Here is a 72089-nt window from a genome sequence, read left to right on the forward strand (position 1 = left end):
ATTTGTGTAACGCTATAAGGTCAGGGAATCGCATTGTAACACGGCCAGCGATTGGCTGAAAAAAAGTGCAGGGAAAACCGTATGAATCACTTAATACGTGAGGTGATTGGATGAGAATGGGGTATTTTTAAGTATAAAAACTAATTTAAAAAGTAACACTACATTTTTTTCTGAAGAAAATGAAATATTTCATGAGTCTCTATGATAATTTTGACTTGGATATTTGCATTTATAAAAAGTGTATGTCAGTCCTGTGATCAGCAGAAAATTTCAATGAAATGGGGGGTAATCCTCTTTGAAGTCATTTTGCAAAAAATTTGGTTGGCTACAACTATATAACAGGAACATTTTTATGTGTCAGGCATTTCATTCTGCTGGAAAAATCACCTCTTTAGCATGAAAACTCAATTTTAAGGTAGGATTAGGGACCATTTCTTATGTTGTAAGTCTATGGAAATATCAATGTGAGTGTCTGACCATAATAGCCTAATTAATATTTAGTGGCGTCAAACCAGAAGACAAGTGATGTTCCGAATTGAGTTATCGCGGGAAAAAATGAACTAATATTTTATTAACGTTTTAGAAAAGAATCAATTTTAAAACAGTCTGTTAATGTATCTGAAATTGGCTCTATTATCAACTTTTACCATAGTCATTGTTCACTGAATCTTTTTAGTTTCATAAAAAGTAAGTTTACGCGAATTGTCATTAGATTACGCGATGCATTTGGTAGTCAGACTATTCTCTCCCTTACTAGTTTCTGCCCTGACGTTTCCTCCCTGACGGTTCTCTCCCTATTTTGGGGGAGAACCGTCTGCATATTTGCAAAAGGGCAGACAGTGTCTATTTATTTTTATAAGTTTTTTAGTAAGTTTTTTTTTAATAATTGCTATAAATTAGAAATAAATAAATGTGTAAATTTATTATTAATTTTGATATACTGTACTGGCATGCGAGCAGTTCCCGTACAAAAATCATAGTTACTTAATCATTATTTTTTACTACGCTAACTCACCAACAATTTTGAATGTTAACACATCGAATATTCGGCTCGTCACACAAATCATGGAATTCCATCAGTTATAACATAGGAATAACCCCTTACTTATGAGGCCTCGATATGGGTACCCGAAATTATCCATTATTTTTATGAGAGATAGTTCCCGTACATAAATCTCCCATTATATTATACAATTTTTTATATTGGACCTATTTTTCATTTCAATTGTTGAACAGACCAATTATCTAAAGAATATAATAGATGTAATTCCCGGAAAAAAAAAAATAGTGCGTAGACACTAAAGCGGGTACTATTACCCGGTACGGGGTTACCGTTCCAACGCATTTGATGCAAAAGCATTGCTTGTATGCTGATTATTTTACGCACTCAAAGGCATAAAATTATTTTATATAGTATATTTGTCAAAATCTGAAAAATTAAAAAAGTTTTCCATCACATTGCCCTCTTATTTGTAAACAGGTGGTATTAGTGGAAAACCCCTTTAAAACAAGCCTCACCGTGTAAGTATTTTTTGCGCATGCGGCCCAATAACGGAATCCCCCAGATAAAACAAGGTCACGTTTTGACGACGCACAGGTGAAAGTGATTTAAAATGAGTCTTTTTATACGTACTGCCAAACTGACACTTAGATTTTGTCTCATTTATGTATCTGCTTGATTTAAAATGAATTTTTGAAGAATACAGGTAAAAATCAAGCGTTTAAATGAAAAATACGGGTACTGCTTCTGTACGGGAACTGCTCGCATGCCAGTATACAATTGTAAATTTGAGGAAAAAAAATTAGTGAAGAATTTAGATGTTTAATAAATGTGTAAGTTTAATTATTATTCATTGACATAAATTAGAAAAAAAATAGTTAATTAAAACAGCATGTTTAAGAAATGAATAAGTTTATCATAAATTGATATAAATTAGAGAATTCTTTTATTTTATTGAAGTATTTTCAGTAGTCCTGGCTTCCAAAACTTAAGAAACCGCTATTTAACATTTTTGTTTTGCGTCATTAAAGTTCATGTCATGTCATATTATATGAACGGGTACGCTGAAGACCTTAAGCTATATTTTCAGTAGATTTTTTAAATTTGTATATTGAAGAAAGGTCTTCAATACACAAGTGTGTTTAGTTTGCTGTCAGAGATAATTGAGGTGTTTATTCATTCATTACTCAAGAATCAAGACGTGTTTGAAATTGATTTGATTAAAATACAAAAATGATAGCTGTGAAAAGGTGGTTTATGAATATAAGTATTTTTTATTAGTTATTATGACTATTACATGTGTATAATGTTTCATGTTAATTAATACATGTTCATCAATCAATTTTGTATAAAAGTATTATATTATTAACCAAATTGTGATTGCATACCATTTGTTGTGTAATTATTTTCTAAAACATACTTTAATTCTTTGTTAACCTATTTAACAAATAAAAGAATATCACTGAGACTTAACATAATTTCAGGTTGTATGTCAATTACTGTCCAAAAATCTTAAACCTCTCACACAATGAAAGGTGTATAGGATTAAAATATCAGAAAAAGGTATTGAATTTACAAACTCTTTTCAGAATAAACATTAATTATAAAATGCACTTAATAGCAACACTTAATAGCAAACACATAACCGCCTCCGTGGTCAAGGGGTTAGAGTCGATGACTTCTAATCCAGTAATTTCTCTGGGGTTTGGTTTGATCCCAGGAGATGCTTTGGTAGTTTAGCGCAGAGGAAGGTAGTCTAGTACTCATGGTGTAACTCTCCAGGATCAATGGTTAGGAAACTACCCGCCTATATGGACTGAAATACTGTTGGTAAAAGGCGTAAAATGAAACGAACAACAAAACAGAGCAAACACATTCTTTCAATTATCTTCATTAAGAAATGTTATTAGATAAAGCCAAAACTATTATGATAACTGTACTTATAAAAATAATTTTGGGGAGAACTGTCTGCATATTTCAATTTGGGAGAGAACCGTCAGGGGAGGAAACAGTTAGGGGCTCAGAACGTCTGGAGAGGAACCAATAAGGGAGAGAATAGTCTGTCATTCCATGCATTTATAGGCTGTATTACAAAATGTTACATGTTACAGTAATATTTGGAAATACATATTAAGATAAGCTTTACAGAGTCAGAAGATTTTTGAAAAAAAAAATTCCTTTTTCTTATAGAAACAGTAACACAAGAGCATTGTTGGTAATGCCTCATTCATTTGTTATTTGTAGTCTGTAAATTTTACGATTTTTGAAGCAGTATAATTGACTAGATGTAGATAGAATGTAGATTAGCCCAACAAATATTGTGCGCCAGGGCTTTTTATTAGGTAAGGAAGTGGATAGCTGTAGGGCATGTACTGCTACCCAAAAGAACTAGATTAGTTCTGGATTCCATAACTTTAAAGTTTATATGTCGCTTTTGATGTGCAACAGTAACTAAAGTTGTGTGCATATTACTATTAGTCCAATTAATTGTATTGCACAACAAAATATTGTGCTAATTTCGTGTCTGAGGCCATCCTTAAAAAATGTTTGTTTGCAGTAACGCGACCGACTCACAAAATTTGGCCCTACTCAAAATTTTTTTTTAATAGTCTGGATAAAAAAAAATTTTTTTTTGAATCAGAAAATTATGCCTGTGCTTTGTTTTCGTTCTTTTAAAGGTTAATGGAAGAAATAAAATGTAGGTCTTATTAAATTAGAATTCAGTTATCAAATTATTAATTGTTACCAGATTATCAAAGCATATATTGTCCAGAATTTTGAAGTTCCATGTTTATTTGGAAGTACAGTTCAATAAAAAAAAAATCGACCTACCTACCCACCTTGAAAATTCTGGGTCGGGTTACTGCAAACAAACATTTTTTTAAGGATGGCCTGGGCAATATCTCGCGTAGAAGGGAGATTCTGACCTAGAACGTAAATATCTCGGAATCACATTTGGCACATCAATATATTTTGACTAACCTGGGCATATGATAGGCATAAAGGAAACGCTTCTCACCTTAATGGCTTTTAATTATATTTAAGATAATGAAGGTAATGAGGGCTCAAAAGTCTCATTACTTGTTGTTGCATTCTATACTCTTCTTGCTTAATTATTGATGAATGATGATCACCAAATTTTAGCATTTTTAGAGGGTTTTTATTAAGTTTGCTCATATTAATTTGATTGGCCCCTTTAAGGGGCTGCTAAAGCTAAAAATAGAAAACCTTTAAAAGTTAGGGATCAAACTGAGACCTCTGATATATTAAGTATCTTTTGACTGACTGATATTGTGGATGTGATTAAGGCTAGTGTGACTTTTTTCAGTGTTTATTCTAGAAATTTTAAAAAACGGGGATTTTTATCAAAAAGTGAGGATTTATTAAATTTGTTGAATTTTTTTCCTTCTTTCCCTATGTAAAATTTTTCCCCCTGCCTCTGAAAAAAAGGGGGGAATTCTCAAAACCGGAGTGAATCCCCCTCCTAGAATAGACACTGCTTTTTTCTAAACATTAGTTATATACTAAATATCAATTCTAGATAGAACTGAAGTGGGATCAAGACAGAACTGAAGTGGGATCGAATATTTAAATGAGTGCTGTAATGTATGAATTCATAATTGAAAAGTCAATAAAATCAGACTATAACTGGTGAATTGTTGGCAAAAAATTATGGCAGCTGATAAAATGCAAAACATAGTAATTTTATATTAACCTTTTCCCTTATATAAGTGTGTTTTGACAGCTTTTTTTCCCCCCCCCCCCCCCCCCCCCCCCCCCCTCAAACAGTGAAAAAATGCCCTATTTAAACCCCAAACACTGTTTTTCGTTTGAGAAATGTTGTTAAAAAAAGTGACCACTTTTTCAGCGCCCGACGTCCCCCGTCCAAATATTACATCAGGGGGTTGCCAGAAGGAGGATGTGCCCCCTTCTATTTGGGGGGTTTGAAGGGGGACGGAGTCCCCCCCATCGCCAAGAAAATTTTGGACATGTGACAGGCTAAAAATGGCCTCAGGTCGATCTTAGGGTAACTAGTAACGGACGCTGAAAAGCCTTGTACTCTATCTCAATTCATTGAGAAGTTGCAGCACTTTGAAATCAGTTTTGATGGAAAAAAACAATGCAAAATAGTGATTTTTGGCAATTTTGAGACACCCCCCGTTGCCATGGTAACAGGAAATTTAGAATTAGCATGCTGTTACAGAGGCTTTGGTCTAGTCAACATTTGTGCCAAGTTTCATCAGCATTGAAGCATTTTTCATACTTTCATAGCAGTTTGAACTTGTTACAGGAGGCTTTTCAATGAAAATGGCCATTTTTCGCAATATGCTCATGGGGTAAAAGGTTAATAAATACAAAGTTATTTTTCATCATTTTTAAACAATTTAATATTTTATATCATTATAAAGGTAAACTCATATTTTACACATTAAAAAATGAATTTTTCAAAACTTTTTTCTTGGTAAAGGCTTAAATAGAAAGCTATATTGAAAAGACAGTTGAAAAATAAGCCATGTTTACTTTTTTTAAAAGCAAAAAAAACAAAAGTCCTACATCTCCAAAATATATATTCAAAGAACTTTCATGGAATATAGGAATCTATCTAAAAAAAATAGATCTACAAAAAAAAGTAAATAGAATTTAATAATTCTGTTGAAATGAAGATAAAAAGGCCTTGACTATTTACAACTGCATAACATAAAAACATGAAATATTTGTTTTGTAAACAAAGGGTTTTTACTTGCATCTGAGGCAACAGATGTGCCAGCAAAAACAAATGATTTGGCCTTGGTCAAAGGGATATTTAAAAATCTACAGGCTGAAAATAGAACCAATTTTAACTGATGATATAGATAGCCTGTCTGTTAATATTGAAAACATGCAAAAAAGTAACCACACTAATGTTGTTATCACAGTAATACCCATTAATTTCTTTTCTCATTTCTTTAGATTGAACATGGACTATTTAGATGAACAAGAAGACAAAGGTCACGCAATAGAATTTATCGACAGACTTAAACAGGAGAAAACCAAGATCTTATTAACAGACTAGAAAAATTACGTAACCAAAAGGTAAGAAGTGGTGAACTTGTGGTTAAGGTTGTCTGACTCATAAAAAGGGGGCGTCTGTGGCCAAGTGATTAAGGTCATTGGCTTCAAAACCACTTGCCCCTCGTAGCTGTCAGTTTTCAGTCCCAATAAGGACATTGGATTCTTTCATTTGAGGAAGTTATAATTATCCAGCTAGCTTACCAAAATACGGTAGTTCTACTTAGGTGCCAATTTGTGGCTGAAATAATGCACAGAGGGGTATTAAAGGCCTCATCCACCACTAAAGCTGAAAGGTTGCTATATCACCATTTTTGTGTTGGTGTGACGTAAAACCAAGCCAAATAAAAAAAGGGCATTTGAAATGTTTGAGATGTTTGCTTTTTATAGTACTGTACTATGTTGTCTTATGGGCACAAATCAGTTCTAAGTCATCATACATGGAATTAATAAAATTTGTAAATGACCGTGTTTCCCAACAGAGCTTGAATATTGTTACTAAATTATGCAATAAATGATACAATGTGAGCAAAAATGGGGAGATAAATGATAAAGAAAATGAAAGGGCGTTAGTGTGTCATAACTATAGACAGAACACAGTTCAAATAAAGAATCCAGTATGTGACATCTCACATTTTAATGGTTCTTAAATGTAACTTGTATTCAAGAACAATGCACAAATCATGGAAGCTTTCTTTATTATCTGTCACAAATGCATTTATCGAGGGTTGACTGCAAAACAGCAGTAACTTTGATATTGAAATAAAGAACTTACAACAGTGTTGCACTCAATCCTCAATATGTATTTTCTTTATTTCAGTTTGAAGTGGGGCAACGTAATGAGGTGATATCAGAAGAGCAGAGAAATGTTTCTGATTGTAAAGTTATTCTAGACATGTACCGTTTACATGGTAAGATAAAACCTAGGTTTGCTATTTAAAACATGGTTTATTAAACTTTACACTGCTTAAGGTGAAAGTGCCACCAGTATAGAGCCAGACTGGTTAGTCTTTGCCACCAGTATAGAGCCAGGCTGGTCAGTCTTTACCACCAGTATAGAGCCAGACTGGTCAGTCTTTGCACCAGTATAGAGCCGGGCTGGTCAGTCATTGCCACCAGTATAGAGCCAGACTGGTCAGTCTTTGCCACCATTACAGAGCCGGGCTGGTTAGTTAGTCTTTGCCACCAGTATAGAGCCAGACTGGTCAGTCTTTGCCACCATTACAGAGCCGGGCTGGTTAGTCTTTCAGTATGCCAGACTGGTCAGTCTTTTGCCACCATTACAGAGCCAGGCTGGTCAGTCATTGCCACCATATAGAGCCAGGCTGGTCAGTCATTGCCAGACTGGTCAGTCCTTTGCCACCATTACAGGCCGGGGCTGGTCAGTCATTGCCACCAGTATTGAGCTGGCTGGTTAGTCTTTGCACCAGTATAGAGCCAGACTGGTCAGTCTTTGCCACCAGTATAGAGCCAGAACTGGTAAGTCTTTGCCACCAGTATAGAATCAGGCTGGTCAGTTCTTTACCACCAGTATAGAGCCAGGCTGGTTAGTCTTTGCCACCAGTAATAGAGCCAGGCTGGTTAGTCTTTGCCACCAGTATAGAACCAGACTGGTCAGTCTTTGCCACCAGTATAGAGCCAGACTGGTCAGTCTTTGCCACCAGTATAGAGCCAGGCATGGTCGAGTCTTTGCCACCAGTATAGAGCCAGGCTGGTTAGTTTTTGCCACCAGTATTGAGCTGGGCTGGTTAGTCTTTGCCACCAGTATAGAGCCAGGCTGGTTAGTCTTTGCCACCAGTATAGAGCCAGGCTGGTTAGTCTTTGCCACCAGTATAGAGCCAGGCTGGTCGAGTCTTTGCCACCAGTATAGAGCCAGGCTGGTTAGTTTTTGCCACCAGTATTGAGCTGGGCTGGTTAGTCTTTGCCACCAGTATAGAGCCAGGCTGGTTAGTCTTTGCCACCAGTATAGAGCCAGACTGGTCAGTCTTTGCCACCAGTATAGAGCCAGCTGGTCGAGTCTTTGCCACCAGTATAGAGCCAGGCTGGTTTTAGTTTTTGCCACCAGTATTGAGCTGGGCTGGTTAGTCTTGCCACCAGTATAGAGCCAGGGCTGGTTAGTCTTTGCCACCAGTATAGAGCCAGGCTGGTTAGTCTTTGCCACCAGTATAGAGCCAGGCTGGTCAGTCTTTGCCACCAGTATAGAGCCGGGCTTGGTTAGTTTTTGCCACCAGTATAGAGCCAGGGTGGTCAGTCTTTGCCACCAGTATAGAGCCGGGCTGGTTAGTTTTTACCACCAGTAAAGAGCCAGACTGGTTAGTCTTTGCCACCAGTATAGAGCCAGGCTGATTAGTCTTTGCCACCAGTATAGAGCCAGGCTGGGCAGTTTTTTGCCACCAGTATAGAGCCAGGCTGTAGTCTTTGCCACCAGTATAGAGCCAGGCTGGTTAAGTTTTTTGCCACCAGTATAGAAGCCAGGCTGGTTAGTCTTTGCCACCAGTATAGAGCCAGACTGGTCAGTCTTTGCCACCAGTATAGAGCCAGGCTGGTTAGTCTTTGCCACCAGTATAGAGCCGGGCTGGTTAGTCTTTGCCAACAGTATAGAAGCCGGGCTGGTTAGTTTTGCCACCAGTATAGAGCCGGCTGGTTAGTTTTTGCCACCCGTATAGAGCCGGGCTGGTTAGTCTTTGCCACCATATAGAGCCAGGCTGGTTAGTCTTTGCCACCAGTATAGAGCCAGGCTGGTTAGTCTTTGCCACCAGTATAGAGCCAGGCTGGTTAGTCTTTGCCACCAGTATAGAGCCGGGCTGGTTAGTCTTTGCCACCAGTATAGAGCCAGGCTGGTCAGTTTTTGCCACCAGTATAGAGCCAGGCTGGTTAGTCTTTGCCACCAGTAAAGAGCCAGACTGGTCAGTCTTTGCCACCAGTATAAAGCCAGGGTGGTCAGTCTTTGCCACCAGTATAGAGCCAGGCTGGTCAGTCTTTGCCAACAGTATAGAGCCAAGCCAGCCTTCACATCCATCCAGTCTGACCACTGACCAGCCTTTATACTGTTGGCTGACCAACTTCAAATTCTCACCTTCATATCCCCTAAAATTTGATTAATGAAAATTCGAAAAGTCCACTTAAGAAATTCTGCAGGTTAAGGATTAAACTAAAATGTGGTAAAAGCTTAAAGCTTATTTGTACCGTGATTCTAGAGTCTACTTTCTGAAATAAACCAGTACTACATGTAGTGTTATATGATGAAATGTTGTTATTACCTCAGTAGAGCCAGTGAATTTTCACTCTATCATCAGGTGCCTAATAATGCCCCATTCCCAATCCAAAATAGTCTCTTTGTTCCCAGTTTAAAAAAAAAATCCCATCAGCAGTTAGAAACACAGCACAAAACTGTTTCAATTTTTATGGAAAATTGAACATTGAACCTGTTTCTTATCAGAAATTGTAAGTGTGCATTATCATTTTGCAAAAAGGAATATATTTGTAAGTATATCAGATTGTTTTAACTTGCTGGAACCTGAAAGTGATTATGGTAAGCCTTTGTCACCAAACTTATGGTTTTCATCTTGATATCCCCAAAATTGAAAATAAAAACATTTCCAAATGACCAATTTCATGTTAGAAAATTCTAGCAAAAGCCCACAATCACATAAGAATACACATTTTTAGTGTCAAATAAAAATACTAGTTTTCTTTGTTTCTGTTTTAAGATATGTAATATAAAAAAAAGAATCAAACTGTGACTGTAGTTTTTATATATGCTTGAGGTAAAGTCAACAAACTTTACAGAAATGTTGATCAGCATGTGTAGTTGTGCACCTGCATGGGGTTTTTGCATGGATTAATTCTGATACTTTTGTAAGAGTAATTTTCCTAGACATAGTAAAACTTGTGTTGCATGTAGCTCAAAAAAGTATTTGACTCAGTCATTGAACTTAACAGAAATGTTAGTTGGCATTTTTAGTTGTGCACCTGGGGGTTTGCTTGTGCACTTATTTATTATTTGTAGTTATTTCGCTTGACTTATAAAAAGTTTGCAATTTTCAATCCCTGTGTGTTTAATTAAAAAGTATGATATAGAATTGAGAGCTGAAATTGTTGCAGCTCAATATTGAGAACAAATCAAGATGTCAACATTGGAAAAATTGGGAATCAATTTTATGCCTGGACCACTTAAGGGTAGGGGGAGTCATGTAGGATTTCCTTTGTCTGTCCAGCTGTATGTCAGTAGACTGACATAACAGTGGAATGTAGGGGTTTCCTTGTCCTCTGCACATTTTTAGTTTTTTTCTGATTCATTATTTTTAAAAGAAAAGAATATTCTTAGTTATGCTGTTGTGAAATAAAAAATGTAGAAAGTATTCAGGGGGGATAACTGTGTTTGCCTTGTTATTTATGATTGTATATATGTATGTATTTTAAAAGGGAAATTTATTGCAGGTGTATGTATCAAGTCGATGGGTCCAGATTTGGTTCTCAGGTTTGACCCTCTTTACAAGAACCAGTATCCAACCACAGAACATTATAGTGTGCAACTGTTGAGAAAGGGGGAGAACTATAAACTTGGAAAACACAATTTACCTCCCTTTATTCCAGCCAGTCAACTGTTGGAAAAATATATAGGTAATTTATTCATAGATTCTTTTATGTTTAATTGTTTACTGAATTCATACCAATTGGTACATTTATATATTTATTTATACAAAACGTCATAAATTTTCCATATTTTTAGCCAAAGCAGCTAAAATTAAACATTCAAGATGTATGCCTCCCATGTTAAATAAAAGGTGAAATCCATTGGCCAAAAAACAAGCTTTTTTCTTGACATACTATACACATATACTTCACATAAATGTTGAAATAACATAGGTCTGGTGCAGCTTGTTATGCCTTAGTTGTGATAGCTGAAATTGATAAGCCTTTGTTACATGTATAGAGCACGGCCAGACTATGCTTCCATGCTGTTAGACCAGGCTCTATACTGTACATAGCTCAATTTTAATACTGTAATCACTTGAACTATGAATGGACTGTTCCGGGACAGTCTGGAACGTTATGGCATGTATGTCAATACTGTTGGTAGCTCAATTTTGATACTATCATGCCTTACTATAGATGGACTGTTCCAAATTCACAGTAGGATGAATCTGCTTGATAAGGTCAACACGTTTAATAAGGGATAATAGCAAAGTTTTGTATTTTATAACATTCTTAGAACTTTTTCCTTAAATATTTAATTTTGTTATTGGTCTGGCCGTCAATTGTTCTATGTTGCAAATTCTGTTGAATAATGTGGCAAAATTGGATAGTTTCTTTTGGAACACATGAAGATATTTCTTTGTAGAAGAATTAAAGAACATAATTGCTTATTGCTTTTATATTTGAACAAGTATTTATAATATAATTTTGCTACTCTAAAAGCAGAACAGATTGAATTGTTCTAATTCGACTTGATTTAGGACCTTGACTCATAGCGGCTTTGACCTTTGTATTATAAATGGTTATGACTACTTACTTTAATTAACTGCCTTTTACCGCTGTGGGTAAGGGACTTTGTGTTTTTTTCATGTGAGGAAGCTATCAACCTTCTTTATAATGAAGGTCTGTGGTTTTTACTCCGGCGTCAGTTTGGACCTGAAATAATGAAAGCAGGGATACATGATGCCTTCTTTCAGCAGAAATGTTGGAAATTTACCAGTACCTTTACTGTGTTGATGTGGTGACCGCCTCCGTGGTCGAGGGGTTAGAGTCGATGACTTCTAATCAAGTTACCTCTCTGGCGTGGGTTCGATCCCCGGGAGATGCTTTGGTAGTTTAGCGCGGAGGAAGGTAGTCTAGTACTGGTGTAACTCTCCAGGAACGATGGTTAGGAAACTACCCGCCTATATGACTGAAATACTGTTGAAAAAGGCGTAAAATGAAACAAACAAACAAACAAAACTGTGTTGATGTGACGGGAAAATAGAAACAAATAAAAAAGAAATAACAAATAGAAGGTTTAAAATATTTTTAGGAAATGGAATTAAAGAGTTTGTTGAGGAGGTTAGAAAGCTACTGTATGCGTACATTCAGAGGAGAGAAGGTCTTAAAGAGGCAAAGGTAGGTAATCAGGATTCTTGGCCCTTTATCTATCTTAAATTGATAACATTGTCTTGCCCGTTTTAAATTTGGAATAGTCCATTGTTATTTATAGGAATTAAAAGCTTTCAAGAGTAACTTCATCTCACTTCTTCTCAAAGAATAACTTCATCTCACTTCTTCTCAAAGCGTGAGCCCCTAGCACAGTATGACTGCTTGAAACACAGGCCCTTTTCTTAGCCGTTTTCAGGGCTACCTCCTTTCCTTATATTGCTTGGTTTTCTGTTTATTTAGGTTCTCATTAGAAAGGTTGATTTATTTCGGCAAAAGGTAAACATGTTACATGATACACAAACACAATATAGATACAAACAATTACAAATAAATAAATAAATGAATGAATAAATACTATATTATGTAAATTATGACTTGTTCCCAAAACCAAGGATAACACAAAAAGAGCAAGCTCTTATTTCCATTGGCAGCTGTATAGTGACCTTCTTTTGGCTTAAAATTCATTTCTTTGTCTTATGCATTGAGGTAAATTATCATCAGTACTAGACAGCAAAAGTTGTTTTTTGTTCCCTAATTTAACATAGACTACATACACACTCAAGCTTACTTTGTGTTGTATAGGGTTTGGTCTACATCAGCATACGTTTTCAGATGGGAAACGGACAAAAGCCCTCCCGTCAAAAAATGACAAGGCAGACAAAAGCCCTCCCGTGAAAATGACAGGGTGGACAAAAGCCCTCCCGTGAAAATAACAGGGTGGACAAAAGCCCTCCCATGAAAATGACTGGGCGGACAAAAGCCCTCCCGTGAAATTAACAAGGCGGACAAAAGCCCTCCCGTAACAAAAATAAATATGTATGTTGAATACCTGTGTTTTTTTCAATGCACTCAACATATTAAAATTGTTACATATATTTCTTGTTGTTTTCAATGCCTAAGTATGTGTATGAGCTAGAACCACCTTTTATTCTGAATATACCTTCCTGAAAAGTTTAACGTGGTAATTTTTTACATGAATGTCGTTAAAAACAAAGTCACTTATAAAAGTAATCGACTCATTACAAGGCTTATTATAAATGTTTTTAACTTTTAAGTTAGATAATTTTAAAATTCTTTTCATCATTTATTACTCTATTAATCTTATCTTCACATAGGAGTAATTCTTCATATCTACGTGAATAAATATGCACTTACAGATTTTAGCACTAATTATTCAGATGCCTCTCAGGAATGTGCTCAAGCTCATACAAACACGGTTATGCCAATGGAAAACAAAAATATTCATGATAACAATTTTAATATGTTGAGTGCATTGAAAATTGTATTTGCTGCGGGAGAGCTTTTGTCCGCCCTATTATTTTCACGGGAGGGCTTTTGTCCGCCCTGTCATTTTCATGGGAGGGCTTTTATCCGTCTTGTCACTTTTTGACGGGAGGGCTTTTGTCCGTCCTACACTCGTTTTCAGACTGACTGATATTGATATTAGATATTTAATTCATTATTGCTTTACAGTTTAAATTATCAGTACAGTTAAAAAAAAAAAGTTTAAGTGAAAAACTTCTCTTTGTTGAGTGAAAAATGTGACCATGTCAATATCTTCTTTTCTTTTATTTACAGAAAACATATGAGAACAATTTCCATGATGAAGTTGAAGCTGATATTGCTGTGTCATATTTAAAATTTAAACTATGGACTTCAGAGAATTTTCCACCAATGGAAGTCACAATGCAGTATAGTTTAGAAAAATGTTTACCTGACACTTTAGAAATGAGTCCTGGTAAGTTTTTATTTTGATCTAAAATGTCAACTATACTGACAACTCCACTCAGATTTAAGAAAGCTATCTAGAAACTCACTCTGGTAACAGGCCTGTGCTTTTAGACAGGTGCTTGCTCTTACCTGAAAGTCCTTTTCCATCAGTAAAACTGAACAGATCACATCTGACCTTTAGTTTACAATGTGTCAGTTTTACTTATAGTTAGAGATGGCGATAAAGAACCATTTAATTAATCATTAATCTATTAATCAAATAGCACTTGATCGCACATCTGAGTATAGGTTAACTAAATTGACATTTTAGTATACTGTTGATGAAGTATCACTTTACTTTTGTCATCATAGATATAATTATAATAATGAAATAAAAAATTTAAAATTTTGAGATATGTGTATAAACAATTTTAGCAAAACATGCAGAGGTGTGAAAATTTTATTAGCAATGCGCAATGGTAACTGTTTTAACAAGGCAATTAACAGTTTGGCAGGTGTATGTGTCAGCAATACAACATTCTGATGCTTCATTTTTCGGCCGCTTGCAACATTTAATAACCAATGTTGCTGAAATTTGTAGGGCTTATAACTTTGAAGAATGTCAAAATTTAATTAATTAATTAGACTATTGAATCAACAATTTTGTTTTAATTTTCAAGATTAGCCCTACTATCGAAGTAAAAAATAAAAGTAAATCGCTGAAAGTGCATTCTTATCATTAAATGATGTTTCTTTTCATGTCTGGTTTAACAGAAATGAAAAGATAGGATGAAAATGGTTATACATCTTAAAACTTCTAAGAAATCTTCTAAGATGCAGAGAACTCAATTGAAAGATTAAGACCTTGTACATGTACTGGATTTCTGACATTGGTACACTGTGCAAACAATACTTAAAACTCTACCAAACAAAAAAGGGGGAAAAACAGCCTTCAAGTTATAATATATGATACTTAGATTGTGCAAGAATATTGTAAGAAAATACAAGTATGCTTTTAAACATTATTACATGTATTTTGTGTAGAATAGTATTGGATGAGTTAAACAGAAATCTTTGGGAATTTTTAAGATTAGATATTTACATGTGGGCTGGTTTGATTTGTTCCAAGTATGAAAACATAGCACAACTGTTTCATTTTGAAAGTATTATGTCTAAGTGTTTTAGAAAAAAAACTTGATAAAAACAGGAATACAACTCGATACCAGCTAGGAAATCAGCAAAAACAACACAACCTCAACCTAAAGAGTTCCTACACTGAGAGAGAAAAGACACCTACCCATTAAAATATTAAGGTGAAATAGGCGATGAACAAATACCCTCCACGACAAGAACACCTATATTGAAAAATTGATACAGACAGGCAAAGATTATGTCTTATTTCCACCTAATTTTTAGCTCGACTATTCGATAAGAAGTAGAGCTATTGTAGTCACCCGAGCGTCGGCGTATCCACTTATGTTAAAGTTTTTGTAATACCTCAGATATTTTCAAAGTCCATTGACATATGGCTTTGAAACTTTGCACACTTGTTCACCATCTCCACCCCAACCTGTAGACAGGAGGAGATAACTGTATCAAGCATTTTGACAGAATTATGCCTCTTTTTCGACTTAGAATTTATGTTAAATTTTTTGTAATACCTCAAATATTTTCAAAGTCCATTGACATATGGCTTTGAAACTTTGCACACTTGTTAACCATCATCACCGCAACCCGTAGACAGGAGGAGGTAACTGTATCAAGCATTTTGACAGAATTATGCCCCTTTCTCGACTTAGAATTAACGTTTAAGTTTTTGTAATACCTCAAGTATTTTCAAAGTCCATTGACATATGGCTTTGAAACTTTGCACACTTGTTTACCATCATTACACCAACCTGTAAACAGGAGGAGGTAACTGTATCAAACATTTTGACAGAATTATGCCCCTTTTTCGACTTAGAATTCACATTAAAGTTTTTGTAATACCTCAAATATTTTCAAAGTCCATTGACATATGGCTTTGAAACTTTGCACACTTGTTCACCATCATTACCCCAACCTGTAAACAGGAGGAGGTAACTGTATCAAGCATTTTTTTTTACTATCAAGCACTAAGAATAGTTGAGTGTTGCTTTTTTTTTGTCCTACCGACAGCTCTTGTTATCTTTTGTTACTAATTTTAGAAGCAACTAATGAATTTTATTTTTAATTGTTTTATTTACAGCAGGAACTGATGAAGAAACTTACAGCATGTCAAGAAAAACATTGGAACAGAGACTTAAAGTAATGAGACAGATTTTATTGAACAATGATATTTTTACTGCCCTTTCACAGATTGTACAGAAATACTCTTGATCTTGTAGTTCTGAACTACCATGAAATTGATAAGTGCATTCTGGGAAGTAAGGTGATGTCTTGATCATTTATGTTGTCAAGGCAACCAGAACTTACAGTTGTGACAAGTACATTTATTGTGAATGTTGATTTTTAGAAGTAATTATATGAAGACAACATCAAATTATTTAAAGAGAAGTTGTTAAAGTATCTTGACTTTTAATGTTAATTTTAACAAAGTTAGAAGGTCAGAAAATCAAGGGTAGAATAATAGATTTCTACACGTATTTGCTAAAACAGCCTTCACTTTTTTTGACTGATGTTGTTTCATATTTGAAAGGATGATAACTTGCATCCTTTAGATTGAGTTAGTGGTCTGTTTGGTCAAGGTTCAAGGTAAAGTCTTCCATTTATATATATTTGATAAAGTTGAATATTTTTCAACTTCATCACAAGTCATAGCAGTCACTTGCCAACTTATATTCTTCCAATAACAAAATGTCATTGCTCTGTTAAGTTATGCAGCTGTGTTTACAGTTATTTTGGCATGTTTCCTGTCCATAACTGAGTGAATGGATGAATCTTTTTGGAAAAATTGTTACTGATAAGAATCTGTGACGGGGGCATTTGGGTTTAATAAACGGGTTCTTGTTTTATTTTTAGCTTGTCTGTTTCAAAAATGCAGTGATTTAGTATTTTGAATGGAAGTCAAAATACTGTGTTCACAGTTTGCTATAATTATGACATATAAAAGATAAGCATAAAAAATGCTCTAAAACCATTATTTAAACATATTATATATAGTGTTCTTTCTCCATCCCCCCCCCCCCCCCCCCCCCCCCCCCCGATTTTTCTAATTGTGAAAAATGACCCAAATTTGTAAACATTTTAACACTTTTCACTGAAATCTTACTAAGAATAGCACATACACAAAAAAATCTGTTCATTTCTAAGTACTGGTATATTTCTTAAATATATTTTCAATATCCCTCTGTTTTATGTGTCACAGCTGATCTATGTAAGATATACAAATTTAATGTTCTTAGGCTATTGGATCTTGGTGGATTCCTTTATTTTATATTATAGTAAATCATAAACAGCTAAACATTAATATTAAAGTATAAATTTTGAACTTTGGGTTTTACAACTATAAAAATAAATCTGTATATTGTTTGCTTCAATATCTATGAATTCATTTAACTTGATATATATGAATAAACTTAGTCAAACACTCACAGCATTGTTTACATGTTAAGTTTCTTAGCATAGCTTAGACAGAAATATATAATCAGTTCTTTGTATCCTTATTTTTGTGTTTATCAGAAGTTTTAAGGAAATTTAAGTTAATTGGCTTTTAATTTATTTTTGTTTCTGATTTATTGTATTAATTAAGGGACCATAAAAATTTCACAAGCCGATTTGCATTTGTTTCATCAGAATTAATGAAATTTCCATTGTTATGATATACAAGTACAAGTTACAGTTTTAAATTGTTGTTGCTGCTGTTGTTGTTAATTTAGAAAAAATATGCATACATGTATACTGTTATAGAGATGTAAATAAGATGACAAACTTGGGATTTGTTCGGCTGTAATAAACTAGTATGTAAATAAAAATTCAGAATCTCTACGTTGAATGTTATGTTTTTAAACCACATAGAAGTTGTGTGCATAAAAATGTCTAAATTTTGAGTTTTACATTTTTGGCTGGACTGTATGAAGAAAATGAGGAGCTGTCCTACTTATCCCAGTGTCTGTGTCCACTCTATTTTCCTCGAGGATTTACTTCAAACTTCAAATATAATGTTCATTCAAGTGTTTTGATATCAATTACAAAAATTGAGGAGGAATGCAGTGCACTAAAGTGATAACTACCCGTCATGATCATAAAGTTATTTCCCTTTTGTTATTTCTCATGCTAATTTTTATGCTCCCCAAAGGGTGAGCATATAGTCGCCGCTTTTCTTGTTTGGGACATAACTTTGAAACAACAAGAGGTATCAACATGAAACTTTGTAGGTAGATTGATCTCATTGAGTAGGTTTGCAACTCACAAGACCTGTAACTCTGCTGTGCCTAATTTTTGAATTACTGCCCTTTGTTTATTTTTACACTTTGAACTTTGTCAGGGACATAACTCTAAAAAGTATAAGAGATATCAACATGAAACATTGTAGGTAGATAGATCTAATTGAGTAGAAGTGCATTGTTAAAGAACCATAACTCTGTCTTGCCTAATTTTGGAGTTATTGCCAATTGTTCATTTTGTCCGGGACATTACTCTAAAATTACAAGAGATATCAACATGAAACTTTGTAGGTAGATAGGTCTCATTGGGTAGAAGTGCAGTGCTAAAGAACCATAACCCTGCCTTGCCTTATTTTGAAGTTATTGCCCTATGTTTATTTTTACTTCTTGACTTTTGTCCGGGACATAACTCTTAAACTATTAGAGTTCATTTTTTTTATACTTTCCTATGTCCAAAACCTTCTCGGGGAGCATCAACCGGTTCTTGTTGTCTTAAGCAAATAACTTGAACTTTCATAGGTGGATTAATACTATGAAGGAGTGCAATGCAGAAACAAGACTGATAAATCTCATTTTGAGTATTTCTAATTTTCATTCTTAATATATATCCAGAACATAAGTGTAAAGGTGTTATGAATATAAAACCTCATACTTCCTAAGTGAAGAAGAGTGTAGTCAATAAGTATGATAACTCTTCACTTCATTCTTCTTAATTTATTGCCCATTGTTTATTTTCTTGCATAATTTTTCTCTAGACCATAACTCCTCAAGCTTAAACAGCCAAAACTTCTTTTCAGGATAGATCACAGTAAGGAGGAATGCAGTTTGACAGGAGTGACATCACCACATCATAATTATGGAGTTATTGCCTTTTATTAATATTTCATAGTTAATTAACATTTATTTTGTCTTGGCTTTGAGGAGATATCAGCTCTCATTATGCCATCTTATAACTTTATGGGTTATTGCCCTTTTATGTGTTTTTAAATAGGGTCGTCATGTTTATCCGTTTAAATAGGTACAGTCGGTTTTTAGCTAAAAAATTACCTTAGTTTTTTTTTTTACAACAAGATATGACAATTGTTTGTATTTTAGTTCTACTCAACAATGTATATTTTCAGATCTGATCAATTCTCAGAGAAATTACCCCTCTTTCATTATTATGCCAACGCAGCATCTGCGATGCGGTGGCATATAGTGATTCACCTGTGTGTGTGTGTGTGTTTGTTTGTTTGTGTGTTATATAGATTATATAGTGAACTTAAAAAATCTTCTTGTGAAAAACCACTAGTCCAATTTAAACCAAACTTGGCCAGATTGATCCTTGGGTGAAGGGCTTCCAAAGTTGTTCAAAGAATTTCATTCCATGCAGAAATCTGGTTGCCATGGCAACCAAAAGTAATTATAAGAATAAATTTAAAAAATCTTCTTGTAAAGACCCAAAAGGCCTATAGCTTAGATATTTTGCATAAGGCATTGTCTGGTAGACCTCTACCAAGATTGTTCAAATTATAGCCCTGGGGTCAAAATTGGCCCCACCCCGGGGTCATTGATTTTCACTATATGTACATATAGTAAAAACTTAAAATACCTTCTTGTCTGAAGGTACCAGGCTTAGAGGTTTGATATTTGGTATGTGTTATTATCTATAGGTACTCTACCAAAGCTGTTCAAAGTTTGCCTCTAGTGTCAAAGTCAGCCCCACCCTGGGGGGTCATAGGTTTTTCTTATATGTATATTGTCAAAACTTTAAAAATCATCTTCTCTAAATTCACAAAGGCTAGAGGTTAGATATTTTGCATGAAACATTGTGTAGTGAACCTTTAGCAAGATTGTACAAATTATAGCCCTGGGGTCAAAATTGGCTCCACCCCCGGGGGTCATTGATTTTCACTAGGTACTTATAGTTAAAAATTAAAAAAGCTTATTGTCTGAAGGTACAAGGCTTAGAGCTTTGATATTTGGTATATGATATCATCTATAGGTACTCCACCAAGTTGTTGAAATTTTGCCTCTACTGTCAAAACTAGCCCGCCCCGGGGTCATAGGTTGTCCTTACATGTATATACTAGTAGTAAAAACTTTAAAAAATCATCTTCTTGAATTGACAAAGGCTAGAGGTGAAACATTTTGCTTTAAACATTGTGTAGTGAACCTCTATCAAGGTTATTCAAATTAAAGCCCTGGGGTCAAAATTGCCCCCCCCCCCCCTTGGATCATTGATTTTCAGTCACTATGTCATAAAGTAAGAAATTTAAAATCTTATTGTCTGAAGGTACTTATCTGATAATAACAGATAGGTAAACAATCTATGCATTATGGCAATCTGTATAGAAACAAAAAAAAATTGTGTTCATCCATTACCATTTAGTGTTGTATTTATGCCGTGGCATGGCATTTTTTACAAATGCAATCTTGTTTTTATTTTGTTTTTGACTACTTCTGTTTGTATTTTTGTTTTGTTTTTTTTAGCTTACCAGAGTCGAAGGCTCAGGGTGAGCTATTAGTATCAAAAGGGGATGCTCCGTCGTCATGCGTCAACAATCGTCTTCTTCTCTGAAACTACTGGGCAGATTTACTTCAAATTTAGTCTGTAGCATCCTTGTGACAGTCACACTTGAATTTGCTCATGTCATTCCAATTGGCCCCTTTTAGGGGTCAGCAGAGCTAAAAATAGAAAAACTTTTAAACATCTTCTTCTACAGAACTAATGGATAGATGATCACCAAACTTTGTCTGTAGCATTCTTGGGTAGTGTTTTATCAAGTTTGCTCATAGTAATTTGATTGGCCCCTTTTAGGGGCCGCAAAAGCTAAAAATAGAAATACCTTTAAATGTCTATTTCTAGAGAACTAATTGATGGATGATTACCAAACTTTGTCTGTAGCATTCTTAGGTAGTCTTTTATCAAATTTGCTAATATTATTTTGATTGGCCCCTTTTAGGGGTCTCTAGGACTAACTAGAACTCCGCGAGTCGGATGTGTCGCCTTGTGAACAATATAGTTTAAGAGAAATGGCCAGGACAAAAATGAAATTTGAAAATCAACAAAGGGCAATAACTCAAAAAATAAGAAATGCAGATCAGCAGTTTCTGTGCACTGCACTTCTTATCAATACCATCTATCATCCTATTAAGTTTCAAGTCTAAAGCTTTTATAATTTATGAGAAATGGCGTGGACAAAAATAAAGTATGAAAATTAACAAAGGGCAATAACTCAAAAAATAAGAAATGCAAAGTACAAGTTCTTAGGCACTGCAATTCTTCTTAATGAGATCTATCATCCTATGAAGTTTTATTTCCATAGCTTTTATACTTTAGGAGAAATGGCCTGGACAAAAATAAAGTATGAAAGTTAACAAAGAGCAATAACTAAAAAAATAAGAAATGCAGAGTACCAGTTCTTGTGCACTGCACTTCTTCTTAATGAGATCTATCATCCTACGAAGTTTCAAGTCCATAGCTTTTATACTTTAGGAGAAATGGCCTGGACAAAAATAAAGTATGAAAATTAACAAAGGGCAATAACTCAATAAGAAATGCAGAGTACCAGTTCTTGGGCACTGCACTTCTTCTTAATGAGATATATCATCCTATGAAGTTTTATGTCCATAGCTTTTATACTTTATGAGAAATGGCCTGGACAAAAATAAAGTATGAAAATTAACAAAGGGCAATAACTCAAAAAATAAGAAATGCAGAGTTCCAGTTCTTGTGCACTGCACTTCTTCTTAATGAGATCTACCATCCTATAAAGTTTCAAGTCCATAGCTTTTATACTTTAGGAGAAATGGCCTGGACAAAAATAAAGTATGAAAAAAACAAAGGGCAATAACTCAAAAAATAAGTGCAGATTACTGGTTCTTGTGCACTGCACTTCGGGTCATTATAAGAAGCATGCATACCAAGTTTGAAGTCAATCCGACTTATAATGACTGAATTATGCTCCTGACAAGCTTTAGGGAACGACAACGACGCCGATACCGCCCTATATGTCGCCTTTTTCTAGGCGACACAAAAATAGAAAAACCTTTAAACATCTTCTCCTACAGAACTAATTGATGGATGATCACCAAATTTTGTTTGTAGCATTCTTGGGTAGTCTTTTAAGTTTAAGTTTGCTCATATTATTTTGATTGGCCCCTTTTAGGGGCCGCTAAAATTAAAAATAGATATACATTTAAACATTTATTGCTACAGAACTAATTGATGGATGATCACCAAACTTTGTCTGTAGCATTATTGGGTTGTCTTTTATTAAGTTTGCTCATATTAATTTGATAAGCCCCTTTTAGGGGCCGCTAAAATTAAAAATAGAAATACGTTTAAACATCTTCTCCTACAGAACTAATTAAACTTTGTCTGTAGCATTTTTGGGTAATCTTTTATCAAGTTTGCTCATATTCATTTGATTGGCCCCTTTTAGGGGCCGCTTAAGCTAAAAATAGAAAAACCTTTAAACATCTTCTTCTTCAGAACCAATTGATGGATGATCACCAAACTTTGTCTGTAGCATTCTTGGGTACTCTTTTATCAAGTTTGCTTATATTTAATTGATTAGCCCCTTTTAGGGGCCACTAAAGCTAAAAATAGAAAAAACCTTCGAACATCATTTCCTACTGAAATAATTGAAAGATGATCTCCAAACTTTGTAGCATTCTTAGGTAGTCTTTTATCAAGTTTGCTTATATTAATTTGATTAGCTTGGTTTAAGCTAAAGCTTAAATACCCCAGGTCATTGCATTTTTTCAAATTATTGTTTAAACATATTCTATGCTCAAATTTAATATTAGAATATATTGACATTCTAACACTGAAAAGCAGTTGTTTCTGGTGAGCGACTCAGGGCCATCATGGCCCTCTTGTTTGTTTTTATACCCCCGAAACGAAGTTTGGGGGGGTATATAGGAGTCGCCCGGTGGTCGGTCAGTCGGTCCAGCGGTCCGTTGCATTTTCCTTGTCCGGAGCATAACTTGAAGACTAATAGTTGGAATTCAATATAACTTCATACAATGGTCAAGCACATTGAGAGGAAGTGCAGTGCACAAGAACCAACTCCATCTTGACTAACTACAGAGTAATTGCCCTTTGTTACTTTTCCTTGTCCGGAGCATAACTTGAAAATTACTTGTTGGAATTCAAAACAACTTCATACAATTGTCAAGCACAATAAGGGGAGTGCAGTGCACAAGAACCATAACCCTATCTAAAGTAATGACAGAGTTATTGCCCTTTGTTACTTTTTCAATGCTTTCTTTTGTCCGGACCATAACTTGAAGACTAATAGTAGGAATTCAATATAATTTCATACATTGGTCAAGCACATTAAGAGGAAGTGCAGTGCGCAAGAACCATAACTCCATCTATCTGGAGCATTTCTTTAAGAGTTATGGTTGGAATTCAATATAACTTCATACAATGGTTAAGCACATTGAGAGGAAGTGCAGTGCACATGAACCATAACTCCATCTTGACTAATTACAGAGTGATTGCCCTTTGTTACTTTTCCTTGTCCGGAGCATAACTTGAAAACTACTTGTTGGAATTCAATATAACTTCATACAATGGTCAAGCACATTGAGAGGAAGTGCAGTGCACAAGAACCATGACTCCATCTTGACTAATTACAGAGTTATTGCCCTTTGTTACTTTTCCTTGTCCGGAGCATAACTTGAAAATTACTTGTTGGAATTCAATATAACTTCATACAATTGTCAAGCACAATAAGGGGAGTGCATTGCACAAGAACCATAACCCTATCTAAAGTAATTACAGAGTTATTGCCCTTTGTTACTTTTTCAATGCTTTCTTTTGTCCGGACCATAACTTGAAGACTAATAGTTGGAATTCAATATAACTTCATACAATGGTCAAGCACATTAAGAGGAAGTGCAGTGCACAAGAACCATAACTCCATCTATCTGGAGCATTTCTTGAAGACTTATGGTTGGAATTCAATATAACTTCATACAATGGTTAAGCACATTGAGAGGAAGTGCAGTGCACATGAACCATAACTCCATCTTGACTAATTACAGAGTGATTGCCCTTTGGTACTTTTCCTTGTCCGGAGCATAACTTAAAATATACTGATTGGAATTCAAAACAACTTCTTACAATGGTCAAGCACAATAGGAGGAAGTGCAGTGCACAAGAACTATAACTCTGTCCAGAGTAATTATAGAGTTATTGCCCTTTGTTATTTTTCCATTGCTTTTTTCTTGTCCAGAACATAACTTGAAAACTACTAGTTGGAATTCAATACTATTTCATACAATGGTCAAGTATATTGAGAGGAAGTGCAGTGCAGAGAAACTATAACTCTTTTCTTGACTTATTTAAAAGTTTTTGCCCTTGGTTACTTTTTTTTGTCCAGTGCATAACTTGAACATTAATGGTTGTAATTCAACGAAACTTTATACAATGATCAAGGGCAGTGAGATGAAGTGCAGTGCACAAGAACCATAACTCTATTTGGTCTAATTATAGTTATTGCCTTTTGTTACTTTTTTGTCCAGTGCATAACTTGAAAACTGGTAGTTGGAATTCAATACAACTTCATACAATTGTCAAGCACAATGAGAGGAAGTGCAGTGTACAATAACCATATCTCCATCTTCAGTGTTTATAGAGTTATTGTCCTTTGTTCCTTTTCCTTGTCTTTCTGGACTTATTACAAAGTTAATCAATAAAATTTCATCAATGGAGGAAATGCAACATACAAGAACCACAACTATCTTTATTTGCCCACAACCATAACTCTATTTCAATTCTTTTACAAGGTATTCTGTTACTATTAACATCCTCATTTCCGAAGCTGTCTTAATACCCCCGGTATTAATCACATTTAGTGATAGTTCTATTTTTTTTTTTTTTTTTTTTTTTTCGAATTCAGGGCGAATAAGAAGTGATACGAATCCTTATATATCCGGCATGGTTCGGCATTTAGCTAAGAGAAAACGGGATTTAGATATCCTTCAAGCGTCTGGTTGACGTTTTCATCAAAATGTCGGTGCAGTCGTTGGTTAGTCGTAAAAAGAAGAGTTTTATAGGATTACCAGCTCCACTTGGATATGTGCCTGGTCTTGGAAGAGGGTAATCTCATCAGACTTTACATATAAATAATAAATTGCAAAATATTCTTATCGTTTTTCGAAAATTATCTGCAGGAATGCCACATGCATGTTCAAATTTTGTTAGTTTTTCCCCAAATTTATGCCAAAAGCATCCAACACAACATTAACAAGAGCTAGATGTCTACATTAAATAATTTAGTTAACTTTGTAAATTATGTTTACCTTTTAACTCCTTTAGAACATCAAAAAGCCTTACTTGATAGAAAGCGTCTATCCTTAATCTTGCCCACTCAGCCATAGTCCTAATAATAAGACCTTTACGTAACCTATTTCATATTTATCATTCATTAATCTGATATTTTACATTTTTCATTTTCCATGTTACGTTAGGTCTTAACAGATCTTTGCAAAATCGTGTAGCAAAAAAAATGACATTAGACATCGATTAAGATCTAATGAATTTAAACAATTAAAACAGCGTGTATTTACATTAATTTTGACCTATTTATGAACAAAACTAAAAAATAAATACCTTTAAACAAAATAATTGAACTGTCACAACCGAAAAGTCATGATTAAATCCTCTCATTTAATTAAATTCTTTGTACAGCCGATATACAAATGGCCGCCATACAGTGCGCGAAATCTGATTGGCTAATTCAAATGCAAGCGTTTAAATGAGTCCAGAAGTTTCTAACGGAATATTTTTTCAACGAAATAATTGCCCATGCACCGTCAGTGTGTTCGAATATAGTTTTTCCGTTCAAAAAATTAGAATCAATCTGTAAAACGCTTTACTTAACCAGTATGGCTGATGAGCGAAATAGACTGATATTTATATTTTATTTTTAATTGATAAGTACATTGTTTGAAAGTTTTTGTTGATGATAGACCATGCAATTGAAAGAACAGAAGATAAGCTTTTGAATAAAACTTGAAAGTCAAGTCAACAGACATTTTTTTAATTTTTCAAAATGCTACGCGTTTATGAGCAATAACTATTAGACGTCAGGCTTGACCAACATAAAACTATAACAAGCCTGAAACGTCTAATCTATTGGACTAACTCAGCCACTGCGCGTCTCTAACCTGTTTTCCAATTAACAATTTATCAAACTGCTGAATACACCCATCGATAGTTTCTATATAAACTGCGAAAATAACCAAAATATAACGAGTGTTAAACAGGAGTTGTTTCCCTTATCAATGTGGAAATTCCATATCTTTAACGTTAAAACAATACAAATGTTGCCATTTTTAAACTGCTAGTTAATTGCGATTTATTGCTAATTAAAGCTTTTGATCTTAGCTTTATCTTGGGTAATATTAATTATCATCTCTTTAGAAACATTTAAATTAACTGTTAAACCTACAGAGCAACAGATAAGGTGCGTATTTGCGTACTTACGCAATTAATAATGTAAAATACACAATTGATTCTTTTAGAATGCGCAGGGCATTTTTTGCCAAAATTGTGAAAGGGCCTGGGCCTGTTCATTTTGTGAAAAAAAAGCGCGATATGTCATAAAATTGTGAAAAAATGACATAATAAAATTTGCCATTTAATGAAATTTTGAAACCGGAAGTGATGAAGCTTGATAATAATTTCTGTAAAATCTGCATTGAGCTGGCACTTCAATCTGGTAAACATGCACAAATACCATATAACTTGATTAATTCTATTTACATGGTTGCAATAGACAAAAATCAAGTTTTACCAGAAGGTAAACAATGAAATTTGAAGACAAAGTCCCAAAATTTGATGAAATCTCTTTTGAAATTGTGACTTTTTTCCTGCCGCTTTGTGAAAAAAAGTGCAATTTTGAATTGTGAAAGGGCCTGTTATCGGCCCCTGTTATAGAAGGAAAGAATGCCCTGATGTGTATCAAAACCCATTTAAAAAAATAAGATACACATTTGTCTTAAAGACCCACGCGCATTGTCATTTTCGTCACCGCAAAAGTAATCTTTGTCTGCACATAGTTTTGGACAAATTATATTGATATGCATGCTAAATCAAATGCTAGCTTATAAACGGTCTCCGGTCTCCAATTAAAGATTGGCGAAATAACATGAATAAAGCATGAGACTGTCAATTTGTATAATAATCTACTCAGGTTGACGGTCTTTACAGACTGGCAGAGACCATTGATTTTACGGAGACCACCAATAAGTAGGTCCCAGCTGTATCAATAGACGCTTTGAAAGCAATATGGCGTCAAAAAAATGGACAAAAGAAAAAAAATAAGAATTACATTAATTTTGTAAATAATAAAAAATCAGTCAGAAAACTAACTTGTTGAAATATATTGGACTATGTTCGTAGACAAAAATAACTGGCACATTCGGCGATCACGTAAATAAAAAAACATAATCTGAAAATAACCAGAAATTTCCTGGATCAGTTTAGACCAATGTATGGCAACTGAATAACCAAAAAAAACCGAGTACTGGTTGATTATTTTTCGACGGATTTAGTGAACTGAACAATTTAACCAAGATTTGAAGTTTTATGAAACAAACAATCAGTTATAAAACTTAGTTTTCGCAATGATTTTTTTTCTAATTTACATTACAAAATTCCGCTAAAACTTTTGTATTTGGTAAAGAGCAAGCTTAATAAAGATTTAAGTCACAACATGTAAAAATTTTAAGAACACCTTTTAATTAATGACAAGATCTCAAGCTTTTTTAAAAAAATTGATTAACAGTTGAAAAGATCTTTTTCTTTTTAATAAAATTAGAACTGATCGGATGGAAACCAAAAAAATTTTAACTGCGGTACTAATCTGATCCTGAATTATTAATTTATAATACGAATAATGGGCCAATTACATTTTCAAAGAAATGTTAACCAAAATTCAAAGATCTCGACCTACATATGCAATGCATTTACATAATTTAAAAGGTTAGCAAATAATATTGACGGATGACTGATAAACGACACATGTGCGCGTTCAAACTGTTGATTGCTATTAATTCTTTTGGCTACCCCTAGCATATGCATTGTGATTGCAGTTTCAGGTTTTAAAAAAGAGTATTATGCGACATATTCCGAATTTTAACTAAATTTGGGTATCCTAATGTATAGAATAGAAAATAAAAAGAAAATCACATTATTTTTCGAGTTGCGACTCTGTTTGGATTCATTGGTTCCATGTAAAGGCTTTGGGTCATTCGTTGGCATACTCAGTCTAGACCATATGTTGAAGTTGTATGTAAACTGAATAACCAAGGGCTAAAAAGCGAAACAGTGAATATTTGTTTTATTCTTACAGCTTTAAATAAAATTACTACCATTAAACAAAAAAATGCACTAGATAATTTTTATTTAAAACAAAAATAGAATTTACTCTAAGACTCAGTTTGCCAAAATATGGGATTTTTTTATTTAAGCAGTTTATAATTTACTAAATTCACATCTCAACTCTTGAAACACATTTCTGTAAATTTTGAAAATGATTCAGCTACTGATATGAAAATGATGTATTTCCTGACAACAAGACACATTATACAGCTACTTCCTTTTTATATTTTGAGAGTCAGACATAGATCTGACATGTGCATTTTTATATAAAAAATAAAACAGTTGTTAAAAGTTTTAGTTAATTGCTAAGTTGAATAAGTATCTCCAATTTTCTTTTTAAAACCCATTTAAATTTTATTGATATTGAAACCATAAAATTCATATCTTCATAATTGGGTACTCAATTGATCCTGAAGTCATAGGGTATAGAGTTTTGGAATACCGAATTAAATGGAGCCAATACCCAATTCCAAAGGAAATGATGGAGTAATACCAAATTCACTTTCAAAGCTTATCTGTTGCTCTGAACCTACCATATGCCATATGCCATTTAACATATGATTTATACAGAGAGATACGCAACCAGTAATATTTACTTGGAAAATTACTGATAAAAAAGCCTGTTGTCTGCTAGTTCCGAAACTGTTGATTGGCTTATTAATTTCCTTTTTGAGTACCTAGACATATGCATAATGTTATGCCAGATTTCTGTTTCTGAAAAAAAAAATTGATATTAAAATGGGCATTATTCTGTTACAATAATTAAAGGGGCGTCACAATGGATGTCTATATGTATAGAATAGAAAATGACAAAAGAAAATGGCCCCTTATTCCATTTCAGTTGCACTCTGTCTGGATGTCATTGTCCATTAAAGGCTTTTTAAGGTCCATTAGTGGCATAACTCAGCCGTCCATCAATGGAATTTGAAGGTTTATGTTAAAGTGACATTATGCCCATCCAGGGGTATAAAGTGAGTGAACAGATGAATATCAAAATAAGTTTTCATTTTATCTATAACTCCTTTTAATTTAATAATTTACTTCCTATAAACAATAAATAATGCACAGATCCAAATATAATTCTTTAAATATGTATTAGAATTTACCTCTAACACTCAGTTAATAAAAAGAGTGGGGCAGTCTTTTTATATGTAAGGCAGGTTTATAATTTTATCCTGAACGTTTTCCAATATCAACTCTTGGTCAAGCACCATTTTAACTGTCAATCTTTTGAAATATAAAGTCAATTCTGCTCAACTTGACTATGAAAATATGATCGTAATGTCGCTTTAAACAAACAACTCTTTTTCTATATACAGCTTGACTTCCATTAAGTGTCGAAATTTGAGAGTCAGAGACTGTAATATGTCTGATATTGAAAGTCACATTATACATGTATTTCTATAGGTAAAGAAGGAAAAGCATAACAAGTCAAAATCAAGGAGTAAATGACTACCAAACTACCATTAATGGAAGCCCTGATATATATATAAATACAATAATTGTAACAAACGAAAGACTGAATCTATAATATTTTGAAAGATTTTTAATAGTTGGCCAAGTTGACCCATGTCATTTTGGTTTGCTACCAAATATAGAGAGCATCTTTACATTCATCATGTTACACCATGCAAATTTTTTAATTTCTGTATGTTTATTATCATAATGTTATTTTAAAGAATGTTTGAAGTAATTTTTAACAAATTAACTTAACATAATAAAGTCAGTTTTTAATGGGCAAGATTGCTTTGCCAGTTTACCTGTCGGCTATATGGACAACGTCATGTTTGTTCTCAAAATAGTTGAAATTACCTATACTCAGTATTGGTTTTCCATGGGTTAAAATTAGAAACCGCATGGCTTTCAAAATAATGAAAGCTCGCCAATGATTGGTTGTTTGAAAGACCACAAGAAGTGACTGCCTATGGGCGAATGTTAGATCATAATGTGTAGCATAATTTAGGAGCCGATTTTAATTATTGAGAAAAAGGTTAACTCCTATTAAATTATATAAGGTCATGTAGGAGTTATCCAGTTACTGCACTAAGGTGATAGAATCATTGAACCATTTTATTTTATATCTAACTGATCTAATATCCTTACCATTTGTTTGTTTTTCAGAGCTACTGGATTTACAACACGATCTGATATTGGTCCTGCAAGAGATGCTGATGATATCTCGTAAGTTGTTTACTTATATTTTATGTATATATTATATTATTTAGTATATTGAAACCAGTATTGTCAAATTCTTTATGATAGTGTTTTTTCCACTCTTGGGAATGTTAGTAAAATTCAGCTTAAATGTGAAATAAGGCCTATGCATAGATCCCTGACCTCTCTAATTCTAATTATCAGACTAGTGGATACAATAAGTACTTTACCACAAGAGCACATGTCAATGTTTGTGGTTAAATCTCTTGTTATTCAAATAAAAGGTCAGGAATAGGGATTTATCGTTTGGGACCCAATATGACAGATAAATGCAAAGTTGTAAGTTTTTATTAATGAGCATGATTTGGAAAAACAAGGAATTTTAAGGCATATGAAATTTGGCTTGTATCAAACCTAATGTGAAAAATAGGAACTTGAGGTCATTTGTGATGGATTCTTTTACCAGACCCCTCTGGAAAAGAATAACACTAAGTGACTGCATAGAAGAAATTTTTGAAGAGACCAACAACATTACATTTGTTTATTTAAAAAAAAAATCTGTCTAAAGCTATAACAACAAATTTTTGGCTTGTATTTGCTCAACTTATAGCTTTAAAGACAATTTCATGTATCAAAGATTTTTTTGTTGTTTATTGTTACTCAAAATATATTTGTTACTTACAAATCAATTATAAATTTCCTACTTTGTAACTATAAATATGATATAACTGTTGCTTGCCTTTTTAAAAAAATACATATTTTCTATAGTTTTTCTGATTCTTATAATATTACGATCAAATATGAACTAGGAATAAAATATTCAAGTAACTTTACTGTAACCTGAGAAGTTTTATTTTCTCAGAAGAAATATTTTCCTGCAAGGCTAGTGTTAATTTCGACCTCATTTTCATCACAGTAATTAATACTGTAACAGAGCAGAATTGTTATTAGGAGGTGTCTGTAGGCCAGTATGACTGTCTCAAATGTGTTTTGGAGCACCTCAAACATGGAAAACACTGGAAAACACTCTATGTGGTACATGTATATGCTTAAATAAAGAATAACCGCCTCAGTTTCAAAAGGGATTGCTTCGAACAATTGCCCCTCAGAGCTGTGGGTTGGAATCCCGACAGGGACTTTTGCTTCTTTCATGCAAGGAAGCTATCCATCTACCTTATGAAATATTGGTGGTTCTAATCACCAGTAAATCGTGTAAATCCCAACCCCCAAAAAACATAACATCTTTGAAGGAATTAAAGTTTTCAGGCTAATAAGATTTAAAGTTTTAATCATTGAATATAGAATTAATTTTTATGGAAAGAAGAATTCAGTCCGGTGAATTTGGTACCTTGAATGAAACTGGATTAATTTTTTTACAGGGATGATCGTCACGGACCCCCGGCAAAGAAGTCGAAGGATGAGGAGGAAGAAGAAGACTTGAACGATGCTAACTACGATGAGGTAATTCACTAAAAAAAAATTCTTACGCTAGAATCGCAAAATAATTGCTAACAAAATTTATGTGAGTTGAAAATCAGCAGGAAAAAAAAAGGAGCTTTTTCTGTGAGACAAGGTTTTGAAATAACAATACACGTTATGACATTTTTTTGACATAAAAAAGAACCTTTTTAGTTTATACTGCAATTATTTTAATGGATAATTTAACAGTTTTGTAATTGTTAACAGTTTACAGGTTATGGGGGAAGTTTATGTAGCAAAGATCCATATGATAAAGATGACGAGGAGGCAGATGCCGTCTATGAGGCACTTGATAAACGAATGGACGAGAAACGCAAGGAAAGACGCGAGAAGAAATTGCAAGAACAGATCGAAAAATATCGTCAGGAGCGGCCCAAAATTCAACAGCAGTTTTCAGATCTTAAGGTACAGTGTGAGTTCTTGGATTTCTAGTCTTTGTAGATAGGACTAGGGGATTACTGTCAATCATGTAGAACTAGGATACAGAACTGATGATTCCTGATTTATGATGGCTGTATTACGCTTTGATCACCATGTTCTAGAAACTAACTCATTTCTGACATTAAACAAACATTTTCTAAGCAAGCATTTCTTTCAGAACGCTTAATCAATCAAAACATGTGTAATGTTAACACTAAAATGAGTTGTCTAATAATAGAAGACAAACCACAAAGTTTTGACGCTCTTGGGTCATTAAAGTTTGGTGTCTTTCAGTTAAGCTAAATATTGTTTTTTAAGTATTCCCTATAGAAAATTAATGTTAACATAGCCAGAGTAATAGAATGAAATCACAAAGCAAGAATTTAATCAAGAGAAAGCTGTATCATTGCACCCCTATTTGTTAATGATTGACATTTGGTTAATTTAAAAAAATCATAGGAATTGTATAAACATTGATTTTTTGCACAAAATTGAGGTTGAATAATCAAAGGATTTTTTCCCAATTGACAAAATTTTGATAATTCCTGAATAAATCTCGAAAATTCCCAGAAATGGTGAAAATTAAATGATAACTAGATTCATGTTTTAGGGCATATATAATCTCGGGTTTTATAAAAAAATATCCGTTATCCTGTACATATTGTTTTCTTAAAAAATATAATTTTTTGATAGGTGTTTTAAAGGGTAAAAAGCTATATCTAATGAAATATTTTTATAAAATTTAATGACAATAAAATAGCATTGTTTCTGTAATTCTAAAAACATATCTAACAAATTGTCTGTCATTTAACATACATGAATATTTTATTTAAACTTGTAAATAAAATGTTCCAGAACAAAATATTATGCTGCATATCATATTCCTTGCATAATGAACATTCTACATTTATCTATGTTATATATAGAGAGATCTTGCTGGTGTCAGTACAGATGAATGGATGAATATACCTGAGGTTGGTGATGCTAGGAACCGGAAACAGAGAAATCCAAGGGCAGAAAAGTATGTACATACCTGCTTTACAGGATTGTCAAAAAGAGGCAGTTGAAAGCCAAAAGATAGTTCTCTACTCTGACCATTCATCTGAATAACAATAAAATTAACCACAAACATTGACACATGCTCTTTTGTTTTACAAATATGTTGTGGTGAAACTCTTTGTATCCACTTTAATGGATAATTTGAATTGGACAGATCAGAGATTTATGCAATGAATACCTCTAATGTATTCTGGACCATTTTTAAACAAAAAACACACTGTTGCATGTGATTAAACCAAAAATCTCTAGATGAATCTAAAAAGACAACCCTGACTTTGGTCTATTTCTCTTTATTTTTGGCTAATTAAATTACTGAAAAATGTGGAAAAATTTGAGTTACAGAATTTGACATGTTTGGATAAACATTGATGAAAGAATTGGGGAATATTGCTCAATAGATTGAATTCAATATACATGTACCTTAATGATAGGATACAGAAAGTAAGCAAAATATACTGTGTTTACAGAATTTTTCATACTTAATTCCTTGCACTGTTGATAGTTTAACTTCAGAATTTTCATACTTAACCCTTAAAATTCTGGAACATACAGTGTTAAGCCTTTGCCACCAATATAGAGCCAAGCAAGCCTGCACATCAGTGCAGTCTGACCAGGCTCTATACAGGTGCTTGACAAACTTGAAATATTCAAATTCATATCCCTAAAATTGATAATGGGCAGTCCCAAAATCGAAGTGGGACAAGTGCATTTCAAACATTCAGCATGTTCAGGGTTAAATCTGTTCAAGGATTAACAATAATTACTTCCAATTCCAAACAGAACAAGCCTGTTATGTGTATAAATATATCATAGAAGGTTCATATTTGACCTTTGTACAAATTAAATATTATATAATACAATAAGATTTGACCTTTAACTACAACATTGACCTTTAACCATTGATCTTTCAGGTACACACCAGTGCCAGACAGTGTTTTATCTAGGGCAGCTGCTAGTGGTACAAGTAATGTACTCTCTGAAAGAGAGCAGGTGAGAGCCTCTTTGTGATATTCTTTTTTCATTTATAGAATAAGCAGTAATGTATTATTTTTTAAATAATAGTTAAAACTTGGAATAGATGTTATGCACCATTATAAATTTCTAAAGAGTAACAGCCGGTTATGTAACCAAAATTGATTTGAGTTTTGGCCAAAATTGAATCTGAATTTTGATTCTCGTAACCAAAATTGAACAAAAGTTACATCCCCTGATGTAATGAAGCCAAATTTGATTCAGAGTAATTGTCGTTCTAACTGAGGCATTCTTTATGCTGTTTCTGAAGTAAACTTTGCACAAAGAGTACAACAAAAAGGAAAAGGCAGATGATAGGTTTCCAACATGCTTTAGAGCTGATGATTATATGCTTGTTTAAAGGAATAAATTAGGTTTGTTCTCATTCATTAAATGTGCTTTTCAAAATAGTAAGATTTACATAACTTAGAGTTGACAATGTGTTACAGAAATTTGGTGGTCTGACCACACCTTACGGTGGAGCTCTTACACCAGGGTTGAATACACCTGGTGGTGTTACGCCAGGAGATATTGATATGAAAAAGATCGGACAGGCTAGGAATACGCTGATGGACATTAAACTTACTCAGGTATATAAAGTTTGTACAGATATTTAAGTGACAAGGCACCTGTTAAATCTGTATATTTCATATTGCAGTGCTTCATATGACAATGTATTTGCCATGATAACTTCTAAGAATGACAGGAACATTTATTTTATTAACTGCACATATCTTTTGTTTGATCGGCTTCTTTAACTCTTATTTACACTTTAGGGGACAGATAAGGGTAGTATTTATTGTTATTTAACTTTTATATACAAAACATGTTAAAATTTGGTATCTTAAACCTTAACTTGCTGGAATAGAAAATGATAGTATAAAGACAGGCTTGCCCTGCACAGGACCAGGCTCTACTGTTAACAGCACAATTATTGTATTTTGATATTGAAATACCTAAAACATAGTCTTTGAATAGACTATTTCAGACTCAAAGCAGGGCAAATCCATTATTCAAATTGAGCAGATAAAGGGTTAGCTAGGACTACACTGAGGTTTTTTAAGATGACGGCACAGGAGATTAATTTTCAAGATAAATGTCATATTTGTAATAGTTCTAGACCAATAACTTTTATGTTAACTTTCAGATCCTTCATGCACTTCCTTTTTCCCAGAATATTTATTCTAACAGTGAAATTGACCCAACCCATTTCAGTAAAATCGGGCTAGAATGACTTAAAATTATGATTTTCAAATTACTTCTAAGAGTATTTCTTTATAATCTTTTGCAAATCTTTCTGTTTTATTAAGTGCCCAGCTGATCTATGTAAAATGTTCAACTTTGGAATTTTTTGGCCTCAATGGAGTTCCTTTAACACTGCTAATACTCTAACAATAAATATTGTGGCTGTCTCATAGACCAAATTTTATCATGTATGTTATGTTATGTTAAAAGGTATCAGATTCCGTGAGTGGACAAACAGTTGTTGATCCTAAAGGATATCTCACAGATCTACAGTCTATGTTACCGTCACATGGAGGGGACATCAAGTAAGACTATTACTCACATTAAAAATATAACATTTATTTTGATAGAGTATAAGGTCAATAGGATCAAGATCACCAAGGCTAAAAATAGCCTTCTTTTTAGCCTTAAAGTGGTGATTGTGCTTCTTGAACAGTCAAAATTGTTGCCCCGAGGTATCAGGGATGACATTTGGAAATGTTGCCAGAGCCAAAGGTCTAGGGCAACAGTTCGAAATATTGTCCTGATACTAAGGGACAAGAGTTTTGACTGTTTCACAAACACCAATGACATGGCCTAATACTTTGCAATACTTTGCTGACAAGGGTGAAACAGTTAAAAATGTTGATTGGTCAACAGTTTATTTCATCATTGCTCGTGCAGAGGATTTCAGCCGTTCAATTCAAGAGTTGTAACTAAAGAATTTGTCTTTATAGAAGGTATTAGGTGAAAATATTCATTGATTTATCAGATTGTTCTTGTTTATTTCGTTGTCGTTGGAGATTTCTTTCTTTCAAGGGTAGTAGTAAATAAACTATGGGAGAAGGATGGTGTTTTTTCATGTTATTGTTACTTGAAATATTGCATGGAGAAGTACTGTTAACCAGTAAGGCTTGAATTGTCTTAAGATAAGAGTCATACTGTTGGTTTAAATTAAATGAAACATTAAAACATAAATTACTTATTTTGAAGATTTTGTTTTTCGATATTGATGCTGTTATTGTTTTTTGTTGTGGTTATTTTTAGCGATGTTGAAATTAGATACATGTTTACTGAAGTCAATAAAAATGATAATGTTTCTTTAGTGATGTTAAAAAGGCGAGACTTTTACTGAAGTCAGTCAGAGAGACAAACCCGAAACATCCACCGGCTTGGATAGCGTCTGCTCGTCTGGAAGAAGTCACAGGAAAGATTCAGGCCGCTCGAAATCTTATCATGAAGGGCTGCGAGGAATGTCCGAAATCTGAAGATGTGTGGTTAGAGGCTGCTAGACTCATGGTAAGACTGATTTGAGATAGTGCACCTTTGTAATGTCAATTTTCATTGGTCATTCCTGACAGTAACATAATATGTACACTTATCTACTTCATTAGGAATAATAAATAATATAAGAATGTGGAGGAATCTTAGAATGTTGTGAAGGTTAAGTGTGTTGTTTCATATCCAAAACCATCATTTTTCAAACTTCACTAATGTCCTTGTAAGGTTGAATTACCCAAAAGTCTTGCATAGATGGTAATAATATCACATACCCCATAATGATTGTGATCTAAAAAAAAAGTTCCATGTAAGATATTTGGGTATAAATTATATCTACACAACCACTGAAGGTATTTTTTTTAAATCTTCACACATGTCTGTAAGTTTATAATGGAAGATCACTGAACTTAACCCATTACTATGGCATAAATGCCACTGTATTATTGGACATAGTGAACTGAGGAAATGTCTGTATAGCCATCATTTTCTATCAAGTATTAAAGGCCCATTATACCTCAGAAATGCTATCTTTCTAATCTCTCAAAAACTGTTTATTTTCGGTTTCTTCTTACAGTTTGTTTATTTTTGGTTTCTTATTACAGTTTCCAAAGAAATACTCATTTCCTATATACATAAACTATCTTATGCATCTTTAGTTCCGTTGGAAATTCGTATAGTAAATCAGTATTTTGTATTGAAGTCAAAATACTACTTTGTTTAAATTCTACTACCTTAACGACACATAATTGCATTGTTCAGGGCTACTTTTTTCAGCTGTAAATCATATATAACATGCACTTAACCCATTATTTAAACACTATTAAACATAGGGCTGGGGCGAGTATCCGAGTATTTGGATAATCACGAATCAAAGTCAAAAATCGAGTTTGAATATTCTTAAGCCCAGAGATCGTGGATCGCGATCTAATTTTTTATTATATACATTCACTGTTTCTCACACTTTTAAAATCGAGAAAAATATGATTTGAGTATAAATATATGAAGTTTACCTAAATACAATTTGACGGTTAAAGACCATGTACCATGATGCTGAGCTAGGAAGTAATTGGTTTCAAAAAACAAAACAAAAATAATCATCCAAAGAATAAAAACATAAACCTAGTTTATATTATGTATGTTTAATGTTTAGTATTGTTTTTTTTTAAATAAACATGTTTTTATTACTAATGTACATGTTTATATGGGTGTCTTGATAACAAAAGATTTGTGGTTCGATTTGTGAACCGTAAGTGCTGAATCGTGGTTTGGGTAGGATCGTCACTTATCCGACGATCCACACCCCTAATTAAACACATGTTTGACATTTTAAAATATATGGACTTCTGAGGCATAATGTGCCTTTAAGAATAGTTTAGTGCATTGACCTGTAATCATCTCTTGTTTCTAAATATAGCCTGGTGATCAAGCTAAGGCAGTTGTTGCCCAGGCAGTTAGACAACTACCACAGTCAGTGAGAATCTGGAGTAAGGCTGCCGAGATAGAGACAGAATTAAAAGCAAAGAAAAGAGTTTATAGAAAAGGTTTATTTAGATTTTCTCTATTTCTTTTTCTTTGAACAAAACAGAATGATACCTAATTTGAAAATTGAAATGCTTAAAATATATTTTTTAAAAATCTAAGAAGTGGTATCAGTCTGAGCGGTGTTTATCTGCTATTTAACACCGGTTTGGAGTTTTGATGAATAGGAATTGACCACGAAGGCCGTACAAAATATCAAGACAAAATAAGGAAGATCACTTATGCTATTTTTCAAGCGGAAATTACTTCCGGTGCTGATGTTCATACAAAGTTGTTCAATTTCGCACCCTATTTTTGCTAAGATACAGAAATTGTTAAATAAAAGAAATAATACAGCCCAAAAAAAATAAATAGTTATTTTATCAAGTTTTCAACAATTAAAACTTACCTGTCAGACTGGATTGTATCTTTTTAACATCAGGGCTTGATTAATCATTCTTGTCAGTTTAAAATGACGTCTTTCTATCGCCTTTATGAATGAGTTGTATACTTAGGATGACGTCATTACGCTGTTTACTAATTTTGCGCCGATTTGTGATATCAATTTTATGAACTGATATGGATCAAACCTATGGAGGTAGTGATTTTAGCATTTTTTGAAAAGAAAACATTGTAAGAACGGAAAATATCAATAAAAATGCGTTATTATAGTTACCTTAAAAAAATTGTTTACTGTATTTTCGAGGGAAAAAAAATAACAGCCGCATATGCATATAGTCCCTTACCAGTATTTATTGGCAGTTTAGAACCGTAATTTTTCTTCTTTGTGTATAGTGACAAAAGCATGAGGAGTGTTAGAATCTTTGTTTTACATATTTTGCATTTAAATAGATTGATAAAGGTGCAGGTTCAGGGAGCATACATTACCTTTACTGTCGATCTGTTTCACATAAAATTATTAGCCATATATAAATCTTTTAAAATATAATTATTTGGTATATTTTTATAGCCTTAGAGAATATTCCTAACTCTGTGAAGTTGTGGAAACTTGCAGTTGAATTAGAAGATGAAGAAGATGCCAGGATAATGTTAAGTCGTGCAGTAGAATGTTGTCCAACAAGTGTTGAGGTAATCATATATCAGATTAATGATTTTAGCTTTTTGTCATTCTTTAATTATTTGGATAGGTTGTCAGGTTTTATTGCATGTTATACAGTTTGTTAGATATATTTTATGACATTGACTGCATTTCAGATATATTTTATGACATTGACTGCATTTCAGATATATTTTATGACATTGTGTGTCAAGTATATTTTATTTCATTGACTGTGTGTCAGATATAATTATGCCCCCACAAAGTGGGGTGCATATAGCGTTGCACTTGTCTGTCCGTCCGAGCAAACATTTTGGGTTTAGGGGCTATATAACAGTAAAAAGAACGAAAGGGAACAATAGGTTCATACCGTGATCAAAGGGTTTATGGGCTAGTAGCCCTTAAGAAAACAAAGAAAATAACAAAGAAAATAGCCCCTAAACCCAAAATATTGGAACGTCTGTCCGTCCGTCTGTACGTATGTCCCGAAATCTTTTGAACGCAACTCCTCTTAAACCGTATGGCAGATTTTGCTTAAACTTCCAGGGATAAACAACCTTAATGTGAAGATGGCAGTAAAGGAAGGAATTTTCGCTGCGAGCAAATTTAACAGGATTATGGCCCTTTGTTGATTTTATCACTATATAATATGTAGAAATTTTGTGAATGCAACTCCTCTTAAACCGAATGGCAGATTTTGCTTAAACTTCCAGGGAGTAACAACCTTAATGTGTAGATGGTAGTAAAGGAAGGAATTTTGGTTGCGACCAAATTTAACAGAATTATGGGCCTTTGTTGATTTTTTCACTTTATACCATATAGAAATTTTGTGAACCCAACTCCTCTTAAACCGGACGGCAGATTTTGCTTAAACTTCCAGGGATGAACAACCTTAATGTGTAGATGGTAGTAAAGGAAGGAATTTTTGCTGCGACCAAATTTAACAGAATTATGGCCCTTTGTTGATTTTTTCACTATATACCATATAGAAATTTTGTGAACCCAACTCCTCTTAAACCGGATGGCAGATTTTAATAAAAAGTTCCACATAAAAATCTTACATGAAGAATATGCATGCTCTTGTTTACGAGCACATCTGCACAGTGGGGGCATCCATGTCCTTTGGACACAGTTCTAGTTTTATATTACATTGACTGTGTGTCAGATATATTTTATTACATTGACTGTGTGTCAGATAAATTTTATTACATTGACTGTGTGTCAGATATATTTTATTACATTGACTGTGTGTCAGATAAATTTTATTACATTGACTGTGTGTCAGATATATTTTATTACATTGACTGTGTGTCAGATAAATTTTATTACATTGACTGTGTGTCAGATAAATTTTATTACATTGACTGTGTGTCAGATATATTTTATTACATTGACTGTGTGTCAGATATATTTTATTACATTGACTGTGTGTCAGATATATTTTATTACATTGACTGTGTGTCAGATAAATGTTATTACATTGACTGTGTGTCAGATATATTTTATTACATTGACTGTGTGTCAGATAAATTTTATTACATTGACTGTGTGTCAGATATATTTTATTACATTGACTGCATGTCAGATATATTTTTATTACATTGACTGTGTGTCAGATATATTTTTATTACATTGACTATGTGTCAGATATATTTTATTACATTGACTGCATGTCAGATATATTTAATGACATTGACTGTGTGTCAGATATATTTTATTACATTGACTGTGTGTCAGATAAATTTTATTACATTGACTGTGTGTCAGATATATTTTTATTACATTGACTATGTGTCAGATATATTTTATGACATTGACTGCATGTCAGATATATTTAATGACATTGACTGTGTGTCAGATATATTTTATTACATTGACTGTGTGTCAGATATATTTTATTACATTGACTTCTTGTCAGGTTTTATGACAATGACTCATGATTTTGTCATATTCACTACATTTTAAATTTAACAAATCTTTTGTTTAAATTTTAAAGTCTTCAAAAATTGTCCAAAAGAAGGCTTCATTTGCTTTGTTTTCATTGCTATTGCGGTAGGTTCCTATACTGGAAAACTCATGTTTATTAGCATTAAATACATTACCTTATCAATGTAGTTTAGTTTTACCAAATTTACTGAACTTATAACACTTACTTAAGCAAAATGATTTAACTTACTGTGCGCAGGAAAACGTTTTTGCAAATTGTGTATATCATTTTACTTTTTACTTGTCTGATTTAGTTATGGTTGGCTTTAGCCCGTCTGGAAAATTACGGAAACGCAAGGAAAGTATTAAACAAAGCCCGAGAGAACATTCCTACAGATCGTCTTATTTGGGTCAGTGCCGCGAAACTAGAAGAGGCCAACAATAATATACCTATGGTGGAGAAAATTGTAGAAAGGGGTAAAATTGTTAATATTCTTCTTTGAACCAATGTAAAAACATTGGCTATCTTGGCCCATTTGTCAAGGTTGCTTACTTCGAAAATCTTGCCCTTGATTATCTCCCCTATGCATCTGTGTTCAAATACCATCAAAAACTTAGATTCAAGTGATTTAAATCAATTGCTAATAACAGCTGTAGGTTCAAATCCTGCCAATTCTTTCATGTGAGGAAGTTTATCCAACTACCTCACAGAAGGTTAGTAATTTTTTACTCCGGTACCTGCTTGTCCCTGAAATAATTTTCAAAGGGCACCTGATGTTCCCCTCAAACAGTAAAGCTGAAAAGTCACCATATGACCTTGACAATGTCAGTGTGACTTTAAATCCAACAAATAAAAAGCTTTGGAATCTTTTACTTGAGGAAGCTATTGAGCTGGCTGACTTAAAGTTTGTGGTTCTACTTAAGAAGCTTGCTTGTGCCTGAAATAATGCCTTGAGGGACACTTAGGTCTTCCTAAACAACCAAGGCTGGAAGGTCACTTTATGACCTTGAAAATAGCTAAAACACACTATCTCAGTATGGAGAGAGTAACTTCTAAGGACCTCAGACTTTAAAATTTGGTGATGCTCCATGTCTTGCACTGTTACAACAGATGGTAGACAGCTATTGCTCTTAGAATACAAATGGTTCACAGCAATTGCTCTTGGATTTTTCTACTAATTTAATGAACTGAAGATTTTGGCAGTTACTTGCTTACATAGATTTGCTTTCCAAACATTCCATGATGTGTATTTATTTACAGCGTTGAATTCATTACGTGCAAATATGGTAGAAATCAATAAAGAGCAATGGTTAAAAGATGCAGAAGATTGTGAGAAAGCTGGTAGTATACATACTTGTCAAGCTATTATGTAAGTTTCTATCTTTTCTCATAAATCTTTGGTTTAAACATTATCAAATTACAATTCTACACAACACAGAGAAAATTAATATGATATGATAAAGTGGATTGAACTGAAAGCTTAACACTTATTGTAATTCTCCCCTCATAAATTGTTTACACAAAAGCTTTTTGCACTTAAATGGCAAAGTGGTAAATGTTGCTGATTTTTTATTTATTTATTTATTGAAGCCCACCAAGAACTGTCAAATTCTTCTATTTGATGAAGATATTCAGATTGATTGCAAAAGGTCATTGGTTTGATTCTAGTGTCCCACTTGCTCCTGAAATAATACTTGAAAGCTCCTGAGATCTTCCTCCACCAGTGATACTAGCAAGTGGCCACTTGACATTTACTGTGTTGGTGAAACCGAAACCTAACTGTAACAAACAAATTGGATCTATCTGTCATTTGTCTTCCATACTCGACAATTGTTACAAATAACATCTCATTGAAGCCACACTGCCAAATTTGAAGAAATGTGCCTTGGGTCATTCTTGCTCAAAGCTCTACCAAAGTTATTGAAATGGTTTTGATCTATTGCATTGATAAATCTTTTAGATGTTCAGTGATTATTATAGGTGTAGAAGAAGAGGAATAAAAAAACAAACATGGCATTCTATTCCAATTTTAATCTAAATTTGATCAAACCATGACCTCTCATCGCTAGATTTTTAAAAGACTCATGTTGTTAAATCATTAAAAATTTTCTTCTTCAAAGTATATAGACTTAAAGCATAGAAATTTTGTATGCACCATTGCAGCAGTTTGTTCAAAGCGTGGTTCCTGACTTATAAATAAAAAGGTCATATTTTCTGGTAACTACAGGATTTAGAATTTTTTTTAGGTTGTACATGGGACAAATAGATAAAAAAAACAACACACAATTCTAAATATCAATACATGTTTTGCTTTATTAGCTCAATCAGTTGATGCATAAAGGAAATGACATAAACGTACCAAACTAACGTCTATGTTAATAGACGCCACAATTTGCGTGTAAAAGAAATGTTATAATATTTTGATAAAATAAACATCTTTTACTGTTTTTTTACAATAAAACATAGGCATGTGTATATAAAAACTTAATTATTTTAAATAGCATATATAATTTTCGAAAGTTTAACATGTATATATATTTTGTTTTCAGACGGTCAGTGATTGGTATAGGTGTAGAGGAAGAAGATAAAAAACACACATGGATGGAGGATGCTGAAGCTGTAAGTGGGAAACTTATTACCTTAACATCCTTTATTAAAGGGACTCCACTGAGTTTTTTTGAGGTGACAGGACTGGAAATATTTGTCCAAAATTTGTATACCATTTGAAGTGGGTCTGAACCTCAGTGGAACTCCTTTAAGACTTTAAGAGAATATTAATCTAAAAAAAGAAAATTTGGATTGCTGACAGTATGTTAAACTTAGTCTAATGAAATCAGATAATGGAAAAAATATAAATTTATGAACACACTATTAGTAAACATGTCTGCCTTTTTCAAATTGAATACATCTTTCGATGTTACTGAAATAATTTTTTAAAGAGGGTTATATACATGTAGATGACCTTTCTGAGCACATGGGAGGTTTCACAGAGATAATTATACTTCAGATAAAAACAAATAAGTAAGTCAGAATCAGATTTTGCCTGCCTTGTATCAACACAATTAACTTTTCCTACATGTCTGTAATTATTTATCAATGATGAATTTAATAGTTTATATTTTGTGTCAAGCAGACAAATTTAACATAAAGGTTGCATGTTTTGTTGTCTTTGTTATCAAAGATTTTTAACTTTAATGTATGCATGATCACACATCTCAAAATATTCGGGATACGTTAGTAATAGAGCTACGTAGATAATACAGAGGTCGAGAATATACATGTTTATCATAGTAATGTAGAATTGTTCTCTTACAGTGTGCCTCACACGGAGCTTACGAATGTGCACGTGCAATTTATGCATATGCATTGTCTGTGTTTCCAAGTAAAAAGAGTATTTGGTTAAGAGCTGCATATTTTGAGAAGAATTTTGGAAGCAGGTAATATTTGTTATTTTATTATGAATTTAACATAGTATTTGAGTTGAGTGTTTTTTATACCCATATATATCTATGAATTGAAGTCATATGATAAGTTCTGTTTAACTGCTTGTCTTCCAACAAAATAACTATCAGCTATGTTATCTTCAGATAGGGTCTTCATTACACAACATTGGCTGTACTGCCCTGATCAGCGGAAATATTTTGTTTTAAATATTCTGAAACCATGCAAACATGAAGCCTGAAATTTTTATGAGAGGTCATAATGTAAAGATCAAGTCTTAAAGTCATATTTTGATATGATCATGCCTCTTTTTTCCACTTAAGATAAGTTATTAAATGCTAAGTTTGATAACTTTAAGGTGTAATTTAACACAATTTTCATCTAGAATATGTCCCAAAATTTCGTAAGTTTTATGTATGAGCTTGATCTTGACATAAAAATGTCCCTTTCCTGCTATGACAATGTCCCAAAATTTACATTTTTTACCACCATCTAGGAGGTGTTACTATTACAGTCAGAATCTAAAACTTGTTAAAGAAATATCCATGTGCACCACCGTATGCCAGGTTATGCACAAGTATGATAAAATTAAAACTGACAGCAGATTTGCATAAAATAATTATTGTTATATATTTTCAGGGAGTCATTAGAAGCACTGTTACAAAGAGCGGTTGCACATTGTCCTAAAGCTGAAGTTCTGTGGTTGATGGGGGCCAAGTCTAAATGGCTAGCTGTAAGTTTTATCCTTGTCATCTTTCTATATAGTCTGCCCAATTATATAAGTTAATTATTTTATATTAATGTCCAGTTGTTTAAAGAGATACTGTCCATATGACATATGTGCTTAAAATATTGATAAGTGTAGCATTAATTTCCTTATCCTAGTGTTACAAGAGAGTCACTGTATGAATTTAATATTGCTCTAGTGATTTATAATCTATAAAAGCTATCAAAAGTATACACTTGCAGCAGTAAGAAAAGATTTTAAGTCCTGCTTCATGGAAATATTAAAGACTCACAAAGCAAATTTTGAAAGCAGCTGCATATTTGCAGGAATAGAATAATACAGAAATAGGAAGTGACAGTCAATGTATTGAGCTGAGAAAATATTTTTAGGAAAATTAATGTATATGCTGACATTATCAAAAAAAAGTTATGGACAATGTTTTTCTCCTCGTCATAATTTCAGGGCGATGTACCTGCAGCAAGAAGTATCCTGGCTCTTGCTTTCCAGGCCAATCCGAATAGTGAAGAAATCTGGTTAGCTGCTGTGAAGCTTGAGTCTGAGAATAACGAGTTTGAACGTGCGAGAAGATTGTTACAGAAGGCACGAGCTAGTGCTCCCACAGCTAGGGTATGTTATATCTACTATATTGTAAGGTGGTAAATACTTGTGGAAAAATAGAGTAGGTGCCAGCTTGTGTATATAGTTAATATTGATGTCCCAGTTATCCAATGAAAAGTGAAGTTACAAACTTGCAGTGTTATAAAGCTGTTATTACTTGTTCCTTGTAGGTGTTCATGAAGTCAGTAAAGTTAGAGTGGTGTCTTGGAGAAATAGCAAATGCCAGAAAACTTCTCGAGGATGCTACAAAACATTATCCAGATTTTCCAAAGGTACGCTATTTTTAACTGCAATTTTTGTCAAATTAAGATTTTTTTTATGTCTCCAAAATCAGCATATTAAAATCGCACCGTACATCTGTCTGTGCGTCCCCACTTCTTTCGTAACCGGACTGTTACTTTGTCATACATTGAGGGATTTTGAAAAAGCTTGGCACAAATGTCTACCACATCAAGACGATGTGAAGCATCCAAGAACAACTTCCCTACCTTAAGGATCTATGATCAGGAGGCCATATTGTTTTTGGTCTGCCCAAATGACACAATGTTACATATTTACTAGAATTATATTAGTTTGTCAATGTGGTAATTTCATAAAGAATGACTTAATATAACATATTTACTAGAATTTTATGAGTTTATCAATTTATTAATTTCATAAAGGGTTTTTATTACAAAATTTCTGAAACGGTTGAATTTGAGTTAGAGACAGTCAATTTTTTATTTTATCATGTACAACAAAGAGTACTTTCCAAGTTTTGAGACGGCCAAAAATGCATTAGAGACGGTCATTTAAGCCTACAGCCGACACCTAATGACAACACTGTGTTGGGAGGGGCGGGGGAGTACAAAAAGTAATAAGTGACAATAAATGTTTTCATAACAGTTTATAATACAAATACTTATCACATAAACCATGGCACAGGAGTGTAATAATGCCATTAAATAAAAACAATTTTACATTTATGTAATAACACTTTTACATTAAGACATTTGCCTTATGTATAAACATAGCGTTAAAGAGCGCTAATGTTAGCAGTGATTTATATTTTCTCCTAAAATGCCCTGTGCACATTCTTCACTAGAACCATGAGCAGCTGACTTATATCAGCTAGAAGGCAGAAAGCTGTCCCTATAGATAGCCTCTGCTTTGTACCATGCATGTTAAATTGAATTGAAACTGAAAATTTTGTAAAATGTGTGGTCAGTTTTTGGAATTTTCTTTTCCCCTTGATTTATCATGCTATATTTTCCTCTTCAGAAAGCCACAGGTTGTTTTGAAAATTAAAACAAAATTCACTGGTTAGCTGTGTCAATTAAAAATTACTCTTTTTAACAGTTTACCATTCTTATTTATAAACTTATGTGATAAACAGAATATTATATTCGTGTAGATCCAATACTAAATTTATTGAACTCGTTGAATTAAACAATATTATGCTCACCAGAGGCTTGCATAATATGATTTTATTCAACTCGTTCAATAAATGAAGTATTAAACCTACACTCATTCAATATCGTCTATATATTGAAATAGATTACATATAGTGTTATATATTTGTAGTTATGGATGATGAGAGGACAGATAGAGGAACAGGGAGGACATCTTACAGAGGCCAGGGAGGCTTATAATCTAGGGGTGAGTGTCATTATTACCTATATATAGAGACACTGAGATAATTCTTCACCATCGTAACATTTGAAATCTGTTTGTATATGTGTTGGAAAATTGTATGATGCATTGGCAATTACATATATTATTAATTTGGAGTGCGAAGTTGTGCAAATAAAAAAGTTATTTAACCTTCATCATTTGGTTACTTACGATGATCATATTGAACTTGTATGAAAATCATATAATGAATATACAATGTTTACCACTCAGTCACCAGTTTGGTATATATTGTCTGGTGCCCTAAATTTGTCTCTGTCCTTGAGTCAACAAGATTTCTGTTTGTATCACATTTTTTTTTCAGATGTTCCTTTAGAAAGAAAACAATTGGATTTTAGTTTTAAACATGAAAGTAAAATAAATGTATCTGGCAAATTTCTTCAACACAAAATGCTTGGATTATTAGAAAATATAGTGTATCAAACAAGCACTGTTGAAAATGCTAGGACAACAAATCATGGCCACCCATGAATATGACTGTAATTAACAATAGTTATATAGCTTATCATTCAAAGCTTAAGGAATTTCAATATCAAAATAAAAAAAGTGAGTAACCATCAGTATAGAATCTAGCTCCAGCACAGGAAGTGTGAACATCTAGACTTGTTGTCATCAGTACAAAATATATATATGAATATTTCAGCTAAAGAAGTGCCACATGCCATACTTGTATACCTAAATGAAATATTTCCCAATACTTCAAATATTGCAATATCTTTATGACTTCAAACAATTTATATAATTTATACAATTAATATATTTCAGCTTAAGAAATGCCCTCATGCTATACCATTATGGCTATTGTTATCAAGATTAGAAGAGAAGACTGGGCAGCTTATTAAGGCTCGATCCATCCTAGAGAAAGCGAGACTGAAAAATCCAGGTACTGCAGATCTTTGGTTGGAAGCTATTCGGCTAGAAAATAGAGGTGGAATGAAAAACATTGCCCAGACTTTGATGGCCAAAGGTAATTGAATATACTTCCTTATCAATTATAATTCTCGAATTAAAGTTTCATCTTCCAGACAGATGTTTCCAATTATAATATGTGGACCTTCCCACAAGTTTTACCGTTAAATTCCCCCAAATGAATTTTAATCGACAAAATCATCATTTAAAGCATGTTTCAGTCTCTAAAGCGTTCCCTAATCATTTTGGCTAGGATAACATGTCAGTAATGGACAATTTAATTGTAACATTTGCCTCAATTGTTCTACCCCAGCCTTTTGGATATGTCACAGATAAAGCTCGCTTGATTGGAATGTCTATGGTCAACTTCTGTTTGAAAGACTCCCCACTTATTTTGAACATCCCAAAGATATAACCATTGTATTGACCCAACATTGTGGTGAATGATGGGAGCATAAAACATGAATCATTGTCCCTGTATTGCCAAATTGGTAACTTTATAAATCTGTATAATGTCCTGTATAAATTTACAGCATTACAAGAGTGTCAGTCATCTGGTATTTTATGGGCAGAAGCAATTTTTATGGAGCCTCGACCACAAAGAAAAACTAAATCTGTTGATGGTCTAAGACGATGTGAGCATGATCCACATGTGCTGCTGGCAGCCTCGAAGTATGTAACATTCTTACTTTGCCTTTCATTTATAGATTATAAATATGTTTTATTTATATAAACCATTCTTGTTTTTCTTTAACATACATAAGTTAAAACACAAAGGACTTATCACATTAGAGGCTGTGGATAAGTTGTAGTTTGAATAGTGAATAATTGAACATAAACCTGAACAAGAATTTCATAAGACATTTAGTCTTTCATTCTAATCTTGTTTCTTTTTTTTTAAGAATATTTGAAATGCTTTATCTGTATTGTAAAAATTTTAATTGTAACATTTATATATATTCTGAGTAATGAAATTTGTTAAAATTAAACTAAACTGGTGAAGTTGACTCCTTGACAATGCATTCTGTCTTTAATAAGACAGCGTGGTACCCAGATGTATGAATATTATCTAGAAATTTTTATTCTTACATATACTTTACAATATTGATGTCATTAAAAACTTTGTGGGAGTTTTCATTTGAAATATGCTAAATATATATGTTTACATATTAACATTACTGTGTGTTTTCAGGATGTTTTGGTCTGAAAGAAAGATAGCGAAGGCACGAGAATGGTTTAACAGAACAGTTAAGATAGATCCAGATCTTGGTGATGCGTGGGCCAACTTTTACAAGTTTGAGATGATGCATGGTGATGAGGTATAAACACTTGGATTTTTTTTCCTCTTTCTTCTTTAAATTTCTTATTGCAGTCATTTTAAGTACAAGCATGGTCATTTTTCAATTTGAAGATTTTTGCAAGAATAAATGTTCTCTATGTATCAAATTAATGTAACAGAATTGAAGATGGAAATTTGAGAGACTTTACCTGGCCAATTAGTTCATAATGTTGATTAAGCAAATTGATGTATGAATAATGCTAGTTTTTAGATAATTCTTTTGATTTTGCATGCACATACACTATAATGACTGCTGAATTAGTGCAATGAATTTGCCCAGCTTTAAATTTTGAACATTGCTTTGAACAATCCATTCAAAGTTAAAGGGATTTCAAAATATCTAATTGTAAAAATTGCACACAGTCTTACCTTGGTATATACTGGTGTCAAAGGCCAGTCACTAGTATTTTGTATTCACTTCACCTATGTTTGGAAAGATTGCTGAGTTGATGGTATAATTCTATGGCACCATGATGTGGCTTCCTACAAGGGGAGTGAAAGGCTTTGCAGGGAGGTTGATAAACATTGTCCTGTAGCCGAGTCATATTTGACTAGGAGTAAAGCTGTAAAGTTTATGAGAATGCCGCATTGATGATATTTAGATTATGTACTGTCACTACATAGATTGTACATTATGTTCATTATTAATACAACATTTTCAGGATTCACAGAAACAGGTTCACAAACGTTGTACAGCAGCTGAACCTAGACACGGTGAACAATGGTGTCATGTTTCTAAAGACATTAATAACTGGAGGCTTAAAACTGATGAGTTACTGCCACTTGTAGCTGAGTATATCCCCCTACCAACTTGAAAGAGTGTTTTACAGAAACAAAATAAAATCAGGATATTTGAAAAAGAAACTTACATTAGTGGTCAGTATGTCAAACAACCAACTAATGCTAAGTATTTGTTAAAATCTAGGCGTCTTGAAAGTGCAAGTTTTTGAATCAGAAAAATGGCCTTTAATGATTGTCCTAGAAATTTAAGGTTTGTTTAATATACATGCATGGTGCTGCTGTATACATGTATATGTATTATTATGTTTTTATTTCAAATTGTTACATTGAATTTTACAGCCGTTAAGAATTAGGAACTTTTACATGACATAATAACAAAAGAAAATGGGACAAATAATGATGCCAGTAATGATAAATTATGTTGGTTATATTTGAGTCCATCAGCCCAAAGGTCTACTTGTTAGTAGAAATTTGAAATGCAGTTGTCTTTGTATATATAATTCAACATCGCTGTTGCTGTATTAATATGTGTTAAGTTCGTTAAATAAATTGTTATGGAAACTATGCTATGAAAACTATTCAACGATCATGGAGAAATATTCATACATGACAATATTGTAAAGAAAACTACCGAGGTTCAAAAGGCTAATTTGTATGCAATCATTTTCTTCCTTTTTTAGTTAAGAATTTTGAAACACTTCAATGTTTATGGTCCAGACCTACATCAAATGGAAAATTTAATTTCAAGACTGTCAAAAAACGTGGTGGAGTCCCTTCTTTAAATGAACAAGTTGGTACATTTTGTCTTTTCATTAGGCGTATTTTAATTACACAAAGTGGCTACATATTATCGAGAAAATGTTTGGTACATTTTATTGAAAACAAAAGTCAATTTTGTACATTTTGATTAGCTTGAAATACATTTTGGTAACTTCGTGTAATTTGACCTAACACACCAATCAAAACACCTCCACGATTTTTCATCCAAAGATAGGCGGAAAGGACCGAACATTATTGATTGCTAACACACTGGATACATTTGGGTATTAGTATCGTCGATTAATTAAGGAAGTTTTGATAAATGGGTAAAACACCTCCAAAAATCTTTCCCCTCAAAATTTTGTTTCTTTATCAAGAAAACAAAATGAAAAACGGCCGGGGAAAATTAAAAGAAGAAGAATTTAATATTAAAAAAAAAGCTTTAAAATTAAAATCGAGTGCATGTAGGGGCAATAATCAGAAGGTAACTTAAAAAATTGAAAAAAGTACTCCAAAATGTATAGTTGTATCAAAAAAAGCCTTTGTCAAACGAGATAATAAAAAAATTTCGCTTTTTGCTTAAACAGTACAAATTTTTATTGTCCATGTCCCAAACCGCAAGGAAATACGTCCAAAAGTCTTTTCCTGGGCTTTTTTTCTTTTGAATTTTGGGGAAAAAAAACTACATGATTTAAAATTTTTATGAGTTAAAACCCAAACAATTTTTTTAAGGGCAAGATTTTTACGGAAAATTTAAAACAATTTAAATTTTATATTAAAGATGAAAATTTCATTTAATCGTCCTGGTGTTGGATTATTATTTTATAATCCATTAATATTACTCTCCGTTTGGTAGGGAATTGTTTTTGAATAACTTGTACTTCACAGTGTCTGTATGATTCCGTCCCGCAAGACTAAAAGACTAATTGTTCCTCGTAAATGTAGGTATCCATACGCACGGGGGTTGAACCCTATATCGATCTCCAAATTGAGCAATGGTAAAAAAAAAAGTATTGAAGGGTTCCAACTGAAAACAGATATTGGCACTTATAAACCCTTTATACGGGGGTGGGGAACCCTTATGGATCCAAATTGGCATTGAATAAAAAAATTATTGGAGCTTGATGTACATCACCATATGTAAAAAAGAAAATAGGTCAATCACAGGGTAAGTTTTAGGTCAATCAAATGGTTAAGTTTTCAACTTTTTAAACATTTATGTAAAATACAATGCTCTTTTGAAGAAAAACGAAAATACAACCCTTTTTCTCCCTTACCCTTTTCCTTTTTTTTACCTTTTTTTTTTTGGGAATTTTATGCCGATTCCTCGAGAATTTTTTCCGTACTAGGCGACTGTTCTCCGTATGTTGTCGGACAAAACAATACGTAGAATAAATGTTATTAAACGGACTTCAAAATACAGGTTTTTACGATTCTTACCACGAACCCTTGGCTTAAAATTCAAACAAAAACCTTAGCGAAAATTTTTAAGATTTGACTGCAAAAAACTCGCAAGCTTGATTGAGCTCCAGAATATGCCTGATCCTCGTTTAAACAAATGAATATTTATTCTTTAGAAAAAGGGAAAATTGGGGTTTTTCAAATAACGTTTTAAAAAATGGGTTTTAAGCAGTTTCCGATTGCAGTTACCTGAAGTGATTTTATAGAATAGCAAAAAAAAATAAACAGTCCTTTTTTGGGGGCCAATTAGCCAAAAATTTTTTTTCTAGAGCCAAGAAAACCCCCCAAAAACCCTTAAAAAAATTTTTTAAAAAAAAAATAAGGGGAAATTTTAGGGGAAAAATAGCCTTTTTAAAGTAAAATGAACACCGAGATTTTTTTTTTTCAAAGTTTAAAAATTTTCCCCGGTGCAATTCCCTATCGGAAACCCCCTTTGCGAAAAACTGCTGAAACGGGGACCCCCCTTTGGGGCCCTCACAGGCCACTTTCTGCTAAAAACCCAAACCCGCGATGGATAACCCAAACCAGTAAATTTAAATTTTTAATAAGGGAAAGGGGTATGACACGTAGAAAAAATGAATTACCAAGGAACAGGAATGTTTATCTATTTTTTATTTTTCATGTGCCGATTTTCATGTACTACAACTTCACCAATAAGCTACAAAAAAATCAACATGTCTTGCTTCGCCCATCACCTCGACATATTTTTCGGGCTGAAAGAACCTGGGCTTGATTATATATGCATCATACATATTTTAGTATGTTCATTTTACAATATCATCTTGGACAAATGGCAGTATATCGTCAAAATAATTGTAAAATTCATAAAAACACCCTACTTTCGGTTTGGCAGCGGCACGGGCTACCTCTCTTCATTTGAATTTTTATATCACAGGCACCCTCTCATATTTTTTACAAATACCCTCAAGGCACGATATATGCTTTAATTTGCGTCAATCGTAAGGTATGTAATATTTCTTACTTTTATGCATACTTAACGATTAACGCAAATAAAAGCATATGTCGTGCCTTGAAGGTACCTATGTGTTAAAAAATGAGAGGGTACCTGTGACATAAAAATTCAAACGAAGAGAGGTAGCCCGTGCCGCTGCAAAACCGAAAGTAGGGTGTTTTTATGAATTTTACAATTATTTTTGACAATGTTATGCCATTTGTCCGAAGATGATATGTAAATGAACATACTAAATATGTATGATGCATATATAATCAAGCCACAGGTTCATTTCAGCCCAAAAAGTATGTCGAGGTGATTGGCGAAGCAAGACATGTTGATTTTTTGTAGCTTATTGTGAGGTTGCAGTGCATGAAAAACGGGCACATGACAAATCAGCACATAGATAAAACATTCTAGTGTTCCGTGGTATACATCCTTTCCACGTGTCATACCTCCTTTCCTTATTACAATGAATTTTTACTGGCTTGTTATCCATCGCTGGTTTGTTTTGAGCAGAGAATGACCTGTGCATATACAAAGAGGGTACCGTTTCAGCAGATTTCGCAAAGAGGGTACCGATATGGATATGCACCGTGTATTTGAAAGGTCAGGCAATGCATGTTGATGTAAACTATGTGAAATTGTCTCCACTATGCTCTGTAACGTGACACACTAAAGGTTCCATAATTACCGCTATATGAATACATCTGCTAATGTTTCAAAATTCAAACATTTTTACCCGGTGAACGGAAGCTTGCAATTACCTCTACAGCCAATGAACAGGCTCAGTCAAACAGAGCCTGCAGATTTTTCAATTTTGCCATGTTTGACTTTCTTAAGGGGTTCTGTCTTTCTCTTTTCTAGGTCTTTCTAACATTTAAATTTAATGTCTTGCCAAAATAAGCCATGACAAATAATTTATCATTTTGCCATGCCAAATTTAAAAGAAACAACCAAAAACATGTAATACAAACTTTATACTTTTCAATAGTCATTTCTGGTTGTTTGTCTGAAACAAGAGCGCAGATTTTGTCAAAGCAATTGAATAAATACCGCAATTAAACCAAACATTTAAAAAAGTCATTATTCACCAATATGTTGCTTTTGAGACAATTTCAAAAATACTTATTTATAAAAGACCAGAAATCTTTATTAACAGATTGTAACTAAAAGGTCTTTTATAATAAAACGACGAAAAAAAAAGGGAAACTGGTGTTCAATGACAAGAACAGCAAGATAATATAAGACTTGAGAATGATTGATTCTAGAGCACTGTTGTTTTTAATGTTTCTTTCCTTGGCATTACTTTGGTTTTATTTTAGTATACAGTATGTATATTTCTTTGTTTAAATTATTTAAAAATGCCATTATATTAAAAGCGATGTATAAGATTCCCAAGTAAACCGTTATGAAATATTTGCCATGGCAACATTTTTTATATTTTGCCATGGCAAGCTTTTCGTACATACGTTTTTTTCTCTTTAATTGCATTCCACGAAGGAATGTCATTTAATATTAGAAATATTTCAAATGATACATTCTATCAATATAATTATTATGTTATTTCCCGCATTCTCTTATATATATACTCCTATATCTAGATCTCGGCTCCATATAGCCTACTGACCGTTTTTTCCCTATCTAAATTACCTGTTTGCGTCCGCTTTCCGCTTTTTAGAGCGTGACAAAAATATGTTTATACATTATTATATTATGATGTAGACCTCGATCCGACAAATCACGTACGTGGTAGAGATGATATATAAACAACTTCAAACATTATCTAAAAATGGTATTTTTTCGATCAAAAACTTCCTTCATTTACACATTTTTATAGACCTTTTACAAGTGTTTTTTGTTTCGTTTTGTTTTGTTTTTTATTTACAAGTTGTTTACTTGAATGACCTTTTTTTAAAACCATGAATGTTACTGCTTTGGTTTCACCAAATATTCTCGAAATTCACATTTGCAGGTATTGATGAAAGTACTCTTTATGAAAACTTGAAGTAAAAATGTAGTTAAAGTTAGGTTATATTCATTTTTGCATTGTCAAGTTGACCCGAAATGAATATATCTTTCAAAAGATTGACTTTTATAATGAGGATTGACAAACAATTATTAGAAAATGTCTCGGATAAAATATAAAGCTGCCTGAAATATTAAAATGACTGTCTTACTTTTTTATAAATCGAACGTGACAGGTATATTCCGAGGGATACTTACAGAAATTTCCCAGGGCCATGTGAGCTTTTTTATCGTTCGAGCGAAGATTTTTTATATGAACTTGAAAGTAACAATGGCAAAATGTAAAGTTAGTTTATTCACTATACACGCTGAAATTAATGGACATACATGTAATTGCAAACCTGCCTAAGACTATTTTCTGAATATGCAGAAATTGCTCTTCGTTTTCTGCATTAGTTATGGCCGGGGAAGAATTTTGGCGATATAAAATGGTAATTCTGCTTTGTTGTGCGTAATACCTTCAACTTAACACCTTAATTATGAACATAGATCTACATGTTCATAATCTAGGTGAAACATTGATGATGTCTTCAGTTTAAGATAAGTTTTTTTTCTAGGAAGTTTGAAAAGGTGGCACCCTATAAATGCCGCGTTCACATTTTTATTCACTATGGTTTAACATTATGCTTTCTGGACAGAGACTTTATCGTTGACACATAAATGATGCTTAACCCATATACCACGCTATTCAATATCTTTAATTAATTTAATATAGATTTAGCTCTAGATCTACTTGTGCACAATTGAATTTGGACAAAACCATTCATGTGAAATCATGATGCAGGGAAACTCAAAATATTAAATTATACTGACGGAAAAGTGAAGAGCTCAGACGTGCCGCACGGGTAGAATCTGTTGCCGACAGCAGACTCGGAAACAATCACAGGCCATGAGAGTTGCTTAACTTTAACTTCTCTCATAAACATGTTTTTACCTATCAACCAAATTCTGTGCCTCTAATAATCGCATCTACAGGAACGTTGTATATTTATGCTATACTAGTATAGAGTATCTGTATAGACACATCATTTCGTGGTTTTAAATTGGCGCGAAAGTCTTTCTAGAGCTATAACCTAGAGATTAAGCTCAGTATTAGATCTACATTGAGTCTTGTGTTAGGACAAATGGAATTGTGGTTCACACTGAATATACCGGAGCACAAATTATTCAGCCAGACACGTACTGTTCCTGCAGCACTAGATCTAGTTGTCATGGACTTGATAATTTCTGTACATGCCAGAGTACAGTGCGAATGACCATTAAAATGATTTCATGATCAATCAGTTCACTACGAAATTGACCAGTACAGTCCGAGAATCGAACACGGGTCATCCGATTCACAGTCCAGTGCTCTTCCCGGCTTATAATGTATAGATCTAATGTCTAAATAAAAATATACTTAGACTAGATCTAGTTATGATCTTTAATGGCTATTTTCAGCGTACCCGTTTATAATATACTATGACATGGAGAGCAGCGATTTGGATCTTATATAGCATAATTATGAAAACTTTTTTTGTCGCAGTTACTTCCCTTTCCGGTTTCCATACGTTAAAAAAATCTCTTAAACAAATGCCCGAGGCAAACATGTTTTACAAGTTGGCTGTCTAAGTTAACATTTAATGTACTCTCTAACATTTTGTATTTGTGTCGTTAAAATATTGTACAACAACGTCTAATCAATTTCTTGTCAACATGAAAAAATATTTGTTTATTATCGTCAAGGTCAACTGAACATGAGTGAAGAAAACGAAACCACGTGTATGGTAACCAATCGGCATGTTGAAAAACACTGAAAAGAATTATAAATACAAGCAAGAAAACATAGTGAACTTTGTGATAGTCCACAACTCTGTCAGGCAGTTAATGATATTATATAGTTTCTTCTTTCTGAGGTATTTAGCTTTCTTTTGAAAATGTATATTACAAATTTATGATAAAGACAAACAAATGTTTAAAGAAGGCTAACGCCAAGCGTTAAACTCATAGCATTAAATGTGTACATGTACATATATATATTTATTTCAAACAATGTTAGAGCTAATAAAGGTTCTAAATGTTCAATGACAATTTTATCCTATATTTATCAGAATTGAATGTGTTTTTTTCAAATAACCATTATGATATTTACTCGGCAAAAATTAAGACTTGAAACCGATTTCGAAATGTGCAACTTTGATTTCTCTACATAGAGTAAAATGAAAAAAAAAATATATATATATATAAAGCTATGTTAAGGATATAATACTATGCCTGATAATATCTTTTATAAAAATATAAGAACAGTAAAGTCATGCTGTTGTCATAATTTTATGATCGTTAATGAAAGAGGTTTTAATAAATAAAGAAATTCAATGTTATTTGACACACATTGATATTGTTCGTAAACACTGCGAATACATAAAAGACTTGGTAGGGTATGAGTGTATCACCGTTATCGATGGAAGTATATTGGTTTGGACAACAAGATATATTAATACTTGTATCATAGTTTGGGGACCTTTCAGTTGAAAATGTGTCAGAATTAAATCGAAACCGTATACGTATACGTATACTCGCACAAAGCGTTAACTGGAGTGCAGGTATTAGTTACCCGCACTCAAGAGCATGCCCATTGATTGGCTTATTTTTGCTGGGGTTTACTTATTGTGACGGCAGAGAAAGCGATAGAAATATCATATACAGACGCTCGTTCGTTGGTGACTTTTTTTCTTGGATTTCATTGAACGCCGCCTTTCCTTGTTGATCCTGTTTATCATATTTTATTGTGTCAACAGGGAATGTGTTTTTATGTTTGACTATGATACAAAAGAGAAAGAACATCAAAACACTCGATAACCTGATAAATACTCCGCGAACAAATCAGATAGCCTCGTGTTACGATGCTCTTTGTATTACATGTACTGTGTTTTATTGCCTTCAAAATACGTCTAAACGGGTAAACAGAATAAAATGTTCTCGAACAAAGTATTTGGCCGCTCTTTTTTGGAAGGTTTAGTGATGATTTTGTGCATGCACCACTAGCTTTCAGAAAGTATTTTTACTTACACATTTTTTATAAAAATATATGCATTGGCACAAAAAAACCTGAAAGTCTGCGAGTACCTCAGAAACTGTCGCAGACCACTGAAATGGACTCTGGAGGATGTCAAAAATGTCATTATCTGCATTGGTACAAAAAATGCCTTAAAGTCTGTGAGTACCTAAGAAACTGTCGCAGACCTCTGAATTGGACTCTGGAGGGTCTCTAGAAGATAAAAATGTTATTATTCATTGGCACCAAATTTCCTGAAAGTCTGCGACAGTGCCAAAATTAGTCGCAGACCAATTATTTTGACTCTGGAGAGTCCTTAGATGTCAAAAATGTCATTATATCCTCTGGCACCAAAAATCCTGAAAGTCTGCGAGTGGACCAAAAAACAGTCGCAGACCAGTAAAATGGTCATAGGATGGTTTCTAGATGTCAAAATGTACAGGCTGACCTAGTTAAATATTATGTGTGCATAATTTCACGGTTTTTAACTAGGGAAATGTTTCGATATGGTGTCGTGTTTTAGTCATTTTAAATTATATATATATTATATATAGACATTTTTGCCGAGTGAGTTTGGTGTGTAGGATAATCTTCTAGGGTACTTGAAACCGATGCAAAAAAAACAATCGAAGCCTGGTACATGTGTATAAATGAGGAGGAAATCGCATAGCTGGCACTAACTTCTGGAAGTCCAGGCGAGTTTCTGCAAATGTCGCAGACTGTGGGGTTCGTATTTTGGTGTATGAAGGAAAGAACCTACATAGTATATAAAACTGTCGTTAAATAGGAAATGTGTCATTGAGTTAAAAATGCTTTACACACAACATAGAAACAAATGGCATTTACTTTATGGAAAACTGTGTAACGGATGGTATACGCCAGAATTTTACTCGTGCTTTTGCACATTAAAATAACAAGATTGCCTTCAGTACTTACAGTATATTTACACAACATAATGAAAGCACAATACAATCAGTCTTACAAAAAGATAAATCATTGAAAACCTCTAGCTTTAACACAAAGGCTGAAGTGTGAAAGGTAATCGCAGACTTTCAGGGTTTTTTTTGGTGCCAATGCATATAATGTTATTTTTGACTTCTAGGGACCCTCCAGAGTCCATTGCAGTGGTCTGCAACAGTTTCTGAGGTACTCGCAGACTTTCAGGAATCTTGGTGCCAATTCAGATAATGATATTTTTGACTTTTAAGGATGTCTGCGACTGATTCTTGGACTCTTGCAGACTTTCAGGAATATTGGTGCCAATAGAGTTAAGACCTGTTTTTGGTTCTAGTGGCCCCCAGGAGGCCATTGAACCCATTTTCACGTTTATCTCCCCTTTCACGCATGCGCAGTAACCAAAAGAGCAAAAATCACCTAGGTGGTTATTTCTCCCACCCCTTTTATACTACTAATATTGTTTGCTCTTAGCTGTAAATGAATTTAGTAATATCTGCAGAAGTGTTCATATAGCAGTTATAATGGAACCTTCTATGTGACACGGAAGTGCCATTCCATGACAAGCGGCGTATGGTCACAAAGTAAACGAATGCGTGTGCCCTAAACGAGAAAACAATGGGCGGAAATAAACAATGGAATTTGGAAATAAACAATTGAATTTAATAAGTGGATCAGATGTTATGAAACCTGCATATCACATACGAGTATAAGACGTTAAAGACAAATTTAAAAAGCAGAAATCATATTCTAAGGGTGATTATATAATATACAAGTAGGAATACTGGAACCATCCAAGTTGAAAAAGGTAAAAAAAAACAAGTGACTAAAAATACTACAGACATGTACACACAACAATGTCATGCTGAACGATCTTCAAGGACCAAAAATATAACATCTTTGATTATATGTACACTAAAAGACCCCACAAAAAACGGCATTATTGACAAAGTTTCAAAAGATGTCTCGTTAGATGTTCGTTAAGAAATAAAACAATTAGATATTTTATAAACATCAAGGGAAATCACGAATCGCGGCCACCCGTAGATATATACAATATCCTAAGTCTTATCGACATGGTTTCTATGTGAAACCCAGCTCATCACAGGAAGTTAAGGGCAATTTAGGATAAGGTAAACATACTGTTATCATAGTTATGAACTTCGGCATAGCTTTTGATAAAGTCGGCCATCACAATCTACATTGGGACCTTACCTCTTTCTCTTATAAAATAATGATATCGCTGACAGTGTCGAGAGCAAAGCTAGACTATTCGCAGAGAACACAATAATAAAGCTTTGAAAACTCGGAATCCGTTTAGTCCATGGAATTCAATCCTGATAAGTGTGAAATGCTTATAATTATCCGAAATTTAGTAACAAAATTGCCTTTAATTTCAATTGTTTATGTGTGTCACGTGACCGATTATAAGTTTGCCAAAAACTCATAATCATTATGGCCCTCTGAACACGGGTACGTACACAAACTGAAACAATGATGTCACATTTTACGTCATCAAAGCAAATAGCTGTTAAAATCAAAGTAGGTTTTAAAGCATGGATCGCTTGATTTTATGATGAAAACATAAGCTGGTTTTGTACAAATACAGTTTTTTTTTTAATTTAATAAAAAAATGACAAATTTAATGCGAGAAAACTCTAGTGTACTTTGTATACACATAAGGGAAACAACTCTGTAGAAGTTACTGCACTGTACCAGAGACATAGATAACAATCTATGTCTCTGACTGTACAGTATAAATCTACTGTGCAGAGATGAACAGTAGAAATCTATATATTGTACAGAGCAGAAACAGGAAAAAAAAAAAAAAAAAAAAAAAAAATCCAAGTATTTTTTTAAATGCTACTATTAAATATATCAAGTGTGGTAAAGACATTTTAAAACACGTCATAGACGGGCCAGAAAGTGAGAATCGGCCCTGAAATGAATAATGCCCTACTCTGCCGTGTATACTGTAAATATCTTTTTAAAACTTTCAACAAATAAGTCAAAGAACATGTCTATAAATCCTATGTTTAGACCCAGTTAAAATACTGTTCCACGATTTGGCACTTGACAGTACCGTCCATGAACAGGCTCAATCAAACCGAGCCTGCAACATTTTCAATTTTGCCGCGTTGGGCTTTCTTTAGGGATTCTTATTTCACTATTTTTTTGGCACCCTTGCTACTGTACTGTACAATATAGGAGTAATACAAAAACATACAATGTGCCTTACAAAACACAAAAAGGAGCAGTATACTCAAGGATACACAAGAGATGTCCCGTCCTAAAAGTATTTTGAACTTTTTTAGATTTTTTTATTTGACTCTGCATGTTTATTTTATTTTTCTCATCAAAGTAATCTTTGTGGTGTTTGATTGCTCTTTTTGTTATTTGAGTTTGTTTCGGCCAAACAGATTTTAGTTACGGATATGGTGTGATCGGTGGGTATTCAGTTGACATGTATGAAGAAAGTATAGGAATTTATCTGGTTTCACATTTAACCAGGTATTCATTTAGAAAAAACAAACGAAAGGTACATTGTCGTAGCTGACAATAAGGTAAGAATCCTGTTTCCCATCATTTAATTAGCTTATTCATTGATCTGAATTTACGCACGTTGGGCACAGAGGTCAAATGACGTAATTAAGCGGGAGTTTGGAACGGGCCATTCCCGCTATTTAGTAAACAATGCTTCCTGGGTGGCTATTGAAGATGTCACAGGTACTATATATTCTGTCAAAGAACTTGACATGAGTTGATGTGTTAATTGAAAATGGTAGATCTAGATCGTATACGTTTATTTATATACGGATCCATTTTTTTGTTTGTTTGACAAGTTCACTACAGTTTAATAATAGGCTATATATCCTGGATATGACCATAGGCATAAAGTCTTAACCAGTAGTATAAATAAGGGTAATGCCGTTTTCTTTATGTTAATATGTATACAGGATGCACTCCTGAAATTAACACTGTGGTTTAGATCATCAGAACATTGGTGTTTTATTTAGAATACGATTTATCCAGGTTTCCCGCTGTTATCGCCAAGATAAATTCTGGCGCATGAAATTTACCAATGTCAGCTTCTGCTGGGGCTAGCATAAGAAATTTTTTTTTTTTAAACAGTAAAGAATTATTAGATTCTACATTTAAATGATTGACACCTAACAAAAGTTACAAACACATCATAAAAGTAGAGAAAAACAGAATCCCTTAAGGTGACAACAGACACTTTCTGTGGTACTCACATAAATGTCATTTAAACCATAGGTAATCGGCGCGTTGATTGGTCACTACCCCCTCCCCCCTCAGCCCCACACCCACTCTACAGCCCTCCTACCTCTCAAAACCATGTAAAATACAGTATTTTTCATTTGAAACCTGTTTTAATATTTGTTTTATGCTTTTAATTCAATAACCTTCATTTCCTACAAAAAATAAAAAATTGATACATATATATTTAGTAAAGGTATGCAACTCGCCGATCAATTTTCAGCACTCATCTTAATATGAACTCCATAACTTCAACATTTTTTCACCAATTTTCAATATTTTGGTACCAAATGGTAGGGAATTGATTACTCTTAAAGGAATTAAAGTTGTCATTACAATCATTTCAAGTTATAAGAAGATATGTAATCTCGAAGTCACCGCAAGTGTAACTCGACAGTGATCTGACCGCTGGGTTTTCTTCAAAATTACCCGACTAAACGGCAGTTTATTCGAAATGAATGCATATTTTATTGTATTGCGCATATAAATATGATCAAATTATATTATTATTTGTAATAACTGTTAAATCAAAACATCTTATAAAACTATAACAAACCTTTTTTCCTATATGTTAAATTCCAAATTATAATGCAAATAATAGTTCTACAGAGTGCTCTCCCCTTCATTTTTTGTACGGAGTATTTTCATTGGTCTAAGGTTTTCATACGACCAATGAAAATACTCCATACGAATGCTTCCGTTTATACATGTGTACTTTCATTTTGGACTGGAGAATTTGGCATATCGGAAAAAAGGTTTGTTATAGTTTTATAAGCTGTGACTTCGAGATTACATATCTTCTTATAACTTGAAATGATTGTAATGACAACTTTAATTCCTTTAAGAGTAATCAATTCCCTACCATTTGGTACCAAAATATTGAAAATTGGTGAAAAAATGTTGAAGTTATGGAGTTCATATTAAGATGAGTGCTGAAAATTGATCGGCGAGTTGCATACCTTTACTAAATATATATGTATCAATTTTTTATTTTTTGTAGGAAATGAAGGTTATTGAATTAAAAGCATAAACCAAATATTAAAACATGTTTCAAATGAAAAATACTGTATTTTACATGGTTTTGAGAGGTAGGAGGGCTGTAGAGTGGGGGTGCGGGGGTAGTGACCAATCAACGCGCCGAACACCTATGATTTAAACCAACTTATTTTAGTAATAATTGTTATTTATTTAATCTTTGTGCATTAAATGTCGTTGATCATCATAAAAAATAACATATTTGAAAAAAATGCCTTTGTAAATGATTGATTTTTAATAAAAATCCTAAAATTTTAAATCGTCATATCAAAGTCATTTTTTATTTTTTTGTCATCAAACTTTTGGAAAATAAACATACTTATAATATCTGGGGAACCGTGTCTCAAATTTTTTCTATCTTTTCTCAAAAAAAATATTACGTAACATCAAACATTTTATGCGACTTTTTTCACCATACATATTACGTAATTAAAGATAATTAAGTCGCTGATTGAGCAAACAAAAATCCCTGACACGGTTCCCTCCGTAAATAAATTCCCTTTCATGTGCTTTAAACCGCATGTTAATTGCTTGATTATTAAAAAAGTTATGCCGATTCAAAGTTAGTCCGACCCGCATCAAACGAAGTGTCATAAATCGGCTGTTCTCTCTCGGACCCCTACGTTTCACGCTAAATAATTGCATAATATACAAATATCGCACCAGAGAGGGTCACAAGTTGCGGTAACATACTCTAACAACATTTTATGACCCAGTGACATCTGACCAATTAAAAAGTTGCTGATTAATATCAGTTTATAACAGAAATTTCTTCAAATCTTAACGTGATTTACTGTCCGTCTGGTATCGGTCGCCTAGTCACGTGACTTTCGGTAAAATTTGAGGCACTCGGTGGGGGGAAATGGAACGTATTTGCGCACCGCTAGCGGGGTATTTAATTGTTTCACTTTTGAAGTTTATTATTATTATCATCAGCTAAGGATTAAACGATGATCGAGTATAATCGAAAATTGATCGGTTATAGAACCGATCGGCGATGATCGATTACAAAGTTTAATAATCGATCATCGGCAATTTATTTTCTTGCTGTTACTTAAGTGATTAACTGTATTATAACAACACTCTAAATTAAAGCCAGTTTTGTTTGAAACAATAATTTTCATTCAATTGAATATGAAAGCATACTGGTGACCATTGAGTTAATAGTTGACAATCAGGCATGCTATTTTAAAGGTATACTATGCTCAAATTTGACATTAGAAAATATTTAAAATTGTTATACCTTCTATTTGTAAATATAAAATAAACATGTTTTGACTTCACACAAAAAGTTATGTTATGTATAAAATTATTCTACTCACTATAGGTGGTTGCTATATCAATATATAATGTCATTAAAAAATACCGGCAGTTTTGTTAAGAACAGGTCAACCAACTTAACTTGTTCCCATACATACAGTAGTTTATTCATTCCTTTTTAGAAAGTGAGACATAATAATTTCATAGATTTTAATGAATTTATTTGATTAAAATATTTTACTCAAGGATGATCATAGTATATCTTAAAATTAATTTATTTCAGTTGATAAAGTGGTGGTCACATGGAAATGGAATTCTTATAAATATTAAAGCATGATATGTACATTATACTTTTTTACTTTGTTATCATAAATGTTTCGATTATATAATCGATGATTGATCGAAAAGGGTTGTTCGATTATTTTCGATGATCGATTATGATTTTTGTCCGATTAAGAAACCCTATCATCAGCTTTATTATTATATTATACCAGTGTCACTCTGTCTGTGTATTCGTGTATGAAATTCCGTTAGAATATAAATTAAAAGAACAAAAAACTGAGCTTCTGACGGTCTTTTAAAGTCCATGGTAGATGTACAAATAAGAACGGGATATTATATATTTTTCCTCTAAATTGATATAAATGCTTGACATATTTTAATAGAAATAAAAGAAATCACTCGATCATGATGATCTGACCTTATTGACTTATATTATCATGAAAATCATCTACGCCTTGGTATAGAGATCCAGTTTCTACTGGGATATACAATAAATGCCATACTTTGTCCCAGGTTTATTAGTACTGTGTTCGATTTACTGGCGAACAATTTATTCAAAGCATTCACTGATGATATATATTAATATCTTTTTTTTATTGATTCATAGAGAAATAATTATCCTTAAACAATCTAAAATGGTTTAGAAATTTGTCAGGGACACCTTACCACAAGTCATATAGGCGTTCACATAAAAAATGTTATCTGTTTTTGTTGTTGTTTTAATTGACATTGTTAGAAAACGAGGTTGAATGTAAAGCAAGCCGTTGAATCCGTACAAAAGTCCATAAACTCAATGTAATATCTATCAGATTAACGGGACAGACAAATTATTTTCACACATTATGAATATTTTAGCAACTATATTTTTAATCAACCCCGTGGTCGTGCGATTTGCCGATATGCTTAATTATTTATGTTTCATACATTATGTTACGTACATTGGCCGACAATTTCTTATTTTATAAAAAAAAGCTAAATAAAAGGTAGACGATATTCATAAAAGATGTACGGTATTTGTACGATACATGAATTACGAGTAGTATGGACCGGTAATTCACGGATATATGGAACTACCAATTTCCCTCATTGATGCCTCAACAGGGGGCGGAGCGTTATCGATAATTGACAGGTTACGCGAATAGCAGATACAAATGGTACAGGTACCGTTTTAAAACGTTTAAAAACACATTTTTTGGACTAACTGCTTCCAAAATTAAATCACGAATGTGTTCAGAAAAGGTTGATAAATCTACTAAGCAAAAAATCTCATTTTAGGTATTTTCAGTGATAATTGACTCCGTTGTCACCTTAAAGAAGCCCAACATGGCAAAATTAAAAAAGTTGCAGGCTTTGTTTGAGCCTGTTAATGGACTGTAGTGGTATATTGTTATTACAAGCTACTGTCATAACCCCCTAGAACCTGCTGTTAAAGCAGAATTCTACATATATTAAAAATGAACTGGTAAAATTTTGAATTTTGAAACATCTGCAGATGTGTTCATTTGGAGGAAATCATGGAACCTTCAATGTGACATGTAAGTGCTAGAGGTGCGCGGTTTACGTCACGCACTTGCTGCATGCGCATGGCAATTAACTAATTATAGAATGGCGTAGAAACTGGATTAAAAGTAATGTTCCTTCAACTAATGAATATTAATTAAGCAGTAACATGGTCAGCTGTTTTCTATGTGATAATTTTAATTTGCTTTTGGGGTACATGTTTGTTTTGGTTTTTGACACAGATTAGTTAAATACTTAGCCCTTGCAATAAAAAAAATACAATAGCAGCTGGGACTCTGTTATAAAATTAACCGACAAATAAATATTTGTAATCCGCTAACGTGCATTTGACCTATTATTGTATTAATCAATAAGCAATAAAAATAAAAAAACATTTTATTTTTCCATTTTAACTATGCAATTTATATAACAGTTGTTAAATGTTGAAAGAGACCAATATGTAATAAAAAAAACAACAAGAACTGATCCATGACCCAATTAATTTATGATTGTCAACATGCGAAAGTACCTGATTGAAAAAAGTTAAATGATGCTTTGATTAATCTGTATTTTATAGATCTGCTTAAATTTAATATTTGAAATTCTATACCAGCCTACCTTGATACTTATTTTAGAGATAAAAATTAACCTATAGCGTACAATGAAAATCCGAGGTATACCGCGGTTTATACCGTGGTTTTTAGGAAAAAACCGTGGTATACCGTGGTATTTTCTTTCTGGCGGTACCCAACTCTAGTAAGTGCCATTCCATGAAAGCCACTATGAATCCTGCTTTCAAAACACTAAATTAAAATGCAGGGGTTATTAAACAGTATTCAAGAGAGGATTTGGAACCATGCTACTCGAAAAACAAACAAATTTGGAAATAACTGAAAGTACCAAAAACATGCACTCACTAAAATAATGTCATGCTGCAGGGCTCGACATTAACGGTTGTCCGACTGCCCGGGACAACTAAAAGTTTGGTCCGGGCAAGTTATTTTGAAAAGCACTTGTCCGACAGGGCAAGTGAAAATAAAAAGCATCATTGACAAAATGCATGTACAAAATGAATAGAAATAACATCTTTTCATTTATAAACATCTTTAAAACAAAAATACACCATGAATTATTATCAATAATGTGAATATACTACGGTCATGTACATTTGTTGATATAGGAAACGGAAGCAAAAATATGAGCATGCGCCGCGGTAAGGTAATTCTCTGTTCTAATAATAGACTATATCTAATTTTGTACAAGGTAATTCCCGGGTTATGCTGTTGTTTAAATTTTGATGTTTGCATGTAAAGATATCATTGAAAATATGTAGATAATCATATTGATCTTTAAATATAATTGTTAAATAAAGTTTTTGCATTAAAAATGATTTATTGTTTAATCTAATATAACAACATTATGACCTTAGTAAACGAAGACTCGTTTACGGCTGTTGACTTGATGATTGAACGGGGAATTTCCTTACCGCGGCGCATGCTCATATTTTTCCTTCCGTTTCCTATATCAACAAATGTACATGACCGTAGTATATTCACATTGAATAAACAGATGAACCGATGTTTTAGAAAAACTACTAAATACAAAAAATATTTATGAGCTTGTTTGTTTTTCTGATTTATACATTTTTACCATTTTTAGGTCAGGACAAGTAAGTCTTAGGTCACGGGCAAGTAGTTTTAAAAACTACTTGCCCGACAGGACAACCTGATTCAAAAGTTAATGTCTAGGCCTGTGCTGAATGGTCTTAAAGGATCAAAAATATAATGTCTTTGACAAAATGTACAGGATACTTATCACAGCTGCAATGATGTGAGAATAACAATTAACATAGATAACAACAGAAAAAGAAAGCCAAACACAGCAAAATTGAATATGTTGCAGATGCAGTTTGATTAAGCCTGTTCATGTATGGTAGTGGTGAAGTTTATCAAACTGTATCCTGTTTTCTCATTGTGCAGCTAAGGAATAAATTGTCATGGAAAAACTTTGAATAAAAAAATTAATTCTTTGCCCTATACACAGAAAAATACCGATTTTTGATTTACTGAACGATGAAATCATAACCATAAACAGTAGCACAAAATTTTAGTTTATAAATTCTTATCAAATCTGCAAAGTGCGAATGAATTTGGTACTTTCTTGTATTATGTAGGAGTTAGATTGATTGCTGATGGCTGGCCAGTGTCACTGTGCTGGTTTTATTCTACACGTCACTTCAAATCATAAGTGTCACTTTTAGTTGTTCAAATTTAGTTTATTATTTATTTGTTCAATTGCATGTGTAATCACCACTTAAAAAATGTTGAACTGTCAACAGTTTGCAATATTGAGAATGGTCTACCATTTGCCTATCCAAAATGTATTTATTCTTTTGGAAGTCCTGACCCAGGGCTAGTAGACTTCAGGTTGGGCCTGTAAGATTTTCCATGTTGTCTGACTGCCATGTGATAATTTAGCAACTGAGCACCATATTTTTCTGATAATAAATGACTGAATTTCAAATGGAGCAAAGATGAAAACATGTCAACTTTTTCTGAAAATTTACTTGGAATCGACTTAAGGCATTAAAAAGGAAATATTTTTCTTTTTAAGCCTTAAAAATTTGCAGACAGACACAGTTGGTTAAAAGTGGCAATCAAACAATATTTCTTGTTGGCCTTATGTTATGTCTTATATAAATGAAATTTATACTTATCTGCTGTGACTTTTTCACTTTATATAACAGACTTATAAGAAGGCCTCTTCCCAGTAGAAATTATCTTTTAAAAAAAAATCCCCAAACCCTGAACTTGAACAAGCTTTTCTTCTCAAATTAGCAATTAGCTAATATTTCCAAAAATCAAGAGGCTTAGTCCTCCTCCCAATTAAGTGAGTCTCGTGAAAAAAAGTTTTAATGTTTGGGGGGAAAAAACCCATGAAAAACTGACCCATTTAAATATCTAAATTTGGGAGCCTTAGTGTTATCAATATCTTCACTTGTGATTTCTCTGTTTGGTTTGTTGTCATGCAAGGGATTGTTTTGATTGTCAGCTTTATCATGAAGTCACAACCTTTATATATAAGATCGTGTTGTCAGATTGACACCATAGAAATCAGGTCAGTTGGTTGTGCTATATATATTTTGAAATCTGTTCCGATCAGATCAGAAAAAATAAAACCATAAATTAAAAAGTTAAAATTCTATGGCAACTTAATTTTGGTAATAGCAATAAAGAATTTTCTAATATTTTATACATTTGTTTATTGTGTTGTAATTATATTTATTTGAAAGTTTTGGAAGCAAGGTAATGTAGCATAACTTTATTATCATTATTAAGATTTTTTAACCACCAGCATTACTAGTGGAAATGGGGAAAATATGCAGTATGCATCGAAAAATTTATAAAATAAAGAATAATTGAAAATTTCCCAAAGAAAAAAAGAATGTTTTCCTTTATATTCCTTGTGAAGCAACTAAATTCCAGTGTAAAAAAAATGAATTAACAGTTTGTCTTGTGTTATTGATATATAGTTTAACTTTATACAAGTAAATGAAATTTTGTAAGTGAACACATTGATTTCATCAGTTTGAATCACTCAAAAATGTTTTAAGGTTTTACTTTACATTACAAATTTTTGCCTGAAATTCTGAAGAACCTGTTTTATATGAGTTAGGAAGTGTCAGACATTACAAAAGCTATAGACACAGTATGATAAGACCTAGTTAATACTCTCATTTTCTCGACAATAATAAGGTAAACTGGATAATATAGGTACAATATGTGGGTTAAACATGCCAGTCATAATGTATATATGAAAATATAGGTAAATTCCTGTTCATGTCTGCTGGTAGATATCTATTTTATGTATTTAGAAAACACTAAATAATGTATCAGCAAGATTAAACAAAACTGCCACTTGTTGATATGGGTTAAATTTATTCATTATAATTATAACTATACTTCAAAAGCTTTATAATTATACTCCAAAAGTGACTTAAATCATTCAATTATGACAGAATGTTCACAAAAATCCTTGGAACATTTTAATTCAAAAGATTTGACTTGTAGTCAGTTTATTAATTTATTTAACATTAAAATCGAGTTATGTGAATGGATAAACCTTGAAAACTGTAAAGTAACTAAGTTTAATTGGTTCTCTGTCTGTTTACTGCAGAGTTATCCCCTGATAATATCATACCACTATCCTTATGTTGACTTGAAGTCTACTTGTTACACGGTATTTTCTCACAGAGGAAGTGGCCATTCCTTTACTTTACATTTTTGGACAATTGCATGGTAATTTTGCAAACTTTATATAAACAAAGTTT

General features: G+C 33.2%; 2 protein-coding genes across 2 annotated transcripts; both read left to right on the forward strand.

The window, feature by feature from the left end:
- The first annotated feature begins 535 nt into the window (after nt 1–535).
- On the forward strand, nt 536–17056 carry LOC132728056 (centromere protein O-like). The gene is made up of 7 exons (XM_060713664.1): nt 536–687; nt 5951–6073; nt 6870–6960; nt 10490–10672; nt 12063–12148; nt 13760–13919; nt 16119–17056. The coding sequence occupies exons 3-7, from the start codon at nt 6945–6947 to the stop codon at nt 16247–16249; spliced, it is 576 nt and encodes a 191-aa protein (XP_060569647.1). The 5' UTR covers nt 536–687; nt 5951–6073; nt 6870–6944; the 3' UTR covers nt 16250–17056.
- An 8135-nt stretch (nt 17057–25191) lies between these two features.
- LOC132728053 (pre-mRNA-processing factor 6-like) lies at nt 25192–51317 on the forward strand. The gene is made up of 23 exons (XM_060713662.1): nt 25192–25351; nt 30761–30820; nt 32173–32254; nt 32480–32677; nt 33619–33713; nt 34663–34741; nt 35212–35352; nt 36218–36312; nt 37093–37285; nt 38682–38808; nt 39756–39874; nt 42083–42245; nt 43030–43138; nt 44319–44388; nt 45085–45206; nt 45850–45943; nt 46400–46564; nt 46726–46827; nt 48119–48193; nt 48992–49193; nt 49669–49807; nt 50328–50454; nt 51137–51317. Exons 1-23 carry the CDS (start codon nt 25263–25265, stop codon nt 51287–51289), a joined length of 2799 nt encoding a protein of 932 aa, XP_060569645.1. The 5' UTR covers nt 25192–25262; the 3' UTR covers nt 51290–51317.
- Nucleotides 51318–72089: the final 20772 nt, after the last annotated feature.

Source organism: Ruditapes philippinarum, unplaced genomic scaffold (genome assembly GCF_026571515.1).
Source record: "Ruditapes philippinarum isolate M1 unplaced genomic scaffold, ASM2657151v2 ctg1280_1_1_1_1, whole genome shotgun sequence".
Classification (NCBI taxonomy): Eukaryota; Metazoa; Mollusca; class Bivalvia; order Venerida; family Veneridae; genus Ruditapes; species Ruditapes philippinarum.

Bases quoted from the DNA above. Each gene is read 5' to 3' on its own strand.
- LOC132728056 (XM_060713664.1), top strand. The intron at 10,673-12,062 runs GTAATTTATTCA...AAATATTTTTAG, and splicing joins ACTGTTGGAAAAATATATAG to GAAATGGAATTAAAGAGTTT. The intron at 12,149-13,759 runs GTAGGTAATCAG...TTTTATTTACAG, and splicing joins AAGGTCTTAAAGAGGCAAAG to AAAACATATGAGAACAATTT.
- LOC132728053 (XM_060713662.1), top strand. From the start codon at position 25,263: ATGTCGGTGCAGTCGTTGGTTAGTCGTAAAAAGAAGAGTTTTATAGGA. The intron at 38,809-39,755 runs GTTTATTTAGAT...ATATTTTTATAG, and splicing joins GAAAAGAGTTTATAGAAAAG to CCTTAGAGAATATTCCTAAC. The intron at 48,194-48,991 runs GTGAGTGTCATT...AATATATTTCAG, and splicing joins GGGAGGCTTATAATCTAGGG to CTTAAGAAATGCCCTCATGC.